The following is a 72,089-nucleotide window of genomic DNA, read 5'->3' on the forward strand; positions in this document are numbered from 1 at the left end:
TTAGCATTTTTTTTAGTATAATTGCTTTTATACCACTCAGCACCAAAACAATTATTCATTACAATTGGTGTTCTCGTTGCCATGAATTCTCCTCCTTGCAATTACTATATCACTATCATCATCAATATTCATATATTGTTAAAACTGCAAGCATATCACTATTCCATTATCACTAACAACAATATATTTTCCCACCTATACTACAATCAACAATCCATAATTCTATTCATAAGCCATTCACTAAACACCTATCAGTTTACAATCCAAGTCATGAAAGTCTTCCACAAGCCCACAAGTGACTACAAAATGGTCACAACCTCCATGGCCTTGCTTCAAAACCTCTCTTCTGACAGTAAGTCCATTCTTCATCAAATCTTAGATTCTCAACAAATTTGCCTCCAAACATTGTCCAATTGTGTCAACATACTTTCCTCCATTAGTGTTGACTTATCCTCTCTAACCTACCAATAACACATCAAAAATTATGGTTCTCTTGTTCATTCTCACCACCATACACCAGATCACTTATGGTATTCACACCTTAGGCAATCGAATCATAGCCTTGAAATTCATAGTGGAACCTTTAATGTTATTAGGACTTACATACCTTAGGTTGAATTAATAGAACACCTTAAGATAAAATGTTGGTACGATTTATAAGGCTTACTTTAGGATATACCCAAATGAGATAACCTTTGTAATTATCTAAATATGTTAATTAATAAGTCCAAGTTCTATAAAGTCATGATAAAGATACATAACAACGAGATACTAATCTTTAGAAGGATCTAGATGGTGAGTAATTGATTTATATCAATGTTATAAATATGTGATGGGTGAATGTAGTTATCATTAAGAAAATGAATGAAAAAGTTAGTTTTAGAATAATTTAGCATTTTTTTAGTATAATTTCTTTTATACCACTCAGCACCAAAACAATTATTCATTACAATTGGTGTTCTCGTTGCCATGAATTCTCCTCCTTGCAATTACTATATCACTATCATCATCAATATTCATATATTGTTAAAACTGCAAGCATATCACTATTCCATTATCACTAACAACAATATATTTTCCCACCTATACTACAATCAACAATCCATAATTCTATTCATAAGCCATTCACCAAACACCCATCAGTTTACAATCCAAGTCATGAAAGTCTTCCACAAGCCCACAAGTGACTACAAAATGGTCACAACCTCCATGGCCTTGCTTCAAAACCTCTCTTCTGACAGTAAGTCCATTCTTCATCAAATCTTAGATTCTCAACAAATTTGCCTCCAAACATTGTCCAATTGTGTCAACATACTTTCCTCCATTAGTGTTGACTTATCCTCTCTAACCTACCAATAACACATCAAAAATTATGGTTCTCTTGTTCATTCTCACCACCATACACCAGATCACTTATGGTATTCACACCACCATACCCATTATGCATTATCCTTGGAACTAATTGGTAATGATAAGAACACAACAATAAAACTACAACACATAGAAGAAGGGACGATTAATACTTTGGTTCTTGGGGAGAAGAAAACAACGAGTATGGAGGAGTCACAGAGAAGTCACCCCATGCTAGAAGAAACGACACCAAAATCAAAGTATGGTGGTGATAGGAAATATTGTGAAGTATTTACAGAAACTCAAGTGGTGGGAGAACCGGTTCACTTAGAACCCAGAATCAAGCAACGAAGAGAGATGGAACTCAAGTGTAAGATGCACAACAAGCCTCCACTTCTGAATCCACCTAATTCATCTTCGTCAAAATTAGCTTTACCAAAACCTCTACCATTGTATCTCTGACGAGCGTGTCCTTTCTATGACATAGACCACCATCAAAGCCACCAAATATGGTGGCTTGTAACCTAAATCGTCTAGAGACAGAACCACCGAACATCGGTCGGCCTACATCGTCAATACCACGACAAATCCTAATGCCATAAAAAGGAAATACAATGAATTTCACTAGGAATGATAAACCCATTCTTGTAAGAAAGAAAGAGTCAAGGGTAATATAAGCAATTCATGAATTGTATCACATTCTAACCCTAGTGGATTAGACCTCTTATTCGAAGGAAATTATAAATCAGATCGAATAAGTGAAGCAGACCTAAATTAGTAATTTACTTATCAACCCATGTGTTTAGGAAAATACCTTTTACATAGCCTTGTAGATCCTCTTCCCCAGATATGTCAGTGCTTATCATCATTGACTCGTCGATGACGTTGTGGTATTTTAGCTTGAGGTGCATTAGGGATGTCATTGCGTCTAAAGTCGCCGTGAAGGGTCTGCCTAGGATGTAGTTGTAGTCACTCTTGCAAGGAACTACTAAAAATTGAAAATCGGTCGTCTTAGCATTTCATCCCTATCCTAGGGTGGCTCAACTCAACATACCCTTAAGAAGGGTTACTCTGTCATTGAAGGCTTGCAAGTTAGATCCCCCTTTAGTTTCAATTTCTCTTTCTTCAACCCCATTATTTCAAAAAGGTTTGAATACATGATGTCACAAGAACTGTCATCATTGATGAGCACTCAAGAGACGTTGAAACTTACTATAGAGGTTGTTATCATCAAATTAAAGATGCAATTTGAGATCCCTCCTACTTTCTCGTTGCCACTGAATTTGTGGATTGGCCTCCCTAGCACCCTTGTTGAAGTGCTCTCATCCTTTTTGCTGACAGTCATCAACTCGAAGATATTCCTCTTCATTGTCCCTTTTAAAGGATTCCTTGCTATTGGAACGCTGCCAGTGATAGACACAATAGATTGATGTTTCCCTTTATGGATTTCTTCTTCTTTAGGTTAGTGTCCTTCCCTTTGAATTTGGCAACTACATTGATGGTTTTTTTAGGGGATTTCTCCCTCCTAAGGAAACACTTCTTCTTTGATGAATCTTCCTGGCTTCCTCGGCCCTTTTTATTATCTCTAGTGTACGCAGTCATCTGTCATTTCTTGGACTTGTCCGTCTGGGAAAATTTTCTAATCGGATACGGATTCCTAACCCTGACCTCCTTGAACTTGATATTCATACATTCTTTCCAAATTTTCTCCTTGAAGTATTCATGGGAGTGTATGTGTCGAACCTTCCCCAACGGCCGCATTCACCTCTCCTTTGTGACTATCATTGTCTTTCTCAGGTGCCCAGTTGAGTTCGACTAAGAATTTTCCAAATTTTCTCCTTGAAGTATTCATGGGAGTGTATGTGTCAAACCTTCCCTAACGGCCGCATTCACCTCTCCTTTGTGACTATCATTGTCTTTCTCAGGTGCCCAGTTGAGTTCGACTAAGAATTTTTCTTTATAATTGATATAAAATTGTACTGTACTTAAAAAAAAAAAAAACTTTTAAGTTATGAGCTTCTTTGAGCTCCAACTTTTTCTAAAACATGCAATTGGACCTTAACACTTAATATAAAAAAAAACATTTAATCTAAAATAAAAAAGAAAATTTGTTCTCTCGTTTTTATTGAAGAGTGAGATTTCAAGTCTTAAAAAATAAAAAATAAAAGTTGATTTTATTTCCTTAAGAGGAACCCACTTGAAAGGCAGGTGAACATTCTGCAACCATGTTTGAAAACACATGGAAGAAAGCAAATTCATGTTTTTCTTAACATTATTTTCAACGATGTTTAACAAGAAGAGCTCTCTATATAATGAATATTTTAAGGGAAGACAAGCTCTAGCTAATACTAAACACCCCTTATAGAGGAATTTTTATTTATACTGTCATCACATGACAAAAATTATTATTATTGTTTTAGTTTTAATAAGTCAATTATTTTTCAAAAGGATTAATTTTAAAAACTTGAGAAAATATACTGTTTTTTAAATAAATAAATCTAAACTTAATTTGGAATACGATAAAAACAACTTTTCAAGAATGCGGCTCTTTGACATTTTTACAAATATTAAAAATAAATAAATATTATTGTAATTAATTTTATATTGAAATTTTAAAAAAATATTTATTTTTGTAAGTAGGTCACTAAATTTAAGGGCGACTAATTAGTAGCCCTTCAAATTTGAACTGCATGTTGGCAGCAGATATGAGTATTCTTCAAAACAGAAACATAATGTCAATTGTCAACCACAGAATTTAGATTTGTGTGAAAACAGGTAACTTCTGGAATAAATAAATAGAATTGGTTCTTTAAATTCTAAATGAATTGAAAGCTAGGAAGGAAATTTCTAATACCATCAATTCTAAATCCTGTTCAAACTCAATTACAGCCATCATTCATAAGATGCTGATACAAACGTGTATCTATGATCTTGATAACTATTTTAAATATAGACCGTAACAGGACCGAATTATCGTGATACTGTTTCTAAGACACCATTCTTGACTATACAACTTCCTCGTTTGTATCAGCATCTTCATCCTTACATAAATAAAAAATGTGAACGCATTGAACCTCTTTTAACTACCTGACAACGCCGCTGCAGCCAGGCTCTCTCTCCATTGTCTGACTCTGCATGACATTTCTTACTACTGATACATCCTCCCACCTGCCCGCATTTGCGTATATGTTCGATAGGAGAATTTTTCCTCCGCCATGAGACGGTGCCAACCGAGCCAAATTCTCTGCAGCCCTCTCTCCTATGTTGACATTTCCATGAGTTCTACATGCTGCTAATAAAGTTCCCCATATCACAATGTCAGCCTCCATTGGCATGCTCCTTATTGTTTCCTCAGCATCTTCTAATAGCCCTGCTCTACCCAAAAGATCAATCATACAACCATAATGTTTAATATCTGGTTCAACATTATATGCACTCTTCATGCTTTTGAATATTCTCCGTCCAGGCTCCACTAAACCGGCATGGCAACAAGCACTTAGTACACCGATAAATGTAATTGGATTCGGTTTAATATGACACCTCTGCATATCAGAAAAAACCTCTAGGCACATACTTGCATGTCCATGTGAGGCTAACCCACATATAATTGCATTCCATGGTGACACAGTATAGACTTCATCTCGAATCTGATTGAAAAATTGAAGGGCAGTGTTGATGCTCCCACATTTTGCATACATATCTATCATAGCAGCACGTAAATTGTCATTGAAAGGAATGGATTCTTTACGCATGTATTCATGGGTCAATCTTCCTTCCTGCAATGTACCTAATGTGGCAATTGCAGAGAATACGCTCACCATGGTAACTTCATTTGGTTTGATCCCACTGGCTACCATTTTATGGAAAAGTTCAATAGCTATTTTGGGCTGCTCGGTTTGTGCATAGCCAGAAATCATGGTACTCCATGAAAAAACATCTCTTGCAGGCATTTCATCAAACATTTTCCTTGCTTGGTCAATCATTCCTTTTTTTATGAATCCGGCAATGAGAGCATTCCATGATTCTAAGTGATCCTTTACACCCACTTCAAACTGTAAACATGCAAGGTCCATCATCCCACAAGCTGCATAAAAATGGATGATTGTAGTCTGTATAAAATTATAACAATCATAGCCTCTCTTAACAACTGTTCCATGCAATTGCCAACCATCAACAATTGCAGCCTTACGACCACACGCTGAAACCAAATTCACAAGCATGACATCGTTAGGTCCATGTCCAGTTCGCATCATTGCACGATAAACCTCCAAAGCTTCAAACAAACAACCCTTTTGGATATAACCATCAATCATCGTCCCCCAAGAAACCACATCTTTATCACAAATCCCCTCAAACAACTCCCTGGCCTCATCAACAAGACCCGTCTTTGCATACCCATTCAACATCACATTCCACGTAACCAAATTCCTTTCAGGCATTTCATCAAACAACCTTCTCGCTTCCGTTACACCCAAACAAAGACAATACGCGTGCATCATATTCGTCGAAACAATAACCAACCCCTCAACAAACAATTTAACAACCAAACCATGAATCATTCGACACTTCAAAATATCACCTAAATGCGAGCAAGCAGATATGACATTAACCAAAGTCAAATCATTCGGGACAACACCGTGATACCTCATATCCTTAAAAACCTCAAGAGCTTCATTATAAAATCCATTTTGAACAAAACCCATTATCATAGTAGTATAAGAGACACATCCTTTACTAGGCATTATGTCAAACAGTTTCCGGGCATTCTCCAATTGACCAGCTCTAACATACCCAGAAACCATAATATTACAAGAAACAGAATCCAACGTAGTAAAACCATCAAACAGGATTCGAGCATCCCTTATGGAACCACATTTTGTATACATGTTGATCAAGCTGTTATGAATGAAGGTATTGGAGTGGAGTCCAAGTTTGACGGCGAGGGAATGGATTTGGCGGCCTTGTGAGGAGAGGGAGAGGGAGGAACATGATTTGAGAGCGGAAACCAGTGCGAGTTCGCACTCGGCGTGGTTCTGGTGATGTCTGGCATTGGAGAAAATGAGAATGAAGTGTTGTGGAGGGGTTGGTTTGGTGGGAGTGGAAGTTGAAAGGTGTCTTAGAGGAAAGGGGGGTTTGAGTCTGAGACTCGCGGAAATGAACATGAAGATGGGAGGTTAAGCGAGATCATCAGAGTTGAACGGCGAGGTTTCTATGTCCGTCGTGTGTATGGGGTGACAAGCGTCGTGTTAGGGGTGATGAAATGGTAATTTCTGCACCCGCCCTGTCCGGATTCCACCAATCCATCTAACATGGGTCGGGTTGATATATGATACCATTTTTTTTAAAAAGAGGGTAAAGTATAAAAAAATAAACTCAAAACAACACAGACACTCTTATACAAATAACTGAAATAAGTTCTAGAAATAAACCTATTAAAAGCTTGAAATTGAAAGAAGAAAAAATTTAAATAATCTAAAGTGTGTTTTTGAAGTATTTGAATTTATTGAATATAGGAACAAACACACTGAACTGAAAGATTTCACTAAATATTTTTTTATGTCATTTTAGTTGGTAGCTCTAGGATTTGGCTCCTCTCCGGCTCTTTTACTGCTGCCTATCTAGCTCTCATCTCAACCATTTCGGTAGCTTTACAGGGACATTAAATACAAAAGTACATATTCGAATCTACGATATCTTATTTGTTAGTTTTAAATGGATGAATTTCAGCCATCAAACAACTTCACTAAAAAAAATTCTATTAAATAAGATGATATTTATTATGTTATATGTAAAACACCATCAATAAATTGTGAATAATTAAAAGTCTTGTTATGTCATCTCAGTTGGTAGTTCTGCAGGGACATCAAATACAAAAGTACGTGTTCGAATCTGCGATATCTCACTTGTTTAGCTTTAAACAGGTGAACTTCAGCCACTAAACTACTTGATAAAAAAATTCTATTAAATAAGATGATATTCACTATGTTATATGTAAAACACCATCACTAAATTGTGAATAATTAAAAACATCAATTGAATACAAACAATTTTGTTAAGTCAGTTTAATTGGTAGTTGTGTAGAGACATCAGATGTATAGACGTGGGTTTGAACTTATGATATCCCTCTTATTCACCAGGTTGAATTCTCAGCCACTAAGTTATTTACCAAAGACTAGGTACTTCTTCATCAGAGCTCAATCTTGCATGCATCAATCTAATCAAATGTTCTAAGACGAATTATTTGTTCATCTTTGTCTGGTTAATCCATACATGAACCTATAATAACTCCTCAGACATCACAATTATTCTAACAAAATAGTTGCACTCAATCTCTTGTTGTGAAACTCGCTTCGTCTAACTACAATCCTACAATGTCTTGGCGAAGTTGTACCGGCGAAGGTTTGAACAAACATTATCTACGGTTAATTCTCAAGCACGATCTAAATCAATTCAGTCAAATTCGTAAATAAGCAAAAAATTATTGAATAACATAAGAGGTTTTATCATTACAATAAGTTGATCTAAGGTGATCACATGGTTCACCTAAATTGAGACAAGTTCATAAAGGGAATCGTGGAAAAAGAGATGAACAAAAGATAAATCACATTGCAAATAAAAAAGATAAACTCTTGATGAATAATCTTTAACTCCCAACTCCAAACTCTCCATATTGGCCTTTAAAGTCATGTAATTTTTAACTCTGTTTAGGAGCCAAAATTGTGGAGCAAATTAGGACCCTAAAATCCTTATCTTGCTTCTCTTTTAATATGAGTTAATATTGAATTTTTAGAGTTGAGAAAATATTACATAATATCTCAATAATATCTCAATTTTATATTTTAGCATTGAAACATCGTCATAACTTTACAAGCTATTTTCTGTCCTTTTAAAATTTGAATTAGACTTTGACTTCTTTCATAAAAATTATAACATTGATTGTTATATTTCATTTTAGGTTAATTTCTCCTTAATCAGAGTCGCGAAACTCAATACATGGTCAAAAAATTAAGAGAAATGTTATGGTTACACGTAATGTTACACATACACCGTATTATACTACGGTTTGGTTTTTTTTAAGTCTTTAATAATTATTTTTTATTGGTTATGATACAAACAATCAAATGGGCCATCATGTATTTTGATACGGTGTAGGCATAGGTGTAAAATTCTGGTGTACATATAGCAACACTCAAAAATTAAACAAGTATAAAAAAGCAATATGCCACACTGCTTTCCAAATGCACCACATTTTTGCAATTAGCTGACGTGGCTTTTGGAAGATTATTAAGACTATGTACAATGGTTACATTATTCAACACCCTACTTTTTCACTTTTTATCTTCCACATCATCTTCTCTCTCTCTTCCACCTAATAATTCAACACCTATTCAATTTTTTTTCACTACAATGGTTTTGTTTAATAAAATTCAACACCCTACCCCACATCATATTCTTATTTTCTTTTAAAGTTTTGTTTTTATGATTATATATTAATATCTATTATCAATTAAAAGTGAATTTTTTTTTATGAGTCCAAATCAAATGAACCAAGTCTCTATTTATAGAGGAAAAAAATAATGAATTTTGATAAAAATAAAAATAAATAAAAAATTTATTTACTATGAAATAATTAATTTTAAATGATTAAAAGAAAATAAAATCTAAATAATCACAAAAACCAATAAAATTGTGTAAAGTGTTGCATGTGGCCCCACTTTTTTCTCATTCAACATGTTGAATCTTTTCAACACCAATTAATCCACATCACATTAAACACCTCATTCAACAAACCATTGTAGACATTCAACTATTGAATAATTTTTTCAACACCCCCATTGTAAATGGTCTAAAACGAATTGATCTCCCTTTTCCTGCGCGGTGTGTTTCTTCCTAGAAGTTGCCAAAATATTTAGCTTCATAGAACCCGCCAATTTATTTGGTTTTCTTATTTTCTTCAAACCTTTATGTTATAATCTTCTCCATTCTTCTTCGTCCAAACTTCTATAGTGAAAACAATGCATAATTTTTCTTATTATGATGGTTTCAGTACATATTAATATCTTTCAAAATTCTTTAAAATTTGTTAAACCTACACAAACATAAACAATTAAAAGTAAAAACACTCAAAACTAAAATAAAATATGCACACAAAAAAACATGTAATGATTAACTGTCATCACGAATCACTTGGCTTGAATGAATTTCAAGGTATATTCTTTGTGTTGGGCTATCCCTCTTATTTGGAGCGACCCAAATAGATGTGGGTTAGTGGCTCATGTGTGTGTAAATTTTTGTTATTATCCAATAAAGAGAAATAGAGTATATATGTGAGAGACAACAAGAAAAAGTATAAAGAAGAGTGAAATTTTGCTGCCCCATTTCAACATAGAGCAGTTTCACAAAATCGAAGCTTGTACACAATCTAACGGTTAGATCATCCTAAAATTTTGTCACAGTGCTCATGACTCATAGGAGTACATTCCAAACGGTGGAGATTAGATTTTGAGCTTTCTAAGTTCGTTTGTCGAGTCCATTTTTAGGTGGGAATTTCTTTGTGTTTTTTCAGTTATTTTGTTTCACTTGATTCTTGTTGTATTTCAAGATTGAATGTAAATCTTAATGATGTTTATGTATACCTCTAACTAGTATTAGATAGAATCTTATTTATATCCATTGTTGATTATAATGGAGATTTTAAGTGTCATACGGGCCCATAGTTTTTTTTACTTCTAGTTAATGGAGTTTTTTCCATGCTAAAATTGTGTTGTGTTGTTTTCCATGGAGAATTTCTTAATGCACCTGTTAGGATGAAGAAACACCCCATAAAAATTCAAAAATGCCCCTCAGATTCTAGAAATGCATCTCCGGATACTTCTTATACATATTTAATTCATTCGTTTTTCAGACACGCCCCAAATTTAAGACTAAATTTATTCCAAAAATGCATATCCAGAATAATTTTGGAACTGTATTTCCGAAATTTGCTGAAAAAGGGTTTTGAAGTGATCATTTCATTGTTCCAAAGGAGAGTAGATTGCTTGTTGTGTTAATATTTGTGCAATGTATTTGTACATGTCTAATCATATCATTCCTTTTGCAATTTACATGATTACCTATTGTAGTGAATTATTCATTCAATTATTTCAAACGTTGCCCTTTTTATTATGTCAAGAGTAGCTTGTTTTTGATAGTAGTAAGGAAAACATAGATACTGACGATGTAAGCTGGAATTCAATAAGTTCCAAAAATGTATTTTCGGAGGAATTTCAAAAAATGTATTTACGAAATAAATTAAATAATAAATTTAGGGTGTCTCAAAAATGAATAAACTATGTATATTTTTAGTGCATTCGCAAACGTATTTTCGAAATCTAAAGATATTTTTAAAATTTCACACAGTATGCTAGAAGGTTATAGGGTGCATTAAAAAAACTCCTTAATCTATGCTATGAAGAAATCCAAAAAGAAGAAAGGTGGTGTGGCTTACAAGATATACATTGAAAAAACATATATGATCATGTAAACTATAGTTGAGTTTGGTTTTCCTGATATCTGAAATACTTCTTAGTTGAGTTTGGTTTTCCTGATATCTGAAATACTTCTTAGTTGAGTTTGGTTTTCCTGTTATCACACTTAAATTAATTATGCATTATGTTTCCTCCTACTCTCTATATGTGATGGAATGATAAAAGGCAACCAAACTTTGCTCCTACGTACTTGAGGACTAAGGATACGGGACCCTCTCTCCCTTTACCTTTTTGTTCTTTGTATGGAGAAATCATCCTTAGTTCTCTCTTAAAAAGGTTCAGAATACTAACTAAAAGTCTATGCAAGTCTCTCCCAATAAACTATGTTCTCCCTTTTTTTTTTTGTAGATGATGTGCTTCTTTTATCTAAGGCTGCCTATGCTCAAGGAATGTTAATGGAAGATATTTTTCAAAGATTTAATGTTGCATCATGACTAAAAATTAATTGTTGAAAATCACGAGCTCTCTTCTCAAGTGGTGTCACTAGAAGAAAGATTGACAAAATTACTTTTTTGGATTACCATTTCTACTTATTAATGCAAGGCTGCCAGCTAGCATTTGTAATCAAATTGATCAGCTGACTAGAAACAATTGATTCAGGTTTTCATCGGGTTGGATGGATAAAAAATTACTCAAACTAAAATGCAAGGAGGATTAGGTGTGATGACAAATAGAGAGGCTAACACTATTATGCTTTGAAAACTGGTTTAGGACATCTAAGCTAATTCTACCAAACCTTAGGTTCACATGATTCAAGATAAGTACCTAGCTAACAGATCATTCTCACTCACTACTACCAAGAGGAGTGGATCACCATTGTGGAATTCAAGCAAAGGAAGTTCTGAAGGATGGTTTATATAAGTATAGTAAGTGATGACACCTCTTGTTCTAGTATATGCTCCTTGGATTGCAAATAATCCACTTTGTGAACTAGTGGCAGTTCAATTCCTTATGCACGCCTATGCAGTGATCTCACAGATTTGATATGTAAACAACAATTTGTCTTGAATGATAATATACCAGACTGATTTATTTGGCAAGGGAAACATGATTGGAGTTATTCAGCATTAGTACGGTATGCATTGGCAAGGAAGTAGTCACACTTCATCAAGTGATTTTTTGCATTCAAAGAATCGAAGTTGATATATAAAAAGTATTCCCTTCCTTATCAATTGATGATATTCCTATTAAGTAACTTGACATCCCTCTACAGAACGGGGTATTGTGCATTATATGGATGGTAATTGTCTTGGTACCTAAGGTAGAGCTAGTGCAAGAGAGTTCATTCGTGGTAATGATGGTAGTTGGATATTTAGTACATGAAAACATATGGCTCTTATTAGGATTAAAATCGGCACAATTGAAAGGTTTCAATAACATCTGTTAATCCAATTCTAAAACAAATATTGAATTGGTATATAGCCTATCCTAAAATCTCATAGGTTGACTTCAACTATAACCAACATTCAAGATGTTCTAGGCGAAAATTAAGTGCTTGAAGACCCTCTCTCCTGAATTTAGTTTTTCTTGTTTTTAGCCAATGTACTTAAAAAAGTGAAGAAACTTTTCAACTCTTCCCTTCTATCTTTCTCTCATTGAACAACTATCAATAATTTTATCAGAAATCCATATTTTTGAATGAATTATGTGAAATATTGTAAGGGGCAATAGAGTCGGCAATTTAAGGACATTTTACAACTAATGAAATGGAACAACAATGAACCACATGTTTATTGGAGTCAATTCTGTAAGATCCTTCAAAAGTTTATAGACACTCCTGGACAGTGCAGATACAGATACAGGGAAGGATTGTCAACACTAATTGCTATTTTCTTTCTTATAAAAATTGTTCTGATCAGAAGCTTTCCAATAAAGGGGTAACCATGAGAATAACAGTGGTTTAGATATAAACCAGATGCCAGCGTGGTGGATCAACGGTGATTTCCTCCTCCATTAAGAGTCGCACTGGATTGAGACCTGTTCAAAACATTAAAACCAGAGAGGTTCAGCATTACCATTCAGAGCATATCTTCAAGTCTTCAATAAATTTGAATTAGTGAATGTGATAAAAATGCATGATATCAGAACACAGATCATCATCAGTAATATCCTTTTTTACTTAAAAATGCATGATGGCACAACTTCATAAATAAATAAAACTTCAGAGTGCATGTGGTAAAAATATAACAAAGTTCAACCAAGAAAGACTATCAGAAATATTACACAATATCAGAACACAGATAGCAATCAATCCCATGTTGAAAAACAGACTGTAACTAAGAATACAAACCAAAAGATAGTCAGTTATACAAGCAAAAAAGGTTGAAAGTGGACGCTTCAATGGATTCATGAAACACTAAAACCAATGTCGATTTGTTTGTATAACAAAGAAATTGATTTCTCTAGAGCAAAGTCTCAAATGTGAACCTTCTGATGTTTAAAAAACAAATTGGGAGAGTTTGTTTCCAAAGTGGATAATAAATCAAAATTCAAACAGAAACATAAAACAATGATTCAAAGTTATGCACTGTGGAACAATGGAAGCACAGTTCAGGCTTTATAATTCTGTTTAAAGCAAATTATGTTTACTACCTAGTATCAAAATCATAATATCCGGATTCAGTAATAATTTCAAATAGTGAAAAGATATCAAAACTTAAGATGGTAAGAGAATCAAATCATAAATCCAGGGAGGTATATTAGGCAAAAAGACAAGAACAAAATCATGGAAAACCAGAGAGCAGTATTACCCAGATGGCTCAAAGTCCCCCACCCCCACTTCTTCCATAGGCTGAGGAAACTGGCCCTCTTCTAAACTATTCAACTAGGCTACACACATGTAAGGTCCATATGCAAAATGCTCAAAAAGAGAAGACATTAATTAATCTGGTTAAATGATGCACTATCCAACAAAATAGTTACTCACCAGACAGCTAAACTAGTAAATCTAGGAATTAATCATGTAAGATACTTTCACTTTCTTACAAAAAAATATAGCTTCTAAGCTAGCCTCTATTGTGCAATTATTTTTCTAACAGAGAAAGTAGTTTTATTAACTTTTTACATGGTTGCATTACTGAATGCAGCACAATGCAAGTGAACAAAAAGCCAAAGTGTGCCTTTACTTGTTTGTGTCATTGTTTTAATAATTGCTATCATGCCTGCGACAGGTTAAGGGGTCACCAAATATTGATCTATTAATCAAATTGAGAAAAAGAAAATTCTAACCTCTTCAGAATTATAAAATAATAGGTGTAAAGGTTGTCAAGATTTAGACTTATTAAAGCTTGCGATTGGTTTACTGTTTACATATACTTTGTCAGCCTACATCCCTCAAGTCCATTTCTACCTAGATCAACCCATCTACTGCCACCCCAAGAAACTCAATTATTAACTAAAACTTGATGTTTATATCCTTCCATAAGCACAGGTGCCTCTTTTTATCATGCATATCTGGAATATGAACAATACCCGGCTTTTTAGTAAAGGCAAGCACTAAGAATTCACCTTTTTTCCACTAATTTTAACCGTAATTGCTCAACATAAAAAATGCTCCAAGCAACAAAAAACAATTAACTTCATAGGGAGTTCTAAGAATCATCGGATCTTTCAATTAAATCCTTCATCGGGTAAGCAAAACTCTATATTAAGGTAGGTCAACCACATGTGAAGTTCATAACTTCTAACAAAAACTTGCCATGACGACAATTTGGCAATACTTGATTCCTTTAGAACTAAAACGCATGCGAGAAATGAGAAAATCCACAATCCTTAAGCAAACATAAGAAATTGCATCTTCATAGAGTTCATCATTGGAATAAATAGTTAAAAATCATTAACATTGAAAATATCTCCTCTATAGGGATAAAATAATCTATAGTTAAAAATCTTGTATCTTGTAAAAGTAAGATGCATATTGATCACTCAGTTTAGTGTTGGGGGAAAATATCAAGCTATGGCAATGGTTATATGCGATGTGAACTTATGGGTAAAAACAGCTACTTAGCAAGTTGAAGTTTGGCAGTAATGATAAGATGAAATTATATTGCCTGAGATAATCAAGTTGCTCTTCACATTGCATCAAATTCAGTTTTACATTAATGAACCAAACATACAGAAATTGATTATGACTTAAGCAGGGGGAAAAGTCATAAGGAAATTTCTATTGAGTTAGTCAACTCTAGAGATTGCGTTGCAAAAATTCGCACAAAATCTCTTCCGAGATCCTCAAATTTTGTTCACTTGTAATAAGCTTGGGGCATATGATTTGTATGCACTAGCATAGAGGGGAGAGTTGGAAAGTATATCCTATTTGGAGAGAATATAACATATCATAAATATTTAGTTTTTACTTTTGTAGCTGTCATATTATTAGTTTCCAAGTTTATGAAGTTTCCAACATTAAATTGTAAATCTAGTACATGTGTAACTGATTGTGTTGACTACTGAAGATTTCATAAGCAATTTAGTAGATATTTGCTCATCACAGAAAATATCTATGTTAACAACATAACACAGAACTATAAAAAAGATACTTCAAGATGGAAAGAGATGCACTAGCCGTTAGTTCTTCTCTCCTCTTAAACTCTAACTTGATATGCCACATGTGTGTGTAATCTGAATTTCTTCTGATATAATATTTTCAATGGTGGATAGCGGATTGTTAACATTCCGCTTTGCAATAGTGCTTTAGCACCACTATAGCCACTATTGGATAACATTTTATACTAAATAGCACATTACAAAACAATAGCGGCTTGTCCAAATTCCGATTTGTTATAGCATTATAGCACTGCTATAGCTGCTATTTAACACCACTAAGAAGTAAACGATTCCAGTTGGATACCACTCTATTCTTTGCATTTATTTATTGACCGATTGACATGTTTTTAATCAACAAATGAAAATGTATTTTTAGACAGAACAACAAATGAAAAGATGAAACAGTATATAATTTTTACTATTTGTAACCCATCTCTTTGGGCTTAATTCAAAAGCCATTTTAGAGGACAAAGTAAATTAGTAAAAGATGTCATTGATTTCTTTGTTAAGTGGTCATACATTTCCCTATAATCTCCATTTTATATGGTCTATGTTAGTTCTTAAAGCTTTCAATATTTAACTATTTTGCGTGCTTGTTGGAATTCCAAAATTTGCAAATGAACCATATCAATTACAATACCTGAAGAAATAGCTTAGCATCACATTAATCAGGACGAGGATATTTGTTAAATATAACACAACAGTCCAGTTCAATGATTGTATGAATACCAACTCTCATACATTAATATGTATGTATCATGTATGCATGAGATGTATATATAATCATATGCCTGCTTGTGTGTATATTGTACCTGCATGAACTCCGTAGCATGGTCCAACACCTTATGTCTTATACCACACTATTTGTTTTGCTAGCGGCTTAGTCTGCATATACCAAAGAATCAAATGCCGTATTATTAGATTTTTTTAGGATACATATTGCACCTTGTTATCTTTTATCCAGTTCCACACCCTTTCATAAGAGTGAATCAAAAGTTCAGGTCATCCTAGTCTAAGCGCACTCATTCTAAAATGCTTCTGCATTCTCCATTTGAAATTTTAAAAGCTCTCAAGAAGCATAACTCACATTACACATTTCAGTACACACCAACCAACCAACCACTGAATTGCATCATTATTGAATACCACAAAAAGTAAAGGGGACAAAAACTAGTAAAAGAGGGTGGTAGCTTTGTACTCTAATTTGCTGCACTAGTAGCTATTTGAAATAGAATTAGAAAATAGATTCGCAATTTCACCTGCAATGCATGACACTTGTGCACCATTCCCCAATTTTACTTGCAATGCATGGTATTCTAGCTTACCTACTGGATTTATAGTGTCTTAATAATAGATTGGAAATTTCATTAAAAACTTAAATTACAAACTTATTACCCTGTTCATATGACAAAAAGGGAGAAAATATTAAGGATAAGACTCCTTCAAATGACCTTGTCTGTAAAGTGAAAGTAATTGAATTAAAAATTCATTATAATCTTAACCCCATTAAGATTGTGGTGGATAAATCATTATTTGCTTTAAAGATAAATTCAATTTAGAGGAGCTTTTTCATATACTAAAAATTTCAGCTTCAGGTGACAAGATTAGCAGACAAGATAACTGTCAGTGACATCTAAAATTCCCAGAAGGTGCATAACATCATAGCTTAAGTATCTATAAAGTTCAAATACTTACTACAAAATGATTACGATATGCAGAGGAAAATACTTACAAACTCAAGATATGGTGCAGCATAGATATTTTCTAGATATATGCACCGGTGTCGGATACACTTGAACACCGATATGCATATGACATAAATTTTGGAGTAGTTGTGCTTCATAGTTGGACAGTAGTAAAGGCTAAAAGATCAGTGAGGGAAAGAGATTCAGATAAATCTCTCAAGTCATAAATCACCATTGAAATCTCTGGATGGAAGGATCTAGAAGCCTTCACCAAGTTATCTTTACATAAAGCATTCAACAAAATAAAACAAATCAAAGACACTTGAATCTACACATAACACATCAACCCTAAAATTTCACACAATCAGATTCAAATCTCAGATTTGATCTTTCCACAAAACACTTAAAATGCAATTCACACAATCAAAAAAATTCTTACACACACAAACCAATTCTTGCCACAAATCAATCAAAATCAATACAAGAAAAGCATAATTCCCAAATTAGATGATTGAGTAAGAGTGAGTAACCTCTTCTGACGCTTTCCTTTCTTAGGACCAGAAGCTTCAAGCTTCGCAATAGGACAACCACAAGGAGCCCTAAAAAGCAAAAGCGCACGGCCATTAATCGGAGCCATTTTCCTCAACTCAGACCTCAGACACTCGTAATCAGGATTCCCTTCACTCCCACCTTTCCAAGGAAGTTTATCATATTCACCCAACCCTAACCCCGAACCTGTTCCCGAACCGAATCTCTCAATCTGCAAATCAAACTCCGTAGCTTTCTTGAGTCCCCTACACCCGATCCTCTCACACTTCCGAGATCTTGCTCCACAACACAGCTCAACGGTGATCACCGAAGCGATAAAGAAAATGACGAATGCGAGGAGGTAGGGTATGGGGAGAGAGACGGAAGGGAGGAGGAGAGAGAGGGAGTTGAAGATGTAGGAGAAATAAGAGGAGAGAAGGAAAGCGCCGGAGAAGAGAACAAGGAGGAGGATGAGAAGGTCTAAGGTGGCGGAAGGAGCGTGTTTGCAGTTACAGAGATTGTTGCAATGGTGGCTCCAAGATGATGATGATGAAGATGAAGATGATGATGAAGAGGGCATTGCTGTGGTCAATACAACACCTTCCTGCATGTTCACGTTAAACAAACAAACACCTTACACCTCTCCCCACTTTCTTCCTCTCATCAAATACAACCAAAATTAATAATTAGTCAAGTTAATTAAAAGTTTATTCTTACTAATTACAAATGTATTCTTTTAATTCAAATAATCATCTTGATATAGTAGTGTAGTACTATTATAGTTAAGTATATGGGAGATATATTTAATAATAAGATTTTATAAATAAATAAAAAAACTCTCTTACAAATTGGCACATTAAAGATTACTTTTCTAGGACGTCTGCGTAACTCAAAGATACGAGAGTCCAATAACAAAATGGAGCGACCAATCAATTTTATTCATGATTGTTGTTTCAACTGATTAGGTTGATCCAAGATGATTGCATTGTGTGATTCGTCACACGCGGCTCAATTTTTAACTAATTCTCCTATTTAAAGAAGAGAACGTATCATTCTCTGGTATTTAAATTCTTTACAATTCAAACTTCGATTTTCACTTTCTTACTAACTTGAGTGTTTGAGTCTTAATCTTGCAGGTCAGCCTCTCTGCGTTGTATCGAAAGTTGCAAACCAAATTGCCTTTGCTAGAAATATGAATCTCCTTCAATCGAAGCGTGAATCTTGGTTTATTAATCAATTTTGTCAAGTTCAGATTCGTACTACCGATGACAGCCTCAAAGCCATTCGCTCTGCCACTCAACAGCAAACCGCTGCAGCCACTGAAACTGCCAGTAATCTTTTGCCTCCTCCTCAAAGGATGGGCGATCGAAACTTAACAACTTCTCCTTTTGTTCCCCTGCCATTAAGTTTTGTCCAACCTAGGGAGGATCATAGGCCTCCTCAACTTCCTTTATTCCTCGGTTCTACACCGCAATTACACCTAGGTGAACCTTCCTTCAGACTTCTGATGCCACCTACAATATCCGGACGGAAGACGCTCCCTGGATTTTAGCTCATACAAGTGAATCTCGGCCTACAAGGAGCCAACAAATTGTTGAACAACATCTATCAAATGATTCAATAGTAGAACTCGTAAACCTTAGCGGATAGACAAACTCGAATTGAAGAAATCCTACATAACGCTAATCCAAAGAACAATATTGTACAGGAAGCAGCTTTGCACAAAACTATCGCTCCTGAGCTGAGAAAGGATCCATAAGAGGTCCAAAAATCCCCTAGTCACCTACGACGCATGCGTTACACTCATTCCCCAAATCTTGGAGGGAGATGAGGCTCCACACTCCTTATGAAGTTCGTCATCCTAAGTGGAGGGATAAGTATGAAGAAGATGCTCCTGCATAGCCCCGGAAGAAGAACCTTTTTTTCGCCCGCATCTTGGACAACACGATCTTGAAGTCATTAGAGAATTACCTGAAACTCCAAAGCTATAGTAGTAAGAGAGTTCCAAACGAACATGTCAAGCACATGGACGAACGACTCGACCATTACCATGTCAGCGAGGACGTGAAGTGCAAACTTTTTGCGCTGACCTTAATCAGGTCTACCTTAGCTTAGTATAAGTCCATTCTCGACAAGAGCATAGGTTTTTAGTCGAACTTGTACTGGCCTTTCACTGCCCATTGCACCACCAGAAAGAGACAACCATCCACCGTGGTCGTGCATAGTGGGGTCACTTATGACAAGTGGGAAAACTTGTGTGCATACATTGACCATTTGAACAAGGTTGCGGTAGTTGTACGAGGCTCGGATGAAAGACTTAAGTGTTGGAATTTTTACAAGGGCCTCATACCAGACTATGCATTATGAGAGAAGTTAAGTCGCAAGGATGCCCGTGACCTTAAGGGCGTGTTTGGAAGTTTGGAGGATGAGGGAGGGGTGGACGTTGAAAAAAGGGAAGGACTTAATGGAAAGAATTGAAGAATTTTGGTTGGGAGAACTTTGGAGGATTTGCTTTTAGCCATAACACCAAAATCCCCCTAATTTGAGGGAACTCAAAATTTATATTGAAGGAGAGTTTTGGAGGGCTTACATAAATTTTACAAATATCTTTTATGCTGTTATAGTATTTTGAAAATTAAAAATATAGTAATGATAAACATTTTTTTATCATTCTATGCAAAATCATTTTTTCAAAAAATGACAAATATTTTCCTATATTTTTTAAAAACATCGTTTTCGGAAGCTTTCCCCTCTCCTCCCCTCCAAATTGGTAAACAAAGCCTAATGATTTTTTGAGTAGGGTGCAACCCTACATCAACGATAAACAGAATTCAATGGCCAATTGAGGTAGTCGAGTGTCGAAGAATGTTGGATCTAGCGGGGCATCAAACAGGGATTATGGGCAATCCAAAGAGGAACATAATCCCAGTCCCTATTTAAAATTTGACTCATATGCTCCCTTGAATACTTCACGATAGAGGAATCTTGAAGGGGTTCTCTAACACAAAGTTCAAGGAGGACAGGATAAGGAACCCATATCTGATCAGGGAGTTTGCACGGACTAACAAGTTCAAATACTCGCGAGATAAGGAACCCATATCAGTGTTACTATTATACATCAATTTGGGAACCTCTACCTCCCCCCCCCCCTTATGTAAGCTTTGTTAAAATGTTGATATGCCTATGATGGTAACTTATACTCCATATGCGCAAATGTTGGTATGAATATTTTTTGTCCAAGGTTTGGATTTGCATTATTTTTATGGACAAATAGCCATTTATTTTCACTCATTTTGCAATTACCTAAGCAAAGGAATGAGTAGTCCATTGAAGCCTTTTTATTTATCGCCAAGTCCCTCATTTCCTTCCTTCTCTCTAGATTCTCCTTTTGAAAATCTAAGTTACAATCTAATTCTTTGTGTATCCGCTGAAATTTGAATAAATAGACTAATAGTTTCTAACTTATGATATAAATATTGGCAAATTTTGTTGCTAGCCTATGTTCATTAAGGATATTGAGAATCGTGCAAAGCCAAATATCATTCCCCTAATATATCTTTTTGGAGGTATCACCACCTATGAATGAAAATACGATGTTGGTGGTTGTCCCAAAAATGATGGAGGAAAATAATTATGATGATTTAATAAGAATTAATTAGAATGATCCTCAACCAATTAATCATATCAGCGATAATAGTATCACTAATCATTTGACCAATTTAATTTTCTCCATCCTCTCTCCAAATAATGAACACGTCTCAGTTCAGAGTGACGTGGGCTAAGAAAATCAACAAGGTGGCATGCCAATTATTTCATAGAAGCAAAAGGAGGAGAAATTTTCCGGCCACCCCTTAACTTATACCTCACACCCTCACAAGGGGCTACTATTACCTTTATGCCCATTTAAACAAAAATCGGTTTTCGAAGAAATGCGGAAAATTTTGAAATTTTCGATAAAAACACATTGATTTCTGAAAAATATTTGAAGAAATATCATATTTTTCCAAGAAAATCCAGTAGTTTACGGAATTTTGAAAACTATTGATGGTTGAAATTCGGCAAACAAAATTTACACTATCGGATTTTTCGAAAAAATCTAAAAAATTCCAACACTTCAAAAAATTCGGGAAAACTACAACACTTTTCAAAAAATTCGGTTGTGTTACTTTTTTACTGACAGAATACAAACTACCGATTTTAAAAAAATATCTAAAATTACCAAATATACTGGATTTTTCAAAAAATATGGTATGGAAACTTAGCGACGCTTTATAGTGATGGCTTACTACTTAGCGACTGAGTTAGCAACGGTTTTAGAATGAGGGACCAAAAGTTAAAATTCATAACTTTAGAGGGATGATTTAACAAAAATTTTAGAGGCATGACAAATGAAAATGCTAAATTTAGAGGGACTTTAAACATATTTAACCCTAGATTTTATTGATCACAAAGTTAGTGGTATTTATACAAGTACTAGAAGTCCTACATTGGGCACCACAAGAAAGTAATAAATGTTAACTACTTTAACTAACTAAACAAATAAAAATTTTCTACCAAGAACTACGAGGCTCTAATTTTTCCATTGCACTTGAGAATGCGTAGGCACATGATTTTGAAATTTTGTCGAGCACATTAATAAAAAATCTAATTTTAGTCCTTTTATTTATTTTATATAAACATTTCTAATAACAAGAAAATGTATCACAATCATTTTTAAGCTAACATTTTCCTTAACTAACAAAACGGTTACCGTTGCATACAACGATGCCACGTGATGCTAATACATTCTCCACGCATAACCGATCTACGAACATAAATTTGGTCGCATCGACCAACTTTTCGTTCTTTAAGGGTTTTATCGATGTTTCCCTTTAAAAATAAAATTTAGGTGTCGAGCTTGTGTTTTTATTTCGAGCGTTTACACGCTCATATATTTTTTGCACCGCGACAACTGGCAGTTCATAATCCTCAAGTAAAGAAGAAGAAGAAGAAGAAGAAGAAGAAGAAGAAGAAGAAGAAGAAGAAGAAGAAGAAGAAGAGGGGTCTATAAGAGAAGATAAGGAAGATAATTTTGAAGAATAAGGGAATAAAATGAACATGTACTTGAACCCCAGGGTATAGGATTCAATTCCCATGAAAAACAAAAACTTTACTATAGAGGGGGGATAAAGAAGATCGTGAGGTAGTAGTGTCGGGATTGCCTTGCGAGGGGCCCAGGCTGTTACAAAAAAAGAGCGGAATCTGAGAAGAGCTACCTCGAAAAATCCAAGATAAATCTCGACATCATAAGATCGAGAGGAATTAAAATCCAAATAAGAACTGTGTTGAATTCAAGTCGTTGATACAGAGTGTCTTGCGTCTAAGGCTTAATCGCGAGCCATGTATTACCTTTGATGATCCTTTTGACGTCTCTAGGAACTTCCACGGTGGTGCAATAAATGCTTGATTCTATTTCTGTTATTTTGAGACTGGCTTAATCACACCATATTCCTGTTAATTCAAACATTAGAGAGTTCTTGTGTATTGGCTTTTCTGATAGAAATTTTCTTATTATGGCATTTTGTGAGTCTTTGTACTAATCTTTAGTATCATTATCATCTCATATAGAGAAGTCGGGATTTTTCTTAATTCTTGTATTACCAAATGTTTGGATTTTTTTTCAAAATTGTTTTATGTGATCGACTATTTTCTCTCACCAAAAACTTCTTTGAAAAATGAAAATTAGAGGGATATGAATTGTATGACAATTCTATGCTGAATTTGTTCTATTTGACCTTGTCTTGAGTAGCTTGTAATTTCATAATAGAAGAGGGTGCCATACGAGAGACTAACACATTGAACCGTCAAGAGAAAGAGTAGACCGAATAAAAAATAATCAGAACCACAACACACAATGATCCACATCATTAAACAAAGAGCAAGAGAACAAGGAGAGATAATATAACTGTTAGAAAAATCAACTCAAGTCAAATGGATTGAGGTTAGAATCTTGAACGAAATCACTTTTCTTATAGTACTTCAAGCACTCTCAAATTGTCTTAGAGTTTCTACGAAGGAATACCCAGGATAATTCAGTCTTCTCAAGTTTGTGCAAGATCGACGAAAATTTGAATGTAGCGAAGAGTGTCTGGAATTTTCGGTGAATAGGATGTACAATTTTGTTGTTGTGATTTTCTGAATTCGGAATGAATTATTTATAGGCCATGTTGGTATTGTTTCACAAGGTAGAGACTCTTGGTGAAACAATCTCTTTTAGCAAAAGTTTCAAAGCTTGGCCTACTGCAACATTTACCAAGAGTTACATGTTTTCATTCTGAACCTCTTCATGAAGTGTTGCCAACTTTCGAATTCAAAACTAGGATATTTTTCTTATCATTTTGGAACACTCTCATATTATTAATTATTATTAATTATTATTTATAATTTACAACAACCTCCACTTGTTCTAATAATGACAAGTCCAATTCCAAAATATAGAAAGCAAAATAGTGTTAATATAATTAGGTATCTTTCGATTTGAAGTTAACCTTAGTAAAGACAACGCAAAGCCTAATTGGAATGTTAGGTAGCTATGCTTTGAACCATTATCCCATGAGATCAGACCGACATTACTAGGTTCTTCGCCTACATATCTCGCCTAGCACTATTTATGGCCATGTGCTTTTTCTATTTTCATGATTTTTTCATGAGAGGAACTCCAACTTTCACTTTAAGACGGCACCATCTCGAAATTCATATAAGTGAAGTTTCATTTGTATCTATTTATTCAGATACATATCCTCGATATAGAACTTCATTAAGAGTTTATTGAAAACTCAACCCTCAATATGTAATAGTCAACATTGTCACATAATGTTGCACAAACATCCAATCAACGACTTATTGCTACCCATTGAATCTTAGGTTAATATTTATTAACTTCAGATTGGGTTGTCGCCGTTGTTGGAACTTTTATTCAAGGAGTTTCAACCTTACACCTCTTGAGGTTGTCTTTACCAAGTCTCTGGCCAGTAACTTGGTAAACGGATCAGTCAAATTGTAGATTGATCATATATATGCAAGTGAAATGATTACATCTTAAATCAATTTTCTCACAAAAGAATGTTTAAGGTCTCAGTGCCCAGAATTTTTATTTTACATTTATCTTAATTCTCTTGTTAAATTGGCTTGACTATCACATTGTGTTGACACCTTTGAAACATTGTCTTTAGCCAATGGAATTTCCAACAGAAGGTCCCTAAACCATTAAAGTTCTTTGACTAGTGGAAGCGAGATCCACACACTATGACTCCATGGTCAAAAGAGTGATGCATGTTTGTTTCTTGCTCTTCCAAGAAATATCACCCCAACTAGTGTAAATATCCACTTAGTTGTAAATTTATGATCTCCAACACTCGATATCCAACTCATATTGGTATATCCTTCTAATATGGAAAGAAATCTACCATAATGGAGGTCAAGACTTTGGTTTTTAAAAGATAATCAAAATCCTTGTGATGGCCTTCCAATGCTCACCATTGGGATTGCTAGTAAATATACTTATTTACTAATTGCAAATGCTATGTCAGATATAGTACATTGCACTAGAAAACCAATTTCACACTTGTATTCTAATATGACCACAACTCTTCCATCATTATTTTAACACTAAGATTAAATTGAATATTCACTTTCTTAAAATGTGACGGTTTGAACTTATCAAGAACTTTCTTAATAAAGTGTATTTGACTAAGTTCATAACCCCCACTATTTTTGCATTACTTTGATGCCCAAAAGAGTGTTAACTAGTTCAAGATCTTTCATCATGAATGTGGTTTTCTCAATATATTATGTTTGACTATGTTTTTTAACCCCCACTCTTTTTCCTTACTTTGATCCAGAAGAGTGTCCACTATTTCAAGATCTTTCATCTTGAATATGAAAGCTAGTTCTAAGATTTCATTCATCTCGTTGCTAATGATCAACATGTAATCAACATAGAGACAAAGGAATATCACAATATTCTCACACAACTTTGTGTACAAATGCTTGTCACAAGAATTAGATGAATAAGGTTTTTAGATAATCATGCATGATGATACAATAAGGTTTTTAGATGAAGTAACAAATAAAATTATGAGCAATTTAAAGTGGTATAGTATAAATTGCAATGAGTACCTTAGTTAAGTTCTCTTGTTTCAAATATTCACTTGAATTTCTGTGTTTCAACCTTCTTGATCAACTTCGTCATTGGTGTGCACGACACTTTTGATCCTTTTTCTTCTTTGATAACCTTTGTCTTCATCAAAACTAGATATAAGATATATTCTTCATAATCTCCCCCTTTTTATGATGACAAACTCTTTGAATTCTTGTTTTGATAAGATTGAAAATTCTTCCCCTAACTTTGTGCCTCCCCTTTAATTTGTGCGCCTCCTCCTTTATCGGAGAATCTTACAAAGACAAAGTCAAACTTTTAATGTCATTGTTTCGGTGCTTGTTTTAATCCATACAAGGACTTAACAAGCTTGTACACCTTTTTGTTCATTAGTAGAAAATACATAACCTTCTGATTGCTCCTTATAAATCTCCTCATTGAGATTTCTATTTAGGAATGTCGTTTGATATTTACTTGATCAATAAGATCATGCAAAGAAACTAATATAAGCGATACTTTTAATTAACACATCCTTGCTGGTGGTGCATATGTGTTGAAATAATCAACACATTACTTTTGTATAAAATCCTTGTTTACTAATTTGTCCTTGTAGGTTTTTAGTGTACCATCACTATGATAATTCCTTCTAAACACCCACTTGCCTCCAACGAGTCTTGATCCTTTCAGTAGATCAACAAGTTCCCAGGTACGGTTGACATTATTAAATCTATTTCGTCTTGAATACCATCATTCTAAAAAATGATTCCTTTGAAGTTACTACTTTATATATCTTAGGATCATCTTTCAGTTAAAGAATAATAAAAGTCTTACGAACAAAATTTTACACCTGAATATAAACGTATATATTGACTTTGTATTCATATTATTGTTATATATATAATGTATTGTTTATGTTTCAGCATGTTGCACTAATTACTTTCATTTTCAACATTTTATCCTTGATGTTTGAAACAAAAGCCCCGTCGCCATTAAATAAATGAGAAATGCTAATCCGGCAATGTATATTACAACTACACCGAATTTTTATACGGTTAGATTTCTTTTATTATATTTAATAATAATTGTTTATTTTTTTTAATAAAAAGAAATACATGCCTTAATGTATTTTATATGGTGTATATACAAGGTGTAAAAAATTCAGTGTAAGGATAGCAATCCTCTAAATAAATACTATAAGATTGTTAGAAAAATCAATTCAAGTAAAATGGATCAAGACTAGAATCGTGAACGAAATTATTTTTGTTATAGTATTTCAAGCACTCTCAAATTGTCTTAGAGTTTCTACACAGGAATACCCAGGATAATTCAACTTTCTGAAGTTTGCTCAAGACCGACAAAAATTTGAATGTAGCGAAAAGTGTCTGAAATTTTCGGTGAAGAGGATGTACACTTTTGTTGTTGTGATATTCTGAATTCGAAATGAATTATTTATAGGTCATATTGGTATTGTTTCACAAGGTAGTGACCCTTGGTGAAACAATCTCTTTTACCAAAAGTTATAAAGTTTGACCTACTGCATATTTACCAAGAGTTGCATGTTTTCATTCTACAACTCTTCATGAAGTGTTGCAAACTTTTGAATTCAAAACTAACATATTTTTCTTGACATTTTAGAACACTCTCATATTATTAATTATTTATTAATTATTTATTAATAATTTACAACAATAACTATTCAACACTACAAAATGAAGGAAATATAGAACAAAGTAAAATATTTATACACAAAAATTTAAAATATTTTAGTGTGAAATTATTTAATTTTAATTTTTTTAAACACAAAAAAATTTATAAAGTAAGTAAAATAAAAACATAGTAGAAATTAAATTTACTAATTTTTTTTTTTTTTGGAAGAGGTTTTATAAAGCTTTAATAAGCATGTAAAAAATCACTTAATAAGATATATTTTTTGTTAAAGGACACTATGGCTTTAATTTTGCTTAGCGTGTCTTTGTTACTGAAGTAAAAAAAAAAAATCGATTGGATTGATTATGTAAAATTGATTCTAAATAAAAGTGAGTTAAGGGTAATGATTTATGTTTGGAGAAATTTTTGCAAAAGTGAGCTGAACAATAAATTCTAATGTAAAAATCACATTTAAAATCACCTTTGATCAAAAACTACAAATCATAGCAATAGGATCAATTTTAAAGAATAATTAGTTTTGCTCGAGATCAACCAAACATGTCAAAATAAATTTTAGGCGTCCAAAATCAATTCTGGATGTCTCAAACGTAAAATCAAACATAGACTTAGTGCATGTTTGATTTGGCTTTTGGAAAGGACAAAAGCAAAAGTGTAGAATTGATTTTGGGTGATTTAAAGATGTTTGGTTAGGAAAAAGTATAATTGATTCTGTCTCCATAATTGATTCTACTTGAAGCTGGAATTTGTAGCTTCTGCCTCCAAAATTGATTCTGGATGATTTTTACATTGTAATTTATTATTCAACTCACTTTTATATGAATGTATCCAAACATAAATCAATTATGCTAAACTCAATTCTAATAAAATCTATTTTGCCAAACTCATTTATGCTAGAATAAATTCTATCCACGGTCAATCCAACCACACCCTTAGAGAACCCTTAATTATCTATATTTCTCATCTATTTCTCTCTTTTCATAATATTTCTTACTTATTTCTCTTTTTTCATTTTATCTTTACAACCAAAGATACCCTTTAGACTTTGTTTGCGAGTTTGGAGGGGATGGGAGGGGAGGGCTTTGAGAAATAGGAAGAATTTGGTGAAAAGAATAAAAAGATTTTGGGTAGGAGAGTTTTGGAGGGTTTGAGTTTATTCATAACACAAAAAACCCCATAAAATGGGGAACTCAAAAATTGTATTGAAGGAGAGTTTTGGAGGGCTTACATAAATTTTCCAAATATCTTTTAGGTTGTTATAGTATTATGAAAATTAAAAAATTTGTAATGATAATGACTCTTTTATCATTCTAAACAAAATCATTTTTTCAAAAAATGTCAAATATTTTTCTATACTCTTTAAAAATTTCATTTTTGGAAGTCTGGGAGGGGAGGACTTTGGAAAATAAGAAGGATTTGGTGAAAATAATAGAAAGATTTTGAGTAGGAGGGTTTTGGAGGGTTTGATTTTATTTATAACACCAAAAACCCCATAAAATAGAGGAACTAAAAAATTGTATTGAAGGAGGGTTTTTAGAGGTTTTGGAGGGCTTACATAAATTTTCCAAATATCTTTTATGTTATTATAGTATCCTGTAAATTAAAAATTTAGTGGTGATAATAATTCTTTTATCATTTTAAATAAAATTATTTTTTTCAAAAAATGTCAAATTTTATTCTATATTTTTCTACATTTTTGTTTTTGAAAGTTTTTTCCTCCCCTCTCTTCCAAACTCGCAAACAAAGGAGAATAAGAAGTTGTTTCATGGTCAAACGCAGGTCCCACTTCTCAACCACCAATGATCTTTTTCCTGCGAGCTGATTACAGTATGATAGTGACTTATCATTAGGCATAGAACCTAAACAAACTCTTCCTTCTCACCAACTTTACTTCCACCCGATTTGTCTTTTATTCCAAAAGAAGAAATACAATTTGAATATAAAAGGACACCATCATCGCTCACATGAGGACATAGAGATAACTTCACTACAATCCAACCAACTCAATACTCCCTCCGTCCCAAAATAAATGTTGTTACACACAGATTAAGAAAAGTAATGATTGAGTCAATAAAGATAACATTTTTACAAAATTATCCTTAATTACTATTGGGTGTTATATATTATCATGTCTTAAAAAGAGTGTAGATAAGGGGTAAAGTTGATAAAAGTTAGTTAATATTACATTGGGAAAGCAAAGAGACTATTATTTTGGGACAACTTTTTAGGGCTAAGAAGACAGTTATTTTGGGACAGAGGGAGTATCTTCTTCCCCAAAAAGCCTTCCACACTACCAACTATTGAGCTAGAAACATCATTTGAAGAATGAGCCTTAGTAGTAAGAACCTCCTCAACCGACCTACACCCCGGAACTTCTTCCATAGTCAACATACTACATATTGGTGAGTCAGGCATTTCTCCTAATTAAACTTTGTTTTATTACACTCAAGGAAAAATCTTTTAGACTTCACCGTAACATATGTGTTAAATTGATATTGAACAACTTACCCTTAAACTTTGAAACTTATTCTTACTGGCATGCCAAGCCAAACTGAGTTTTCAGTCATTTTAATGAAAGTATTTTATTGTATTTCTTGCAGCTTTTCAAACACTGGGATCACTTTGTAGAGGAAATTAAGGTAGATGACTTTCTTAAGGAACAACCCCTTTCATGGTTTATATATACTCTCTCCAACATGTAAGATTTTATAACATATTTTAGAGGTTTATCACAAGTGCACTATGTATAATGAGAGAGAACGAAAGTAAGAATTTATAGACAACAATATGAGATTAAAAATGAAATATAAAAAATATATATATATAAATTTATATATATATATATATATATATATATATATATATATATATATATATATATATATATATATATATATATATATATATATATAAAACTACAATTTTGAAAATTTAAACATATATAAAGATATTAATGTCATTGAATACAACTACATAGGGGTCAAACTCTCTCTTATCTGTATTAAGGGACGGTCGGTAAAAATAATATATTTGTAATTGTCAAAAAAATATTAATATAGTTTAGTGAATGGAATGATTATTATAATTTTTTTTATAAAATCTTGTATTTCCATAAAGATATATATATATATATATATATATATATATATATATATATATATATATATATATATATATATATATATATATATATATATATATATATATATATATATATATATATATATATATATATATATATATATATATATATATATATATATGGAGCATATCAAGTGAGAGTATTTTATAATGAGAGATGAGAGGAATAAATATCAACCATTAGATTCATCAAGAGAGAAAATGTTAATGCATTAATGTGGCTATTACATTCACCCTCTTGATAAATTCAATAATTGATATTTGTTCCTCTCATCTCTCATTATAAAATGCTCTCATTTAATATGCTCCATATATATATATATATATATATATATATATATATATGGGCGGTTTTATAGCCCAGCGAGCCTGGGCGCGCCCGAGCTCAACCCCTACTTTCTTTGTATTTTTTCCAATCTGATAGCCGATTTTTATTTCGATATTGCGGTTTCGGTTGTTGAATCTTTCATCTGTGTTTCCTTTTAGCCATGCTGTTTTTTCTGTTTGTTGAGTTTTTGTGCTTGATGTTGTTGCTGGTTGTTTCTACGTTGATTTCATCAGAGTTTGGGGGCTTGGGTTCTTCACGAATCGCTTTGCAATATCGGATGCGAGTTTGTTTAAATCTGTTGCCGAATTTTGATTTTGAATGGGATATGGTTCAGTTCGTGTAGATTTAAGTTTTTTTCCTTTGAGTTTTGGTTAGGTTTAGAGAAGAGAGCATGGCGACGATGAAGGAAGGTTAGAGGGGCGCTTGGTTTAGGAGAGAGAGTTTCTTTCATTGATTTTGTTTTAATTAAGTTTTTAATTGAAATAACAATTGGAGAAAGAATTCCTAGAATGACAATTATCACGTGAAGTTTGTTGATCTCAATATTTTTTCCTTATTTAAGTTTCTTGCCATTAAATTTGTGTTTTGATTTTTTATTGGTTGTTTAAATGCCTATTTTCTTGCAACAATTTGATTTAATTTAATTTCTCTTATTTTTTTCCTTAAAAAAACCAAAAATAAAACCATTTAAGAGATATAATAGGGGGAGGCGCCCCATTATCTCCTTTTTTTTTTAAATTATTTTTAAATTGATATTATAATTGGTAAGATTAATTGATTTTTTTTAATTAAAGTTGATGTTCTATTTGTTCTCTTTGGGCTTAATGCTCTAATTGCACACCCACTCTATTCTCCCACTCCCCATATACTCTTCATTTAGTTGTCTTCTTTATATTCCCTCAATCTAACCATTGATTTTTGGACAAAATTATTAAAAATAGGGTGTAAAAACTAAAATAGGTGAATAATCAATGGTATAGTACAATTAATTATTTTTGCCCAGGCTACTTAAAATTTCTGGCTCCACCACTGTATATATATCTTTATGGAAATACGAGATTTTATAAAAAAAATTATAATAATCATTCCATTCACTAAACTGTATTAATATTTTTTTACAATTACAAATAGATTAAGACATGTAATATAAGATTTAGCTAACATATCTAAACATAATATTATTTTTACCGACCGTCCCTTAATACAGATAAGAGAGAGTTTGACCCCTATGTAGTTGTATTCAATGACATTAATATCTTTATATATGTTTAAATTTTCAAAATCGTAGTTTTATTAAATTTCTCTCAAATAACTCTGCTCAAATTAAAATATTCATATTAAAAAACACACTTAATGTTTATTCTATTGGTGTATTCACATTTTTACATTGCTTTTATATAAATCTGATATTTGAAACTTAAGAACAAGACTTGTAATATCAAAGAAAACATAAATATTAAAATAATAATTTTGATAAAATATAATTTTATCAAGGTGATATTTAAATAAATATATTTTAAATATCAATTTAACTAAAATTATATTTTATCAAAATTTAATTATTTTAATATTTATGTTTTATTTCGTATTTCAAGTTTTGTTCCTAAGTTTTTTCCGGCTGCATGGTAGTGTTTATATAAATATATTGTAAAAATGTGTAAACATCAGTGGGATCAACACGGAGTGTGTTTTACATTCATAGAATATGAATATTTTAAATTGAGGATAAATATTTTTGAGGAATTCAATTTTACTGTGACGTTTTTGAAAAATTATAGAACTGTATCCGGAGATTCCTACCGAGTCTCATGTGCGTCAATTATGTATGATAAACAATTTTAATGGGATTGACTTTTAGGTCATGCTGTATTGGTCCTTTGGTCGGCCTAAAACAGTTAGACATATGGCTTGCTAGTTGTTTCGTAAGCCGGTAAGTCTTTTGAAGTTGAGACCGGTCCTATATCATCAAAGTCATCCCTAAGAAGGAGCATGTAGGCCAAAAGACGGTTGCTGAAGTAGTGGAGAACAATGCACATTAAAAGCATCCCCATTATTGAGACTTTTTGTTGATTTTTAGGCACGTGGCCTTAGAATGGTATGTTAGGGTGTGGTGTTTTCTATAGGCCATTTGAGTGTACTCGAGTATGTTGGTACTCCTAAGATATAATCTATATGTCACCTTTTATCTTCTCATTTTTTTCTAATCTGGACTGTTGGTTGTCATTTGTCTCACTATAAAGAGATGGACTAATTTTTAAGTTTTCTTTCACTTTGTTTGCCACTCAAAATCTATCTATCCTTTGACCTCGTCTTCTGCTTGTAAGTTACATCGATTTTAACCATTTACATCTCCCGTGCGGTTGATCCTCCTTCCCTATGTCCCTATCTTTTTTGAGTTTGCATGTCTTCACTAAGGCATTTCTCTATTTCCCTTTACGCACCATAATGGCCAAATTAAGGACTACACCTGTTAATGTGGTACCTCGATCTGATAATGATGAGTCTTCATCATCCGTTGGAGTTGAGAATTCATACCTCATGGGAATCTTCTACGAGATGGATCCCCTTAAGCATGCTCGTAATGCACCCAACGATGGATCATACATTATACTTATTTCTCTATTTGTATCATAGCAGCAAGGAGAGACATTAGAGGAAGAGTGTTTGGGTTTGTTCGTTTTTTCAATGTCGCTGATGAGAAGATGTTGGCAACTAAGCTGGACAACACGTTCATCAATGGAAAGAAAATACACGCTAACATCCCTAGGTTCAACAGGAGAGCAGAAGCTAAGGGCAAAGTTCATTCAAAGGGAGAGTGTCATACCCCAAAATTTGCCTATGCTATTTCTCTTGTTCAAATTCAAATCAAGGTACAATGTTCAAAGACACCTCTCCTAAGCAAGGATTAGGGTTTTGTTGTTCTGAGGGAAAATCAATGAACCAAAGGCTCCAAGGCATCCCACATGGTCTATGATACCCCACACTACCTCCATGACAAATTTCAGGTCTCTATTCAAAAGATTGATCATTCAATTGCTCAGAAAATCAACAGTCGACTGGGTTGACTTAAAAGTCAACTGTGGTCAAAGTACAGTCAAAACTCCTGGTTTTTTGTCAACATCTTTATATTGAAGTATCATTCACCATTTGATCAAGAATTGATCATGGTTCATCAAGGAAAGATCAGAAATCAACAAAACCTAAAGTTTCTAAATTAGGGTTTTCATAGGAAAAGTCAAATTAACTTTGACCAGCCATAACTTTCACATGGAACATCATAAATTTTCCATCCAAAGCTCAATTTGAAGGAAAATGAATTCTCTACAATTTTGACTCTCACATGCCAAGGCTAAAAATGCACCATTTGAGAGATATGAGCTAAAACATTACAGGTCCTCCTAAAGGATCGCAAAAAGTCATTTTTTCTCAAAACTCTTAACTTGAAGATGGTGAAGTCAATTGAGATAAAACCAAAAGTAGGTTGTAGAGGACACCTTGGGCTTTTCAAAAAGGCCTAGATCATCTCCATATGATAAAAATTGAAGGAGATACGAGGCTCAGAAGTTGGTCGATTTTCAAGAAAAATACATAACCCTAATTGCATAATTTTGTGTTTTTGGACTAATGGGCCTAAAACATGGGTCCCAAACATGTCTATAGGATTTATGAACGTCCTTAAACTAATTATTTAATTTTTATAATATTTATTTTGTTTATTTGAATTTTAATTCATTTAAATGCAAATAAATCATTATAAAATATGGGAAAATTAGTTTTAATGAAAGATTTGATTTTTAATCAATTCTATGCAATCAAGGAGGGTCCATTGGCCATATATTATTTATTTCATGATTTTATTTTATTTATCTTTGATTTTTATTCATTAAAATTCAAAATAAATCAAATAAAATCACAAGCAAATGAAATAAAATTATATGATTGAGTCACCAAATATTCTTGATTCACCAAATCCAATAACACGTGAAAGGAAGAGTGGAAAAATAGAATTGGCCAAATAAAGAAAGATTTCATAACAAAATTAAAGAAATTTTTTTTCTTCAATCAATATTGATTTGCTTTCAATTCTTTTCGCCCTAATCCATTCATATATATTGACATAACCCTTGCAGCTAGAGGGGACGAAAAAATTGGAGGAGAGGCAAGGGTTTATGAAGTTCCAACTTTGACAAAGAGAGTCAATTTTTGGGTGCTCCAACCAAGCAATTTCAAAGCCTCCAAATCGTTCCAATCTCCTCTTTAGGTATCAAAGGACTGGTATGGTTCATGAGATTTATTTAAAATAGCCTGGAATTCATGCATTGTATCTTTCATAATTCAAATATATGTGACTTTCGTTTCTTACCGTTTGCCATTTTTTAAAGAGAACTAACCCTGCTAGTGAGTTGTTGGGAACGTATAGAACAGATTCGACGTATAACATGGAAGGTGTAGGCCTTGAATCAACCGCTGCCATAGCTAGGGCAAAAGATACGTGAAGCTTCGTTTTCTATTCTCCCGGTCGTTTCAGACCGAAATAATAACTCCATTGAATTCGTAATACTCGAATTGGTGGATCTGGGCAGATTTCTCTTTTGTTTGTCTCTGATTTTGCAGGTGTTGGTTCGAAGCCATGGAAGAAGAGAAACCTGCGGATAATCCGCAGGTAATTTCGTAGCTTTTTCTGCAGAAAATTCCGCAGGTGTGAGCGAAGAAGGAGATGAATAGTTCCCTTTGAAGTATTGACCATCCTGCGTGGCGGTTTGTTTTATTTCCATTGGCTGGTCAAAGTTCGCTATCCTCTCTCAATACGCTATTGGCTCAATCGTGGCACCTGGGCCCTACGCGCTAATTGCTTTTGACTTTCCATTTATCCATGTAGTTTTATATTTATTTTATTTCACGCATAGTACTAACATCCAGTAATTCTAGTGCAGGTGGCAAGGCGTGCTTATTCATAACTATCAAGTAGCGTGCTCGATCCCCAGCCACGCCATTTATTTTTTACAGTTGTTTGCCTATCATTGTTCACAGATGCAGCACATCCCTCCCACGTAGGAACACCATACGCCCTCCATCATCAGCCGTTAGATTCACGCTGAGGCCAGATCTGAAGAACCAAGATGTTGGCCTACCATGTTCCTCCAAGACGCTGCAACACAGGATCAGGCGTCATTCTTGGGCCTCCTCATTGCTGGGCCATACACTCCTTTCTACAGACTACACCCCCCAGGTTTTGTTTAAAATATATATATATATATATATATATATATATATATATATATATATATATATATATATATATATATATATATATATATATATATATATATATATATATATATATATATATATATATATATATTCTTTTGTTTCTTTTATGAACATACTCAAATTATTACTTTCTAAAAAAATTTAAAATCAGCTATAAAAAAAAACACAAACAAATAGATTTAGGTATTAAATTAATAATTAGGTTATTTTATTTTTTGGCTTTGATTTAATTTAATAATTTCAATTAACTTAGTAAATTAGGTTTTATTTTGGTAATAACTTTTAAACTTAGATTTTCATCTCACTTATTTTCGAACATCAATTCGTTCCCAATTCTCGCGATCTTCTTTCTCATCCCTTATCCTATGATTGGCGCATGGTTGTTTATTTAATTTTGCTATTATTTAAATTCTGCTATTTAATTTCCGTTTTTATTTAATCTTTACTTTTTATTCTTGATTATGCTATTTAATTATTTAATTTCTGTTGTTTAAATTCTAGAAGGTGTATAGGTTGCAATTTTTGTGATGTAATAGTAATTAGGATTCTATTTTCTCGCACTTTACTTTTCGCATCCCCCAATTTTTGGTTATGTACCCCCTAATCCTGAAGCTCTGTAATAGCGTAGGATTTAATTTCCGCAATTTATTTTTCTGTTAATATATTAACTGCGTGGTTAGTAAATAGGGAGTGATAACAAGTAATTGAACTTAGCTCACTAATCCAAGATTAAATATCTGAATACGCTCACGTGATTGCTACACACACTCACCTTTAAGGTAACCACTCTTATGCTGCCTTCTCGATCAAATAGTCCAGTCCCTTCGAGCGTAGGGATACCTTAGCACATGCTGCCTACGAATTCAAATCATCATAGTCCCTTCGATAAAAGATCATAATCCTTTCGAGTTGCCTACAAATAAAATGATCTTGTCCCTCGATGTTGCCTCGATAAATGATGATAGTCCCTTCGATTGCTAAGGTATCTCTACATGTTGCCTAAAAAGACTATTATATCCTTCCCTTAGACTATCTGCCCTCTTTATGGCAAGGGATAGTCTTATGGCGAAAGACACTTTTCTCGATGACCCGCACATCCAATTGAAAGACTTCCTGCCCTCTTATGGTATGGATAGACCCTTTCGCCCGAAAAGCTTAAAGAACATGAAAGACAAACTTAGGTAGGTAGTTCTCAATTGCTTGCTCCATTCAAATCAAAATCAAATGTTTTTCACACCTCCTTTCAAATACTTTCAAAACAAGGCTACGCTTATTTACAAGCTAAAGTCCTTAACGAAATCCTTTTTTATTCACACCCTACTTTTCAAACAATTCAAACATTTTGAAAACAAAGTGATCTAAGCAATTAAGAGCCCATGGATAACCATGGATGCAAAGGGTGCCTTACACATTCCTTGTATAACCTACCCCCCGAACTCAAAATCTTTCAAAGGTCTTTCCTGTTCTTTTTGCCTTTCCAATTGGATAAAATAAAAGTCAGTGGCGACTCTTGCTATCCGCACATTTCGATAAAGTCAGTTCACCGTATTATAGAGAGCAAGGAGGAGAAGGGAATAATAGGAAGACAGAAGGTTTTAATCAGAAGATTGGTTACACCATGAAGCATGGAGGGGACCCAAGCAGGAGTTACCATCGCAGAACGTTTGCAGAGGTTTTGAAGAAAGGAAGCTCAGAGAATCATCCACAGACGAAAGAAGGTGTTAAGAAGGTCCTCCTAAACTTTGATGCCACAAAGGAGGAACTACAAAGATTCAAAAGAGCTTAGATAGGCGAGGTGGAGAATCCAGGCTTAACGTACTCTTTGCAAGAGATCTTTCACTCGGAGGGTTATTTCTCTATAACTGTGGCGAAGAGGGTCATATCAGTACGCAGTGCACCGAGCCAAAGAAGAACCAATCTGGAGGAAAAGTTTTTGCTTTGTCTGGATCAGAAACTACTCCAGAGGATAGACTGATTAAAGGTACGTGTTTCATACATAACACACCTTTAATTGCGATTATTGATACTGGTGCGACTCACTCGTTTATTTCATTGGATTGTGCTAAGAGGCTAAATTTAGAGATATCAAAGATAAATGGAAGTATGGTTATTGACACTCCTGCGTCAGGTTCAGTGACCACTTCATCTGCATGTTTGAACTGCCTTATTGATATATTTGGTAGGAAGTTTGGAATGGACTTAGTGTGCCTTCCACTTGAACAACTTGACGTTATTTTGAGGATGAACCGGTTGCAATTCAACCGAGTTCACATCAATTGTTTTACGAAGACGGTCATCTTTCCTGAAGAGGTTAGTGTCGAGGAGTTAGCGATGACTGCAAGACAAGTGGGTGAAGCGATTCAAGACGGGGCAGCCGTGTTTATGTTAATTGCGTCGATGGAAATGAAAGGAGGAGTAGTGAGTAATGAATTGCCAGTGGTATGTGAATTTCCAGAGGTTTTTCCAGAAGATGTTAGAGAGCTACCACCTGAAAGGGAAGTAGAGTTTGCTATTGAGTTAGTTCCTGGAACCAGTCCTGTGTCGATGGCACCTTATAGAATGTCGGCATCTGAATTGACTGAATTGAAGAGTCAATTAGAAGATTTGCTGGAGAAAGAATTCATTTGTCCAAATGTGTCACCGTGGGGTGCACCGGTGTTATTGGTAAAGAAGAAGGAAGGATCTATGAGGTTGTGAATAGACTACAGACAACTGAATAAAGTCACTATCAAGAATCGGTATCCATTGCCGAGGATTGATGATCTGATGGATCAGCTGGTCGGAGAAAGTGTGTTTAGTAAAATTGATTTGAGATCTGGGTATCATCAGATTCGTGTGAAGACGGACGATATTCAGAAGACTGCATTCAGAACAAGGTACGGTCATTACGAATACACTGTGATGCCGTTTGGAGTTACTAACGCATCTGGTGTTTTTATGGAATATATGAATAGGATTTTTCATCCTTATCTTGATAAGTTCGTCGTGGTGTTCATTAACGACATTCTGATATATTCCAAAAGTGAGGAAGAACATGCAGAGCATCTCAGAATTGTACTGGAGCTGTTGAAAGAAAAGAAGCTTTTTGCCAAACTGTCGAAGTGTGATTTCTGGTTAAGTGAAGTGAGTTTTCTTGGCCATGTGATTTCCAAGGACGGTATTGCCGTAGATCCGACAAAGGTAGAAGCCGTGTCTCAGTGGGAAGCTCCGAAGTCTATTATCGAAATTCATAGCTTTCTGGGTCTTGCAGGTTACTATCGGAAGTTCATAGAAGGATTTTCGAAGTTAGCCCTACCATTGACGAAGTTGACTAGGAAGGGTCAAGCGTTCATTTGGGACTCGAAGTGCGAAGAAGGAGTCCAAGAGTTGAAGAAGAGGTTGACTAGTGCTCCTATTTTGGTTTTGCCGAACCCGACAGAATCTTTTGTTGTGTATTGTGATGCTTCATTGTTAGGACTTGGAGGTGTACTAATGCAGAACCAAAAGGTAGTAGCTTATGTGTCGAGACAACTTAAAGTGCATGAGAAGAATTACCCGACTCATGACTTAGAGTTGGCAGCAGTGGTGTTTGTGTTGAAATTATGGAGACATTACCTTTATGGTTCACGGTTCGAAGTGTTTAGTGATCATAAGAGTCTGAAATACCTATTTGATCAGAAAGAACTTAATATGAGACAGAGGAGATGGTTAGAGTTCCTTAAAGACTATGATTTTGGGATGAATTACCATCCGGGTAAGGCGAATGTTGTTGCTGACGCTTTGAGTAGGAAGTCCTTGCATATGTCTATGTTGATGGTGCGAGAATTAGATTTGATTGAGCAATTTCGGGAATTAAGTTTGGTATGTGAAGGCACTTCGAATAGCATTAAGTTGGGTATGCTAAAGCTGACAAGTGGCATTCTTGATGAGATTAGAGAAGGACAGAAGACTGATGTTGAGCTGGTTGACAGATTGACTTTGATTAACCAAGGAAAAGGAGGTGAATTCAGAATTGACGAGAATGGCATAATGAGATTTGGCGACCGTGTTTGTGTTCCTGATGTTGTTGAACTAAGGAAGAGTATCTTGGAAGAAGGACATCGTAGCGGATTGAGTATTCACCCTGGTGCTACCAAGATGTACCATGATTTGAAGAAGTTATTCTGGTGGTCTGGAATGAAAAAGGAAATAGCTGAATTTGTTTATTCTTGTTTGACTTGCCAGAAGTCAAAGATCGAACATCAGAAACCGTATGGAGCTATGCAACCTTTGTTTATTCCTGAATGGAAGTGGGATAGTATATCCATGGACTTTGTTTCTGGGTTGCCAAGGACAACTAAGAACTATGAAGCCATTTGGGTTATTGTGGATAGACTGATGAAGTCTACTCACTTCGTACCGATGAGGATGGATTACCCCATGGAGAGGTTGGCTCACCTGTATATTGAGAAAATAGTAAGTTTGCATGGTATTCCTTCGAGTATCGTGTCAGATAGAGATCCGAGGTTTATATCTAGATTCTGGGAAGGGTTGCAGAAGGCCTTGGGTACTAAGTTGAGGTTGAGTTCTGCTTATCATCCGCAGGTTGATGGTCAAACTGAAAGGACGATTCAATCGTTGGAAGATCTGTTGCGTGCCTGTGTATTGGAAAAAGGTGGTGCATGGGATAGTTATTTGCCGTTGATTGAATTTACTTACAACAATAGCTACCATTCGAGTATTGGTATGGCTCCATTTGAAGCTTTGTATGGTAGGAGGTGTAGGACACCATTGTGTTGGTATGAATCTGGTGAAAGTGCAGTGATTGGACCAGAGATTGTTTAAGAGACGACAGAAAAGATTAAGATGATTCAGGAGAAGATGAAGGCTTCTCAAAGTCGTCAGAAGAGCTATCATGATAAGAGGCGGAGGACACTTGAATTTCAAGAGGGAGATCATGTGTTTCTGAGGGTAACTCCTACGACGGGTGTTGGTCGAGCACTAAAGTCAAAGAAGTTAACACCGCGTTTTATTGGTCCGTTTCAGATTACGGAAAGAGTAGGAGAGGTGGCTTATCGTATTGCTTTACCACCAACACTTGTAAACCTACATGACGTATTCCATGTGTCTCAATTGAGGAAATACATTACGGATCCGTCTCATGTAATCCAAGTGGACGATGTGCAAGTGAGAGATAATATGACAGTTGAGGCCTTGCCTATGAGGATTGAAGATCGGAAGTTAAAGCAACTGCGTGGTAAAGAAATAGCTTTGGTCCGAGTGGCTTGGGGAGGAGCTGCAGGTGGAAATGTTACGTGGGAACTGGAGAGTCAGATGAAGGACTCCTATCCCGAACTCTTCGTTTGAGGTATGTTTTCGAGGACGAAAACTCTTTTAGTGGGGGAGAGTTGTAACACCCCGTAAATTCTTGTTTATTAATTTAATTAAGTTTTTAATTAAATTATTGGAATTAATATTTTATTGGGAATTATTTGGAAAATGATGAAATATTGGTTATTGGGCTTAGTGTGGTAGTTAGCAAAAGGGGGGTGTTAACTATGTAAGCCTATTAAGACAATTTCTATTTTTTTCATAAAAATAAAGGAAATTGGGAAAAGAGAAGGTTAGAAGCAAAAGGGCAGAAGTCTGAGGAACTGAGAAATACGTGAAAAGGAGAAGAACCAAAGAGGAAGAGAACCTTCGAAGATTCGACTCTGAGGTAAGGGGGGATTCTTCGGGTTTGTAATCCTTATGTGATTATAGGTAGTAGAATTGATTAGGATTGTCATTTAGTTCAATCGGACGTGTCGGGTTTAGGGATTTTGTTAGGTTTTGTTAAACCTTCATAATTTGGCATGATTTGGATAATAACCATGATATATGTTGTTATTAGATGTTTAAAACTTGTTTGAAATGTGTTACAATGTGTAATTTGGTGATGTTTGTGTGTAATATTCGTGTGTGGACGAATTGGTTGGATGAGGGAAAGTATTTTGCTGTCAAAGTTGTGAAATTGATGTTGCAGGTACGTAGGAACCGGTTCTTGTGTGGGAGGAACCGGGTTCCCCTTATAAAAATAGAGGCGTGGGAATTCTGGGTTGTTGGGAACCGGTTCCCAGCTAGAGACAACCCGGTTCCCCATAGTAAAAATCAGAGACGAGTTTTGGGAAGCAGTCAGGAACTGGTTCCCGTGTGGGAGTAACCGGGTTCTACTGTGTGTTTTTAGAAAATTGTTTTTACTTTAAAAACCCATAACTTTTCATCCGAGTGTCTGATTTAAGTGTCGTTTGGGGCATTGCGAAGCTGATTTAATAGCCTATATGATGAATGGGTGAAATGGACGTAAATTCCGAGTTTTATATCTTGTTTATATTATTTATTGGGTGATGTCTTACATGTATGCGTGTGATATATTTGTATGAGTGCTAAAACATATGCATGCTTATTGGTGATGAATTGGTGATTGATAATGAGACAATGTATTACATCAGATGGGTGATGTTGTAAGCAGGTTATACGTTGCATTCATTCGCATACATTTTGGTGATGGATCCCGATGATGTTTGTGGATCAAAATGGTGAGCATAATTACCATTGTGAGGAATTTGTGCTGGTTGGACTGTATCTTGGTGATGAAAAAGATCAGTTGGATGGGTTTAGCCCATGTATGGTACCACATGCATAGTGTCAGTCCATTCATTGCATTATAGCCTGATATAACTGAATGATTGTGTGATGTGACAGGTGATACTTATGCATTGATGCTTGCTTGTTGTAATAATTCCGAATACATGTATGGTTGAGTGGATGATAATTGCTATGGAATTTTATTGCTTATGACTGCATAATGCTTATTAATTCGAATGAAACTTACCCTTACTTTGATGATTTCAGATTAAGGAGTAGCGGCATCTTGATTGGGTGAGGATAGCTCGTAGGCTAGTCCGTAGTTCGTGTCGAGTCATGCTCTGATTTGTAACACTGGGATCGATAGTCTTAGAGTTACTTGTGATACACTATTTTGCCATTATTGGATTATGTACCGTTGATTTTATTGGAGATGTTTTATAACAGTGTTGAATGAGTTTCCGCTGTGCTGAACATATGTTTTGATATTTTTGGATTTTTCCTAATAAAGCATGAGAAGCGACTTGGAGTTTCTTTATTATATTAATTGTAACATCCTTGCTGTATGATTACTCTAATTATTATTGTATTTTCCGCGGGGGTTTTAGAAGGGTGTTACAACAATCATCTCACCCGAGTTGATAAGTGGCCACATGCTACATGTGTGAAAGCTAAAGCTGAACCTGGATTACAATCAATTCCACCATTTAAATCTCCTATACCAAATTACTTCATGTTACACGGTATATGGCCGTCAAACACACAACCACCTCAAACAGAATATTAAGATCTCTCTTCTTTCGATCCTAGTTTAGTATGTGTCTTTCATAATCTTTGAATATTCCCTTACACATATATTTGTTTAAGATAATTTCTTATCATTTTAATTAAAATAATAATTAATAAATTATTCATTCTTTAAATATTTATTTTCTTTTTCAGATTACTAATCTTGTGTGTGCGTGTGTGTGGTCTTGCATTGAAACGCTTGGGTCTTGAGAGTGTGCTGCTCTCAAGGTCTGTTCCGGATCTTTCTATTGCATGGCCGAGTTTATATATACCCAATGTAAAATTTTGTTTCGGACCTTTTTATTGCATGGCCGAGTTTTTATATACCCAATGTAAAATTTTGTTCAGGACCTTTCTATTGCATGGCCAAGTTTATATATACCCAATGTAAAATTTTGGGAAAGTCAATGGAACAAGCATGGATTGTGTTCTCGCATAACCCAATTCGAACATTTTAATTAAAATAAAAAATTATTATATTTTAAAAATATAACATTAAACTTTTTTATTTTATTTCAGAGTTAATATTAAATATTATCTGTAAGTTTTCGTTGCGGTTACGATGCGGGAGAATTGGATTCAAGAGTCTTGTATCTACAATGGCCGAGAAAGTGAGAATTGGATTGAGTTTTTTTAAAGAATTGAAAGAAAAAACAAATATTCATTGTTTTGGGGTTTCATGGAGAATCTGGAAAAAAAATCTCTACAAAATTACATTTAAGGTACAACATTAAAAATATAGAGACAGCGTTTTGAAATTGATTTGAAGAATTAAATAGAAAAAAATAAAGATATGGAAAAATATTAAAAAAAGATAGTAAATTTGAAGAAAAATCAAGTTGTTCATTATACAGAAAAAAATTGTTAGATTTGAACAATAAAAATGGTGGTCGCACAGAAATTATTGAACCACTATAGAAGAAAGAGAGGACAAAATTTAATTTTTTATTTGAACATCCAGATAAGTTTGAAAATTTATAAATTAAATGAGTAATTAAAAAATCAATTTAATAAATTTTAAAATGACATGTTAAATATCAACATACGTGGACCAATTAAAAACATACGGGTACTGGTACCCAATCATTTTTTAGAGGTATCAAAGTGTTGACCCTAATAATAAAGAGTGTATACAAATAAATTGGAGAACACCAAAATAGTAACATTTTTCACCTGTCTCAGTCATATTTTTTTTATTGTTTTACGTCTCTTTCATTTTTCTGTAACTACATCATTTTTCATACTATACATAATTTGGCGTTCATATGGCTAGTGGCTACTGTCGGTCTTTTTCCAGTGCTAAAACGCGTCAAATAAAAACAAAATTGTATGAACAAATAACAATCATTTCTTAATATATTTTTTTAAATATTTTGATTTTATATTATTAAATTATTTCATTACAACCTCTATATAAATTAGAGCCAACAGTGTCATTGTTTTCAATGTTTTCAAAATGACGTTTTCAGTCTATTACATGGTTATTTTGAGTCTTCTCCATTCCATATTCACTCCCATTTCACTTGTAAGCTCTACCTACGTTTTCGATATTACCTCCATTTTCGACGACCTCTTTTGTCCCAGCGGTACCGCAATCTCCTACCTCTTTCAATGTTGCAGCAGTTCCTTCATATCCGACCAACTCCATTGTCGCCGTTATCAAATTGGTTCGAGCACACTTCATGAAGATGTACTTAAAAACCTCTACGTTCAAATTCTTTCTTCAGTGGCTCCGATTCCTCCTTCATTGTCTATGATAAGGATGATGCTACTACTCCCTCTGCACAACCACTTTTCTCGTATTACATTTGCTTTTCTTGTTTGGTAGACTATCCTGACTCCTGCTTTTACACATATTAATTTTTACCTATGTTATTTTCTTTGTGTTTGATTTTAATTTTTGCCTTTCGTAAAAAATAAACTAATGTGTTAAAAATGCAGAAATGGCCACCACCGGCTTATAATCATCTCACCCGAGTTGATAAGTGGCCGCATGCTACATGTGTGAAAGCTAAAGCTGAACCTGATTACAATCGATTCCACCATGTAAATCTCCTATACCAAATTACTTCATGTTACACGGTATATGGCCGTCAAACACACAACCACCTCATGCAGAATATTGCGATCTTCCTTCTTTCGATCCTAGTTTAATATGTGTCTTTCATAATCTTTGTATATTCATTTATACATATATTTGTTTAAGATAATTTCTTATCATTTTAATTAAAATAATAATTAATAAATTATTCATTCTTTATATATTTATTTTCTTTTTCAGATTACTAATCTTGTGTGTGCGTGCGTGTGGTCTTGCGTTGAAACGCTTGGGTCTTGAGAGTTTGCTTCTCTCAAGGTCTCAGGTACGAAACACAAAGATACAAATTGCTTATTAAAAAAATACTAATCTTGTTCCGGACCTTTCTATTGCATGGCCGATTTTATATATACCCAGTGTAAAATTTTGTTTCGGTGCTCTCAAGGTCTCAGGTTTGAAAACCAAAGATACAAATTGCTTATTAAAAAAATACTAATCTTGTTCCGGACCTTTCTATTGCATGGCCGAGTTTATATATACCCAATGTAAAATTTTGTTTCGGACCTTTCTATTGCATGGCCGAGTTTATATATACCCAATGTAAAATTTTGTGCCAGACCTTTCTATTGCATGGTCGAGTTTATATATACCCAATGTAAAATTTTGGTAAAGTCAATGGAACAAGCATGGATTGTGTTCTCGCATAACCCAATTCGAACATTTTAAATCAAAATAAAAAATTATTATATTTTAAAATTATAACATTAAACTTCTTTATTTTATTTCAGAGTTACTATTAAATATTATCTGTAAGTTTTCGTTGCGGTTACCATGCGGGAGAATTGGATTCAAGCGTCTTGTATCTACAATGGCCAAGAAAGTGAGAATTGGATTGAGTTTTTTTAAAGAATTGAAAGAAAAAACAAATATTCATTGTTTTGGGGTTTCATGGAGAATCTGGAAAAAAAATCTCTACAAAATTACATTGGAGGTACAACATTAAAAATATAGAGACAGCGTTTTGAAATTGATTTGAAGAATTAAATAGAAAAAAATAAAGATATTAAAAAATATTAAAAAAAGATAGTAAATTTGAAGAAAAATCAAGTTGTTCATTATACAGAAAAAAATTGTTAGATTTGAACAATAAAAATGGTGGTCGCACAGAAATTATTGAACCACTATAGAAGAAAGAGAGGACAAAATTTAATTTTTTATTTGAACGTCCAGATAAGTTTTAAAATTTATAAATTAAATGAGTAATTAAAAAATCAATTTAATAAATTTTAAAATGACATGTTAAATATCAACATACGTGGTGGACCAATTAAAAACATACGGGTACTGGTACCCAATCATTTTTTAGAGGTATCAAAGTGTTGACCTAATAATAAAGAGTGTATACAAATAAATTGGAGAACACCAAAATAGTAACATTTTTCACCTGTCTCAGTCATATTTTTTTTATTGTTTTACGTCTCTTTCATTTTTCTGTAACTACATCATTTTTCATACTATACATAATTTGGCGTTCATATGGCTAGTGGCTACTGTTGGTCTTTTTCCAATGCTAAAACGCGTCAAATAAAAACAAAATTGTATGAACAAATAATAATCATTTCTTAATATATTTTTAAAATATTTTGATTTAATATTATTAAATTATTTCATTACAACCTCTCTATAAATTAGAGCCAACAGTGTCATTGTTTTCGATGTTTTTAAAATGAAGTTTTCAGTCTATTACATGGTTATTTTGAGTCTTGTCCATTCCATATTCACTCCCATTTCACTTGTAAGCTCTACCTACGTTTCCGATATTACCTCCATTTTCGACGACCTCTTTTGTCCCAGCGGTACCGCAATCTCCTACCTCTTTCAATGTCGCAGCAGTTCCTTCATATCCGACCAACTCCATTGTCGCCGTTATCAAATTGGTTCGAGCACACTTCATGAAGACGTACTTAAAAACCTCTACGTTCTAATTCTTTCTTCAGTGGCTCCGAATCCTCCTGCATTGTCTATGATAAGGATGATGCTACTACTCCCTCTGCACAACCACTTTTCTCGTATTACATTTGCTTTTCTTGTTTGGTAGACTACCCTAACTCCTGCTTTTACACATATTAATTTTTACCTATGATATTTTCTTTTTGTTTAATTTTCATTTTTGCCTTTCGTAAAAAATTAACTAATGTGTTAAAAATGCAGAAATGGCCACCACCGGCTTTCAATCATCTCACCCGAGTTGATCAGTGGCCGCATGCTACATGTGTGAAAGCTAAAGCTGAACCTGGATTACAATCGATTCCACCATGCAAATCTCCTATACCAAATTACTTCATGTTACACGATATATGGCCGTCAAACACACAACCACCTCATACAGAATATTGCGATCTTCCTTCTTTCGATCCTAGTTTAGTATGTGTCTTTCATAATCTTTGTGTATTCCTTTATACATATATTTGTTTAAGATAATTTCTTATCATTTTAATTACAACAATACATAATAAATTATTCATTCTTTTAATATTTATTTTCTTTTTCAGATTACTAATCTTGTGTGTGCGTGTGTGTGGTCTTGCGTTGAAACGCTTGGGTTTTGAGAGTGTGCTCCTCTCAAGGTCTCAAGTTCGAAACCCAAAGATACAAATTGCTTATTAAAAAAAAATCTAATCTTGTTCCGGACCTTTCTATTGCATGGCCGGTTTTATATATACCCAATGTAAAATTTTGTTTCGGACCTTTCTATAGCATGGCCGAGTTTATATATACCCAATGTAAAATTTTGTTCCGGACCTTTCTATAGCATGGTCGAGTTTATATATACCCAATGTAAAATTTTGGGAAAGTCATTGGAACAAGCATGGATTGTGTTCTCGCATAACCCAATTCGAACATATTAATTAAAATAAAAAATTATTATATTTTAAAAATATAACATTAAACTTTTTTATTTTATTTCAGAGTTAATATTAAATATTATCTGTAAGTTTTCGTTGCGGTTACCATGCGGATGAATTGGATTCAAGAGTCTTGTATCTACAATTAGGGGTGCTCAAAACCAAACCAATCCAATAGAAAACCGCAAACCAAACCAAACCAAACCGAAACCGCAAAAAACCGCATTTAGTTCGGATTAGTTTGGGTCATCTTTTAATAAAACCGCACGGTTAGGTTCGGTTTGCGGTTTGTATTTTGTAAACCGAACCAAACCGAATCAAACCGCATTATGTTACAACCTAACTTTTACTTAACTCACATCCAACCCAAACTTAAATGCATTATACCTTAGCCTTATGATTAAGAACAATTTTCTCGTCCTTACACATATGATTTTAGTCCCGATCTTTTCAAATCTCTAATAGTATTATCGCGCCTTCTTTGCCACATACATCTTCCCTCTTTTTCTATAATCTCTACTCTCTTATATTCTTTCTTTTTTACCTTCTTATTTTTATGCAAATGTTCCCTATTTCAGTTTCATTTTTATCGCACATCTTCTCTAATATCTCAACTCTTTTGTTTTTTCTTTTTCCCCTTCACTAATCTCTCATCTCTTCTATTTTTTTGTTTCATTTCTAATAATTTTTATATTGTTTTATACTATTATTTTATGTTTATTATTTAACTTTTTTCTAATTTAATTTTTACATATTAAATAGAAAGTTGTTGTCAAAACATGACGAGTTTTGTTGTTTTTGATAGTGTATGAATGTCTAAATACAAAGTTATGTTGTCATCTATATGTATGTATTGTTCAATAAAATATTTGTAAAAAACCGAACCAACCGAACCGAACCAAACCGCATTAGTTTGGTTTGGTTTGGTTCGGATTTTTTTTAAAAGCCAACCGAACCAAACCAAACCGCACGATTTTTTCTCTTGCGGTTCGGATGATTTTTTTCGTCAAAACCGCCCAAACCGCACCGCGATCACCCCTATCTACAATGGCCAAGAAAGTGAGAATTGGATTGAGTTTTTTTAAAGAATTGAAAGAAAAAACAAATATTCATTGTTTTGGGGTTTCATGGAAAATCTGGAAAAAAATCTCTACAAAATTACATTGGAGATACAACAATAAAATATAGAGACGGCGTTTTGAAATTGATTTGAAGAATTAAATAGAAAAAAATAAAGATATGAAAAAATATTTAAAAAAGATAGTAAATTTGAAGAAAAATCAAGTTGTTTATTATACAGAAAAAAATTGTTAGATTTGAACAATAAAAATGGTGGTCGCACAGAAACTATTGAACCACTATAGAAGAAAGAGAGGACAAAATTTAATTTTTTATTTGAACGTCCAGATAAGTTTGAAAATTTAAAAATTAAATAAGTAATTAAAAAATCAATTTAATAAATTTTAAAATGACATGTTAAATATCAACATACGTGGACCAATTAAAAACATATGGGTACTGGTACCCAATCATTTTTTAGAGGTATCAAAGTGTTGACCTAATCATAAAGAGTGTATACAAATAAATTGGAGAACACCAAAATATTAACATTTTTCACCTGTCTCAGTCATATTTATTTTTATTGTTTTACGTCTTTTTCATTTTTCTGTAACTACATCATTTTTCATACTATACATAATTTGGCGTTCATATGGCTAGTGGCTATTACAGGTCTCTTTCCAACGCAACTGACGCCACCCCAAACGGACTTACGGCGCTCCAGTTACACTCGAAACAAAATGACCAACGCATGACCGAAATCGCCAACATTTATGGTATAAAAACAATGTAACCTCTACTGTTGAAGAACTCCTGGACTTAATTTCTCCATATAAACATAAATATTATCGCGTTAGCTTTCTAACGCTTCGAACGGGACCTCAAATGGACTTACGGAACTCAAGATATGCCCAAAACAAGTCGGTCAATACACTTCTACAGTCTCCTGCGATCCCATTACGGAAATTTCACTCTTAAACTCATTTTTTTCAACTTAAAACTATGTCAAACATTCCCCAACATGTTCAAATAGCTTATTTTGAAAATCACTTATTATTGGTCAATTACTTTTTGTTATTTCACTCTAAACCTATCAATCAACATCAATTCTAACAACATTATGCCATCAAAATCCATCCTCATTCATCAATGACTTTGGTGCCGTCAACGCTACAGATCCGGAAGCATGAATATTTCGGACATCTCAATACAGTCAATACATTAATATTTGTAGGCATATGCAATTTGCCGTTTTATGCTATTAACATGGATGCTGTGGATTTGTTTGCAGATTCATCCTTTTTGTTTTTGACGATTTTGATTTTGTATTGCAACGATGTACTCTATCGATTTGAATGAATGAATATCATTTATTTTCTGTCAAAAAAAAAATACCATTATTAACAAACATATTACAACCCTGTTACATCAATTCGTAATCAACTCAAAAACATCCCTAAACAACCCTAACCCCAAACATACATTATCAATCCCATTATAAAATGTTAGTCCCCCCTTACCTTAATTTTGAGCTTTGATCCTTCAACAATGGTGGAAGTCTTCCTTCTCTCTTGCCCTAGCCTCTTTCTCTGTTTCTACGTTCTTCACAAATTAGCCAAAACCTAATCTTCCTTCTAATTCTATTTTATTTTATTAATAATACTTATTTCCAATATTACTAATGGGCTTACTACACACACTCTCCCAACTACTAACCATATACATGGCCCATTTAATTAATTAACACTATTATTATTATAACTAATTCTTAAATTAATTAATAATACCAACTGACAGCAACATACCCACTTATGATAACTTATACTAAAATTATGCCAAATAATGCACAAACACGCCACAAATAATTAATAATTAAGTAAATAAATAAACCGGGCGTTACAACTCTCCCCCACTTAGAATATTTTCGTCCTCGAAAATGCACCAACATAAACGAGTCCAGATACAACTCTCTCATCCACTCCTCATGCCTTCAAATCCAACTCTTGCCAAAAGGCCAAACATACACTACCCTTACTAAGATAACTTCCTTGTTTTAGCCATCTACCGAAATTCCCAAGTTTGAATACACACGCTCTCATCAGAGTCAAACCACATCGCGGTTTCTACATTTTTAATATACAAAGTATCATAAACGACCATTCCAACACATCGAATGGGAAAATCTCTCACTTATTTTAATCAACTACTAATGGCTATCTCAAGCACTCCTTCGTCTATGCACCCAAAATTTCAATAATTCCTCCAGAGATTAAATAACTCTCTTCTTCAGATCATCTGTCTATGGTTCATAAGAATAATTCTATTCGACTTAGTACTAATATAATCTGTGCTCCTTACCAAAACGTCAATTATAAATCCCGTATTTCAATCGAACACAATACTCTACAGAATATCACAACTTTCATAACCTTGCTGATATACTACCCATTAACTTTATCCATCACATTCAACCGTCGAAACCATAGTTCATCAAATTATAATACATCTTCATCACCTCTATACTAGCAGTTTCAACCTTCAGAATGTTATTCTAGTTAACTCAAAATCCGACGATATCCAATCTCAATTTGTTCTCACTACACAATATACCAAGTAAACGATTCATTAACCCGGTCTCAAATCCTTTGGTCTTATCCAAAATAATTCAAATTCATGACTTCACACATACAATTCTTATAGCAACATACCTATCTGATCTCATAATTCGAAATCCTCCAAGTGCATGTCTCTGTACATGAAATAAATAACATGTCTATCACAGTGACTCTCATCACATCACTTCTCTACTCATGGAAACAAACATTAAAAACATTTTCTCACATCCTTTCACAATATCTTTATTTTCTTTACAATCATGAACTTAACTCCCAACAATCACCTGAATCAACACATACGACCGGTATCATAACGTATATCGCATTATCCTTGGTGTACGGACGCAACTATACCAAACATCGCTACATCAATCTTAATTCACTCCTCAAATCTCAACAATAACATACATGAAATCTCATGAAGTCAAAACATCACATCACTGCACCCACAACGCAATGACAATGGCATCCGCATTTTCGATCATACCAAAGCACCGTATAAACCTTCAAAAACATCCAATCCATTTAAACAGCAAATAATCATTTCCTTCTATGGAACATATTTTTATCAAAAATTTCGTTGCGCTAGCTTTCCAACGCCTCGAACGACACCCAAAACGGATACTCGAAACTCAAGTTATGAATTTTTGAAGTTTTCATCCATAACATAGTTACGGGTTTGACATCTAGTTGACTCAAAACCCAACCAAAACTCATCTTTGATTCCCCAAACTCTTATTTTAACTTAGTTATACATATTAGGAACTATTGGGAACATAAGAACATAGTTTCTTTCCGATTAATTCTTCCCCAAATTCCCAAAAACTAACTTCTCATCTCCAACGTTAGTATCTAAACGACTCTTTATGAATCTATCAATCTCTCCTCCATCAACATCATTGTTTCCCATGCTTCACAACTCAATGCTCCCTTCCACAACCTCCTTATAACATCACCGTCTTCAACTCAAATGGCACTAAGGCCTTCATTACAACAAATAAACAACTTCTCCATAATATGTTTCAAAATCTAATACGTAACAAAATAGGAATAAAAACAACTAAACAAGACCCATCCCGTTACGTATCAGAGATGACTCCTACACAAAGACACCAGAGACTCCGAACTCAAGCAGCAACTACTCCAATGAATCTGCACGTTACCCACATAAGAGGTAACATTCAAGCAGAAAGGGTGAGATTTCACAATTCATAATAAAATGATAACATCGTAAGGAATTATCATGTGTAACAACTTACAATCCTTCACCAATAACAACACATAATGCATGTTATCAACAACAACAATATATTATCATATTATAGCAACAATAACAATTTATCACGTGTGTGTAGTTAACAACTGACTTCAAAATTAACACCACATATAACAGCAATCATACAACATCGACTACACATTATTATTCATATTTATCAACAGTTTACAACATCATCAACAATTAGCAGCATCAACAATTAACATCAACGTCATATGAAATGCAAGTGCAATCATGCATGTGGTACCTAGGGCATAAGCCCTCAACATTTTTCCTTAAATAAGGATCCAAGGCATAAGCCTTCAACAGTGCCAATCCAGGCCAACAACAGGGCATAAGCCCTCAACAATGCATATGTAATCATGTCAAATGAAATTAGCTCAAAAACATCAACAATCAACATTTGGCACAATGGCCCAAGGCATAAGCCTTCAACAACGTCATCAACAACAACATCATCAATATTGGTACAAAAACCCAAGGCATAAGCCTTCAACAACAAACACCATCAATAACATAATTTATTTCATCAAGTAAATAATTACTCCCAACATCATTTTATACATCATTTGATTCGCCCAAATGCGCAACACAACTACCAACGATCGACACAGTCATATTCAAATAATTATTTAAAATATCAAACGAAGTCGGAATCACGCAAATGAATATGTTGCGAAAATCTTAGAGAGTCTATTTCAAGGATATGAATTTTATTTTAAGACCTAATACACCAATCAATTCAGTTTAATCAAACCAAAAGAACACACACTCACACCTGGTAGAATATTTTGTCTAACTTCAAAATGATGCCAAAACTTATATACTTATGATAAAATTCCGAAACCTTCCAGTTGGAAAGACCATTAAGTCCTCTTTCCAACGCAATTGACGCCACCCCAAACGGACTTACGACGCTCCAGTTACATTCGAAACAAAATGACCAACGCATGACCGAAATTGCCAACATTTATGGTATAAAAACAAGGTAACCTCTACTGTTGAAGAACTCCTGGACTTAATTTCTCCATATAAACATAAATATTACCGCGTTAACTTTCTAACGCTTTGAACGGGACCTCAAATGGACTTACGGAACTCAAGATATGCCCAAAACAAGTCGGTCAATACACTTCTACAGTCTCCTGCGATCCCATTACGGAAATTTCACTCTTAAACTCATTTTTTTCAACTTAAAACTATGTCAAACATTCCCCAACATGTTCAAATAGCTTATTTTGAAAATCACTTATTATTGGTCAATTACTTTTTGTTATTTCACTCTAAACCTATCAATCAACATCAATTCTAACAACATTATGCCATCAAAATCCATCCTCATTCATCAATTCAACACAAACCAACATTTAACACCATTATCAACAAACATATTACAACCCTATTACATCAATTCGTAATCAACTCAAAAACGTCCCTAAACAACCCTAACCCCAAACATACATTATCAATCCCATTATAAAATGTTAGTCCCCCCTTACCTTAATTTTGAGCTTTGATCCTTCAACAATGGTGGAAGTCTTCCTTCTCTCTTGCCCTAGCCTCTTTCTCTGTTTCTACGTTCTTCACAAATTAGCCAAAACCTAATCTTCCTTCTAATTCTATTTTATTTTATTAATAATACTTATTTCTAATATTACTAATGGGCTTACTACACACACTCTCCCAACTACTAACCATATACATGGCCCATTTAATTAATTGACACTATTATTATTATAACTAATTCTTAAATTAATTAATAATACCAACTGACAGCAACATACCCACTTATGATAACTTATACTAAAATTATGCCAAATAATGCACAAACACGCCACAAATAATCACTTTTTAAGTAAATAAATAAACCGGGCGTTACAATCCAACTCTGAGGCCATGCTCTCAAGTCACCTACTCAACAGCGTATAATAATCTCCACCGGTATCCTGTAGCCACGACCGACAATAAATGGACAGATCCCCATTGAAGCCATCCTTCCTTAGATCCTTCCAGTCACACTCCTTAGGATGCTAAAACCTAAGAGTGTCACACGCTTAAGGTTTACTTCCTCTGACCGCAACAGTCTAGATCTGACTTGTTAAGAATCCAGTTCGAGTTCCTATGCTAGGTGTGTACTCAGTCACATGGGACACACACACACGAGAGGATCCCAAAGATAGATCCCATCATATAGGAATGTTGTGGTTCCGACTACAGTCGTACACTACGGTCAAACCGCCGATGCTGTCGATAACCACTAGTTCAATTCACCTAGTACCCAACACCTAGCATAGTTCTATGGCTTCACTCGGAATTAGATGAATTGCAACTAGCAGGGAACATGGATTACTTCACTCTACATTTCCATCCATTCAGCCGCCGCCTAGCGTAGTTCTAGGTTTCCTGCATTTCAAAATGAGCATAGAGATGCAGTAGTTCCTTCCACCAAAACAGGTACCAAAGACTTCCCCAAATAGAGATCACCACTTCCACTCGTTCTACCAATCCTTAAGTAGGTAGCTTCTCACGTCTCAAGGTACACCGGAACGAGTTGGAGTGTAACACCTTGTCCATCCAAGTACCGCCCAATCCAAGGTAACTAGTAAAATCCAATATCTCTCACTAAACTCCCAAAAGTCTTCCATCTTATCGATTCTCTAGTCTTCTCTGTCACTGGCACCCTGATTGTATATCGAAATCATAACTGCTTCAAAATCAACTCCATCACAGAATTCCCTTACTACATTCCTACTCAGGTGCTTCGTAAACTTCCTCCACTTCTATCAAGATCCAGAGAAAGTCCACTCATTCCAATCGAAATCTTGGAACTTCCAGTCGTCTTGGACCTTACCATGACAGTTGGGTTGTCAATGATTCCTTGTCAAATGCTCCTCTTATAGCGGGAAGTCCCAACATTCTCCCAACTTAACCGATTTCGACCACTTCAGCTCAAGTTTCTTCGAATCTTACACATCCTCGTGGTGACTTCACCACGACCTTATCTATCCCATATGCAATCAGTGAGCTGGCCAGGCCCAACAAATGAATTCTACGATAGTAAAAATCGGGCTAGCAACACACACCTGTGAGGGAGAAGAGAATTGCTAGTGATGTCTCATGGCAGGGACAAGAATCGACCTGCTCTATTACCAACTGTAACACCCCGTACATATATGTCTAGAATAATATGTAGTGCTGCTATAAATGGTACAAGAAACATACATAAGCGTTAAAGATAAGAAATTTAAAATCATATACAATTCAAACTTTCAACAAAAGGTATACAATCGGCTTGTCTTCAACAATGCACAACAGAAAGATAAATTGATTAGGTCATCCTGCCATTTGCTCGTTCACCGTCTTCGACATGAACTTTCTAGCAATCCATCCATTTCTAACCTGTTCCTGAAAATATAATAAGAGGATTGGGGTGAGTTTACTAAATCTCAGTGAGCTCCCCTATCTTATGGGTTCGCTCAGTTCTACAAGGTGCATGCAATCAAACAGATTCACCGAGAATCCAGGGTTTTCCTCACGGCTAGGTACAAGTACAAACAAGATAATTCCACCATTGGAAGTCCCATAACTATCCAATGAGGCAACAACAACAAGCACAAGCCACGTACAAACAAATATGTAGACCCGTACCCGTGTACGAGGAATCCAGGAGTAAGTTTACTTGCCTGCTACATAAACTACGCATCCACACCCTCGGCGGGTTACACCCATGTCTAGTTGTCAAGAGACTTGTACATGCACATCGCAAGTGAATCGGATAAGTCCTACGTTGTTTATCCGTGATGAGTTACAGCGGTGACTTGCCTACATGGCATCACGGCCTCGTAAATCACTATACGCCAATGTGATCGCCACAATGTACAAAAACGCCATCACTACATGAGCCCACGGGGCGAAAGCCTAGTGATTATCTATGTGACATCACTAGAGGTGAGTTTTATTGATATCATATTGCCTACGTAACATCATATCCCCACCATACCAAGCACGCAGATGTTTTCCTGCTAGAGGAAACACCATAAAGACCCTCTGAGCGTATCGCAATGGTAGCTCAGGTGCGTAAGACATACCCAGATCACAAAGCAAGGTATCCAAGATCACAAAGCAAGGCACGCACTAAAGATCACAAAGCAATAGTCATGGTCTTAAGTGCTTTACCATCTATTAGTCAGGCCTACTCCGATTCAAGCATATATCACCACGATCACATAGCACGGCACAAGCCATCACACAGGCAACACATCCGAGTGTTCAACCGGAACAAACAGAAACATAATAGGATCATCACATATCATATCAATGTAATGCATTAATCAATAATCCTCACATTGTGAATTCAACACATCCATGATCATATACAACATAGCATATTCATGAAGGATAGAAAAACACTTAGAAAGGGGGGGTTTGAATAAGTGTAGTCTTAAAAACTTGAACGATAAAAATAAATTGCACAGTTATTTTTATCCTGGTTCGTTGTTAACTAAACTACTCCAGTCCACCCCCGCGGAGTGATTTACCTCACCTGAGGATTTAATCCACTAATCGCAACAGATTACAATGGTTTTCCACTTAGTCTGCGACTAAGTCTTTTAGAGTATCCTGATCACAACCTGATCACTCCAGGAACAAATGCTTAGACACAAGCTAAGACTTTCTTAGAGTATCCTGACCACCACGTGATCACTCTAATTACAACTGCTTAGACACAAGCTAAGACTTCCTAGAGTATCCTGATCAACACTTGATCACTCTAGTTACTTACAAATTAATGTAACCAATTCTAAGAGTATTACAAATGCTTCTGAAAAGCTATAATCACAACAGTGATATTTCTCTTAACGTTTAAGCTTAATCTCACTAATATATTACAACAGCAATGTAGTGAGCTTTGATGAAGATGAAGTTTCTGAGCTTTGAATTTGAACAGCGTTTCAGCAAGTTAATATTCACAGAATTTGGTTCAGAGTTGTTTTAAAATCGTCAACCTTGCTTCTCATCAGAACTTCATATTTATAGGCGTTTGAGAAGATGACCGTTGGGCGCATTTAATGCTTTGCGTGTTCCGTACAGCTTTGCATTTAATGTTTCACGCTTTTGTCAACTACCTCGAGCCTTGTTCACGCTGTGTCTACTGACGTTGCCTTTAATAGCTTCCAACGTTCCTTTTGTCAGTCAGCGTAGCCTGCCACCTGTACTTTCTTCTGATCTGATGTTTGTGAATATAATATTTGAATATCATCAGAGTCAAACAGCTTGGTGCATAGCATCTTCTTGTCTTCTGACCTTGAAGTGCTTCTGAGCGTGATACCATGAGAACTTCAGTGCTTCTGCTTCTGATCTCAAGTTCTTCTGATGCTTCCATAGACCCATGTTCTGATTCTGCCTTGACCATCTTCTGATGTCTTGCCAGACCATGTTCTGATGTTGCATGCTGAACCTTCTGAGACAAAGCTTCTGAGCGCTGATTTGTGCATACTCTTTATATATTTCCTGAAAGGGAAATTGCAATGTATTAGAGTACCACATTATCTCACACAAAATTCATATCCTTGTTATCATCATAACTAAGAATATTGATCAGAACAAATCTTGTTCTAACAATTCAAATACCAATTAAACAAGAGTTACGAAATTCCCTTCGATTTGATATATTATTTGTCTCAATAAGCTATGTATTGAAGGAGATAAACACATTTGAAGTTTGGGAATTTATGCTTGGAATGGGTTAAAGAAGAGCTGCGGGTTTGATGATCTTGGGGCTAGAGTTTTGATCAAAGAAAGAACCTTGAGAGTACCATTATCATCCTCTTACTCTCTTCAACTCATAATTTTCAAAGCTTGAGGTGAGTTCCATTAGTTAGGAACTTGGGGTTTTAGGGAAATTGCATGAATTGGATTTTATGGGGTTTGATTGTAGGAAATCCTTTATGGATGTGGTAGATTGTGTTATATTCATGATAATTTCTGCTATGAATGTGTACTCTTGATTACTAAAATGATATTGGATTATGGAATGGTTTAGAGTTGGGACAAATTGGAAGCTGCAGCTTTAGAATGCTGAAAACTGGTTTTTTTCGCAGAAGAAATCGATTTCCAATTTTGGGGAAACCGGTTTCCATGTAGTGCAGAAGCGTGAAAATCTGACTTTTCAGCAGGAAATCCGTTTCCAGTTTTGGGGAAACCGGTTTCCTGGGACTGGCTAATTTTTTTCTAAAACTTCGGAAATTCATAACTCGAGTTTCGTAAATCCAATTGACGCGTACTTCGTACCGTTGGAAAGCTTATAAGATATATTATCTAGGAAAATTATCCCCGATGATAAAATATAGTTTTTCTATATATCTAACGCACACTCAGACAAATGTTGTGAATAGAGTTTTGTGTAACTATTACCCCGAGAGCAATTCCGTTCTGAATAGGGAACCGAATGCCTCCTTAGTCATTTGAGACTTGTCTAAATTGTATTTGAACATGCTATGTTGTATATGATCATGAATGTGTTAATTCCAAGTATGTGAATAATTATTTGATGCATTATATTGAGATGATATATGATGATCATATTATGCTTTCCGTTGTTCCGATTGAACATTCGGAAGTTGTTTTCCTGTGTGGCAGGATGATGTGATTGATGTATGCTTGAATCTAAGTAGACCTAGGCTACTAGGTGGTAAAGCGCACATGACAGATATTACCATTTGCGGTGGCTGAAGGGGTTACCTTCAATAGGAAAACATCGACATCTTGGTAAGTCATACACACCTGAGCTACTATTGCGATGCGCTCAGAGGGTCTTTATGGCATTTCCTCTAGCAGGTAAACATCTGCGTGCTTGGTATGGTGGGGGATATGATGCCACGTAGGCAATATCATGTCAGGAAAATCACCTCTAGTGATGTCACGTAGATAATCACTAGGCTTTCACCCGATGGGCTTGTGTAGTCATTATGGTGTATTTGCACTAGCAGTTACATATCTGCGTATAGATGATCGATGGGGTTGTGATGCCACTTAGGTAAGGTCACAATAGGAAAACTCATCGCAGATGAAATTCTATGCAGGAATGATCTGTTTCATCTAGCGGTGTGCATGTGCAAGTCTTTTGACGCGTATGCACAAGAGCTAACTCATCGAAGGTGTGGTATTGCGTAGCCTAAGTAGAAAGGTAGAACTTACTTATGGATTCCTCGTACACAGGTACGGGTCTGCATACTTGTTTGTATGAATTGAGGACAGTTTCGAATAGCAGAAAGGCGGGTAACCCCAGAAGACCTGACCTCGAGGGTCGCGCCTGAGTGGAGGCAGGCAGGTAAACTCGGATGACCTATTCTGGAGGAAACTGATACTCATGGTTGTTTGTTGATCTCATTGGTTAGTCAAGGGACTTCCAATGTGAATTGTATCCTTGTTATGTGTTTGTACCTAACCGTGAGGGAAACCCCGGATCCATGGCGGATCCCTTTGCTTGCATGGACCTTGTAGAACCGAATGAACCCGTAAGATAGGAGGCTCACTGAGATTTAGTAATCTCATCCTAATCCTCTTATTATTTTTTTCAGGAAAAGTAGAAGAAGAAGAATTGCTAGATGGTTTATATTGAAGACGGTGGACGAGCAGATGGCAGGATGACCTCATTAGACGATATCTTTACGTTGTGTAGTGTTATGGACAAGTGTATTGTATACTCTCTAAATAGGAGTTGTTTTGAATACGATTTTTAATTCTTGTCAATTTTTCTGCTTATGTATGTTTCTCGTACCATTTCAGCATCACTACATATTATTCTAGACGTATATGTACAGGGTGTTATATTATGAGTCTTCTCCATTCCATATTCACTTTCATTTCACTTGTAATCTCTACCTACATTTTCGATATTACCTCCATTTCCGACAACCTCTTTTGTCCCAGCGGTACCGCAATCTCCTACCTCCTTCAATGTCGCAGCAGTTCCTTCATATCCGACCAACTCCATTGTCGCCGTTATCAATTTGGTTCGAGCACACTTCATGAAGACGTACTTAAAAAACCTCTACGTTCTAATTCTTTCTTCAGTGGCTCTGATTCCTCCTGCATTGTCTATGATAAGGATGGTGCTACTACTCCCTCTGCATAACCACTTTTCTCGTATTACATTTGCTTTTCTTGTTTGGTAGACTACCCTGACTCCTGCTTTTACACATATTAATTTTTACGTATGATATTTTATTTTTGTTTGATTTTCATTTTTTCCTTTCATAAAAAATAAACTAATGTGTTAAAAATGCAGATATGGCCACCACCAGCTTACAATCATCTCACCCGAGTTGATCAATGGCCGCATGCTACATGTGTGAAAGCTAAAGCTGAACCTGGATTACCATCATTACCACCATGCAAATCTCCTATACCAAATTACTTCACGTTACACGGTATATGGTCATCAAACACACAACCACCTCATCCAGAATATTGCGATCGTCCTTCTTTCAATCCTAATTTAGTATGTATCTTTCATAATCTCTGTATATTCCTTTATACATATATTTGCTTAAGATAATTTCTTATCTTTTTAATTAAAATAATAATTAATAAATTATTCATTCTTTTAATATTTATTTTCTGTTTCAGATTACTAATCTTATTCCGCACCGTTCTATTGCATGGCCGAGTTTATATATACCCAATGTAAAATTTTGGGAAAGTCAATGGAACAAGCATAGACTGTGTTCTCGCATGACCCAATTCAAACATTTTAATTAAAATAAAAATTATTATATTTTAAAAAATAACATTAAGCTTTTTTATTTTATTTCATAGTTAATATTAAATTTTATCTGTAACTTTTTGTTGCAGTTACCATGCGAAAGAATTGGATTCAAGAGTCTTGTATCTACAATGGCCAAGATAGTGAGAATTGGATTGAGTTTTTTTAAAAAATTGAAAGAAAAAACAAATATTCATTGTTTTGAGGTTTCATGGAGAATCTGGAAAAAAAAATCTCTACAAAATTACATTGGAGATACAACATTAAAAATATAGAGAGGGAGTTTTGAAATTGATTTGAAAAATTAAATAGAAAAAAATACAGATATGAAAAAATATTAAAAAAAGATAGTAAATTTGAAGAAAAATCAAGTTATTTATTATATAGAAAAAATTGTTAGATTTGAACAATAAAAATGGTGGTCGCACAGAAATTATTGAACCATTATAGAAGAAAGAGAGGACAAAATTTAATCTTTTATTTGAACGTACAAATAAGTTTGAAAATTTATAAATTAAATTAGTAATTAAAAAAATCAATTTAATAAATTTTAAAATGACATGTTAAATATCAACATACGTGGACCAATTAAAAACATATGGGTACTGGTACCCAATAATTTTTTAGAGGTGTCAAAATGTTGACCTAATAATAAAGAGTGTATACAAATAAATTGGAGGACACCAAAATAGTAATATTTTTCACCAGTCTCAGTCATTTTTTTTATTGTTTTACGTCTCTTTCATTTTTCTGTAACTACATCATTTTTCATACTATACATAGTTTGGCGTTCATATGGCTAGTGGCTACTGCCGGTGTTTTTCCAATGCTAAAACGCGTGAATTAAAAAAAATTGTATGAACGATAAACAATCATTTCTTAATATATTTTTTAAATATTTTTATTTAATATTATTAAATTATTTCATTACAACCTTTCTATAAATTAGAGTCAACAGTATCTTTGTTTTCTATGTTTTCAAAATGAAGTTTTCAGTCTATTACATAATTATTTGGAGTCTTCTCCATTCCATATTCACTCTCATTTCACTTGTAAGCTCAACCTACGTTTATGATATTACCTCCATTTCCAACTACCTCTTTTGTCTCAGCGGTACTGCAATCTCTTACCTCCTTCAATGTCGCAGCAGTTCCTTCATATCCGACCAACTCCATTGTCGCCGTTATCAATTTGGTTCGAGCACACTTCATGAAGACGTACTTAAAAAACCTCTACGTTCTAACTCTTTCTTCAGTGGCTCTGATTCCTCCTGCATTGTCTGTGATAAGGATGATGCTACTACTCTCTCTGCACAACCACTTTTCTCGTATTACATTTGCTTTTCTTGTTTGGTAGACTACCCTGACTCGCACATATTAATTTTTACGTATGATATTTTCTTTTTGTTTGATTTTCATTTTTCCTTTTGTAAAAAATTAATTAATGTGTTAAAAATGCAGAAATGGCCACCACCAGCTTACAATCATCTCCCCCGAGTTGATCAGTGGCCGCATGCTACATGTGTGAAAGCTAAAGCTGAACCTGGATTACCATCATTACCACCTTTCAAATCTCCTATACCAAATTACCTCACGTTACACGGTATATGGCCGTCAAACACACAACCACCTCATCCAGAATATTACGATCGTCCTTCTTTCGATCCTAGTTTAGTATGTGTCGTTCATAATCTCTGTAAATTCCTTTATACATATATTTGTTTAAGATAACTTCTTAACATTTTAATTAAAATAATAATTAATAAATTATTCATTCTTTTAATATTTATTTTCGTTTTCAGATTACTAATCTTGTTCCACATCTTTCTATTGCATGGCCGAGTTTATATATACTCAATGTAAAATTTTGGGAAAGTCAACGGAAGAAGCATTGTCTGTGTTCTCGCATGATCCAATTCGAATATTTTGAAAATGGAATAGGTATTTGGAAGGAATACAATCTTACGACAATTTTGGAAAACAAAGGAATCGTACCTGGAAATGACTACATATATAAAGATTTTAATGATACCATATACAATGAAATAGGGGTTGAACCCTTTCTCATTTGTAATGATCGATGGTTGGTAGAAATACGATTGTGTTTGAAACCATATAAAGCGGACAAATATATATATATATATCATGTCCTTATCTATCACCGAGTTGTCTAGGAGCACAAACTATATATTTTAGCCAATAGAATTAGAAAATTTCTTTACCCACCTCCCTACGGGGGTCACCCCCAGCGAAATCCCCCATTTGCCCCTGCTTCAAAGATGCATCTCCGAAGTAATTTTTTTTAAAGATTTTTTTAGACTTCGGAAATGCATCTCCAAAAACACCCCTTTTTTGGTGTTTTCGGAGATGCATTTCCGAAATGCATGAAAATTCAAAAAATACGTTGTTTTTTTACAGTTAGGTAATATTTCTGAAGTTCATTTCCGAAAATAAATCTGCATATACAATTTCCCTCCTTCATTATTTCATCATTTTTCTCCAAAACAAACCCAAACCCTCTCCAAAACTTTCATCAAAATCAATCAATTTTTCATCTCAAAATCAAGTTTCAAACCGTTGATCACGTTAAAGGGAGCATAGAAAGCTACAATTTGAGGTAAACATCTCTCATTTCATTCCCTATTTCACTACATTGATTGATGAAATCTATGATGGAAACTGCGATGGTTCGGAAACTCATTTCTGAAATATGTTACCTAACAAATTTCGGAAATGTACTTCCGAAATCATCCCTGGCAGTAAAAAAAACAGTTTTGGCCAATTTTGCTAATTTTTGCATATGTTAGGTATGGTGCATCCGGATAACATTGTGCACGATGATGTAGTAGTTGCGGAAGTTGTCAACGTTAATAGAGATCCGGTTATCGGCGTTAAATCAATGATCGATGCGGTTGATGTATGACAGCAATTTACAAATGATCGGAGCTTCGCTAGTCGTGAACAATTGCTTGATTGGGTTCGTAACGAAGCTAGTAAACTTGGATTTGGAATTGTTATTTTAAGGTCCGACAATGGAAATAGTAGACGGAAAGCTTTTGTCATTTTGAACTGCGAGCGGGGTAGGAGTTATGTACAAACAAACCGGGTGTTAAAACACGAAGACACGGGATCGAGAAAGTGTGGGTGTACGTTTAGGTTGTGCGTGACTCGGAGGGTTGATGATTTGTGGCGTTTAAGCGTCATTTGTGGAATTCATAAGCATGCCTTGGATGCCAAGTTACACGGGCATCCAATGGCGTGTCGTTTGTCCCGCGAAGAGAAGAATGTGATTTCGGATTTATCGATAGTCAAAGTGGCGCCTCGCAACATACTTGCCGATTTGAAGCGGAAAAAACCGGACAGTGTTTCAAATATCAAGCAAGTTTACAATGAACGACACAATCTTAAAGTCTTGAAAATTGGCCCTCGGTCGGAAATGCAACAACTTTTGAAACTATTAGGCGATAACCAATATGTGTCAAGCTTCCGAACGTCCGAGGACAAAGTTACGGTGCGTGACATTTTTTGGACTCATCCCGAAAGTATCAAATTGTTCAACATATTTCCAACCGTTCTTGTGATGGATTCGACGTACAAGACCAACAAGTATAGGCTTCCTCTTCTAGAGATTGTCGGTGTGACCTCGACGGACAAGACATATTCGGTCGGGTTTTCTTTTTTGGAGTGTGAAAAAGAAGATAACTTTACATGGTGTCGCACGCTCGCGAAAAAAGAACAGAGTCGCCACCAATATATTTATCCCATAAGGGAAAGGAATATCAGAAAACCTAACAAAGGGTAAGAACAAGGTCTTGCGACCAGAGAATCTAGGTACGGGAGTCGGTTACGCAAGGGGAAGGTGTTAGCACCCCTCGCGCCCATCGTACTCGATGGTATCCACCTATGTTTGTTTCTATCTAAAGGGTGTGTACTATGTCTATGTCTATATGCGAATGAATGCAAAATGTAGGGAAAAGAAAGAATTGTACTCGCACGGGCCCTACCCCGCTGCCTACGTATCCTTTTCAGGAATCAGAGTTACCGTAGCTCGGCTCAAGATTTTCTGTTTGTTTTTGTGTTTTTTAGTTGGGCGGAGTTAACGTTCGCGCTCTTGCATAAGGGATCGACCTACGATGCATTCGAGCGGAAATAACAGTGCCCTTAGGTACCAACGAGGCAAAAGAAAAAGAAATGATTGGTTTGTGTCTTTTAGCATAGATGAGTGATGAACAGTTCCCAATACCGGGCCACTCACCACTTTCTCTACTTTGTTTTGAATTTGAACCATTATTAGGTGTTTTAAGTGTTTTGGGTTGTGTATTTTTTAAGGGAATTTACTTTGCGATTCGAATCACATAAAAATGTATAATGATCGAGAAGCAGATTAGGGAATGAATCCCACTCACTTCCATCCCATTATGTAATGTTCGAGAAACAGATTAGGGAATGAATCCCACTCATTTCTCTCCCATTAATTAATGTTTGAGAAACAGATTAGGGAATGAATCCCACTCATTTCTCTCCCATTAAGTAGTGACCAAGAAACAGATTAGGGAATGAATCCCACTCATTTCTATGCCACTAAGCGATTGAGAAACAAATTAGGGAATGAATCCCACTCATTTCTCTATCACTTTCTTAATGTGATTCGCATCTCTATTTGTTAATGTTTTAATGTTGAACGAAAAAGAATGCAATGGGGAACTATTTCTAAATTCTAATCTAAGTTGTCTATACAAGTCTAAATCCTTATGTTAACATACTAATAGATTCTAAAAGGAGCATACTAATGATATTAACAAGGTAGGCCAAAAATACAAGCAATAAAATCATACAAGAATCCTACAAAAATAACATGGAAATAGCACAAAAACAATTCAAGCATTAATGCAAAATTACACAAAAAAATACTACTATTTTTATGACCTTTTTTTATGAAGGAATTTAAATGCCAAAATCAACCTAACAAATTCTACTATTTTTATGAGTTTTCTAATGTCAAATATCCAATCAAAGGGGCTAAAATTTAATTTCTAAAATGATCTAAAATTTAACAAGGAAATTTTTCTATTGATTTTATTATATGTCCTTTTTATCACCTAAGAAATTAAGTAAAGAAAAACTAAAATCTACTAATTTTAATGTGTCAGGGGGTGAAAACTGAATTTGATGGTGTAGGAAGTAGTTATGTAAATCAAACGCAGGCCCAATCAGATTAAGGCCCAGCAGAATTTTTGTTCAGTTTCTAGCAACAACAAAGATGGTGCATGACTGGGCTAAGGGGTGTAGGGAGCATTTTCGTAAACAAAGCCCAGCAACACTCAAACCAACTCAATTATTCAGATTTCATTCCATTTTTTATTATTCAAATATATCATCATAGTTTCTAATCAATGACTAATTAATCACATCACTAATCAACTTGATCACACTAGTCTTATGCCAATTTAATATGTTAATGAAATGCTAATACATTAAATAAATAATGAGAATGAAAGGGGATTAGGTTTACTTGAATGTGGCGATTGGACTTCTAGCGAGCGTATCTCCTTCCTCTTTGCGCAAACGGCGACGGCGGCGGCGAAAATCACTCTACTCCGGCGAAATTCTCCGACGCTGAAAAAATGTGCTCCGTCTTCCATCTCTCTTCGCATCTCAACTTTGGCTCTCTCAAGCTCTTCCTCGGATGAATATGCGAACGGCGGCCGGAGTCACAAATCATCACCTCCGATTGGAGCCCCTCCGCCACCGTGACCAAGAAAACTGGATCGACGTCACCTCATTTCTCCGCCTCTCATCTTAAACTCTCTTCTTCTCTTTTCGATTTCTCTGAGTCTCGTGTGGCGTTGTTGTTGTGGTTGCCGTTTGAAGATGGTGAACGTTGTTCTTGATGTGATGTACAGATTTGTCACAATTGAAAATGAGGCTAATGTCGATGCGTATCGGATTGGATAAGTTCACGGTGGATTGAAGGTGATGGTGACGCTTCTTGAGGATGATGAGAGAATGATGAAAATTGAAGATGGTGTTGAATCGGATCCAGGGTTTGTTACAAGGTGAGTTCCCCTTTTTTTTCTTCTGAATTCTCTTCTTTTCTGTTACGCTCTTCTCTTCTGTTATGCTGCTATGCCGAGTTTGAATCGTTTTTGTGCGATGAAGAAGGTGGCAAGAGGAATTGAGGGATGGAGATTGAAGAAGGTGAATTGAAGTGAAGAAGATGGGAGAGAGGATTGAAGATGGAGAAGATGAAGTGTCAGCGAGAATGAAGATGATGAGGGCGATGATGAAGGGTGAGAAGTAGTGAAGATGAGGTTGAAAAATGGCGTAGAGAGTGCAATGAGAGTGATGAGGTTCTGTTATATAGATGAGTTGTTTGTGAAATCAGTTAGAGGGAGAGAGATTAGGGCCCTTGGATGATGATTTTCGGTTATGAATTGGAGGGTGGATCTGAGAGTTAGTTATCTTCTGTTTTGGTTGTTATAGGATAGTTAGAGGTTGTTTGATTTTCTGTTATGGTGGTTAATTCTGTTTTTGTGGTTGAATGTTAGTAACTGACTCTGTTATAGGTTGTTAGAGTTAGTTAGAAACTGAAATGTTAGTTATTGTTAGTTAGGAATTAGAAATTGGCGGTTAGATGTGAAGTCAGGATTCAGTCAGAGGTAATATTCGCCGACCATTTCGAATTTCTGTTATGAAGTCCCATTGATGTTAACTGAACTTCTTAGCTTTCTATGTCAATTTGCTTGAGTTTTCTGAATTGTATGGGCTGACTGATGTAGCAGGCTTGGTAAGTTAGTTACAGATTAGGTAATGCTTGGTTGTTTGAACTTGTGCATTGAATTGTTTTTGTGAATGAATGGCTGACTGAATGTGATGACTTATGAATCTGCTTTGGCATGTATGCTGTAGGTGTATTAAGAATATGCTCTAATTTCATCTTCCTCCTTTTTTCAGTTTCAGCTAGGCGCATATATGTGGGGTTCGGTCTCAAGAGTCGACGGTTATCTATCAATATTTGGATGAATTTTGAACATGGTACGAAGGTGTAATGGTATATACGGGGCTGCATGATACAATTGGATCGTACGGTGTTTGATTTTAATCCCACAACTGTTTTAAGCGAATCTGAGTTTGGTATGTTGCTTTTGCATGTTTTGGTCATTTTCCATCACAAGTCCAACAGTGTAGTAAAGCTGATATGAATGTATATACTGGTTCAGGATTTCTTTTGAATGGTGCATTATGTATGGGGCTGACTCACCTATGGATTGTAGCAGGTTTTTTGGAAGCTTTGCAAATGTTTGGGCATGTTTCAAGTCATGAAGACATTATGGAGGAATTTTGGCAAATGATAGAGAGGAAGCGAGTTGGTTGGAGATGATAGGTCTAGGTTAATGGTTCTGTGTGGACTGATTTGTGAGCTTGAATGATTAGAAATGTGTAGATTAGTTATATGGCAGTATTGGCAGTATTGGCAGTTAGGCTTAAGTTAGGCTTAATGTTGATAGGAACTGAAAGTATTTATTTTTCTTTGTACTTAGACGGTGAACAAATGCTTATGTATTTGTGGTTGTGACTGAATGGTTTTGAACTGATGTGATTCGACTTTGCAGGTTTATGGAATTGGCATGATTCGGGAGCATGGTTATGGTTTGAAGACTCGAGAAAGAGACCACAAGATAGAAATCACGGAAACTGGCGGAGCAAAGCTTGAAAGATCGGAGTCATGATGAAGCTTTAGAGAAAACTAAACTTTATGATGTAATAATTTAATTTTTGTAGTATGTAATGGTACTGTGATAAGGAGTGGAATGGTGGAATATATCTTTTGTAATATTTGTAATGAATTTTTTTGTATTGAATAGAGACATGGGCTTTTGAATGGACATGTGGATTTTGACATGAATAACCTCTTTTGACGGGCTCTAGCTTTATTCTGATCAATCCCTATGAATAATTCTTTCAGTAATTCTTGATGTTATGAACTAAAGTGTGTTTAAAACTTAGACGCCATCAACGAATCTCTGGCATTTTGAATTCACAACATCAAATAATCGCTTGAATGAATATCTTTTCAACTCTCAATGAAATCCAACTTGCATTCTTAAGAAAAACTCCAACTTTAATTCCCAAAACACAAGTAACTTCCACTTCAAGCAACCCAGCAATTTGAAAGACTTATGATGCCTTGATTGTAATGAATCTTCAAGTCAAATATCATGCCTTCATAAAATACTTCCTCAATAAACGACTTTAACCTGATGCCTCGGGGAATCCTTTGATGAAGATAAAGCTCGAAGCATACACCTTACTGCTTGTAGAACCAGAAATACCACATCTTATTAGTTGTGTACGCATCAATCTCATTACGAAACCTTACGCTTCCAAATCCTTGATCCCATGCCTTTTTTTTAGATGTTTTATTTGATGAATGAATGAAAAGTCATGTTAATGGCCTAATGGAGATATGCAGATGACATGTGAAGCTTAAGCCAGTTAGAAATTGAGGGTAGGACAAATTTGGGGTATGACAGCTGCCCCTAATTAATCGTCTTAAACCTGAAGGTGAGATTGGCGCTAGCCTTTCGAACATTCGAGGTAGAAGAAGATTAAATATCAAAGTACATGAAATTTGTCCTAAAGAGAAGATGGTGTAAGTGTTATCCTTTTTTTTTCGTTTTGATATTTGCTGGGGAAAGAGAGTTTTTGTTTTTCTGGTGCAAATATTTACAATGAGTAATTGGATGAACGGTGATAGCTTGTAACGTGGTAGTGGTGCCAACACAAGGTTTTCAAAGAGAACCGTTGTTGTATGAACTGTGATTGGAAAGGAAATATGTTTGACAAGAAGAGAAGATAACATAGATGAATGTTTTAATACAGACGAGTATCGAAAGAAGATACAGACGAGTACCAAAGGAACGACACAGACGAGCATCGAAAGAAGATACAGACGAGTACCAAGGGAACGACATGTACGAGCATCAAAAGAAGATACAGACGAGTATCCAAAGGAACGACACAGACGAGCATCGAAAGAAGATACAGACGAGTACCAAAGGAACGACACAGACGAGCATCGAAAGAAAATACAGACGAGTACCAAAAGAATGACACATACAAGCATCAAAAGAAAATACAGACGAGTACCAAAAGAATGACACATACGAGCATCAAAAGAAAATACAGACGAGTACCAAAGGAACGACACAAACGAGCATCGAAAGAAAATACAGACGAGTACCAAAAGAATGACACATACGAGCATCAAAAGAAAATACAGACGAGTACCAAAAGAATGACACATACGAGCATCAAAAGAAGATACAGACGAGTACCAAAAGAATGACACATACGAGCATCAAAAGAAAATACAGACGAGTACCGAAAGAGTGACACATACGAGCATCAAAAGAAGATACAGACGAGTACTAAAGGAATGACACATACGAGCATCGGAAGAAAGATACAGACGAGTACCAAAGGAATGACACATACGAGTGTTTGACTCAATACAGACGAGTATCGAAAGAAGATACATGCGAGTACCAAAGGAATGACGCAGACGAGCATCAAAAGAAGATACATACAAGTACCAAAGGAATGACACAGACGAGCATCGAAAGAAGATACATACGAGTACCAGAGGAATGACACATACAAGTGTTTGAGAAGCTTGGTGGATGGACTTACTGGGGATTGAGATTTGGTCTTGAAATGATTTGCCAGGACGGAAGGCAAAGGATACACAACACGGGGGTTGGATCTAAAAGTTTGCCCGTACGAGGGAGAGGGACCACGGAGACTAGTGACGACTAGACTCGACCCAAAAGAGTAGTACATACCGAAGAATCATGGGATATCGATGCTTGCGAAGCATA

At 34.8% G+C, this 72,089-nt stretch overlaps 2 protein-coding genes across 3 annotated transcripts; both read right to left on the reverse strand.

Moving 5' to 3' along the window:
• Nucleotides 1–4,175: 4,175 nt before the first annotated feature.
• LOC131595477 (pentatricopeptide repeat-containing protein At5g19020, mitochondrial-like) lies at nt 4,176–12,401 on the reverse strand. Its single transcript, XM_058867828.1, has 2 exons — nt 12,137–12,401; nt 4,176–6,400 (listed from the first exon to the last, which is right to left on the reverse strand). Exons 1-2 carry the CDS (start codon nt 12,255–12,257, stop codon nt 4,434–4,436), a joined length of 2,088 nt encoding a protein of 695 aa, XP_058723811.1. The 5' UTR covers nt 12,258–12,401; the 3' UTR covers nt 4,176–4,433.
• Nucleotides 12,402–12,576: 175 nt separating this feature from the next.
• Nucleotides 12,577–18,309, reverse strand: LOC131595476 (uncharacterized protein At5g19025-like). 2 transcript variants are annotated; one of them, XR_009281877.1, is made up of 3 exons: nt 17,635–18,309; nt 16,232–16,304; nt 12,577–12,854 (listed from the first exon to the last, which is right to left on the reverse strand). XR_009281877.1 is itself a non-coding variant. In XM_058867827.1 (2 exons), the coding sequence occupies exons 1-2, from the start codon at nt 18,240–18,242 to the stop codon at nt 12,809–12,811; spliced, it is 654 nt and encodes a 217-aa protein (XP_058723810.1). In that variant the 5' UTR covers nt 18,243–18,307; the 3' UTR covers nt 12,577–12,808. The 2 variants fall into 2 exon arrangements, 1 of the variants encoding a protein (XP_058723810.1); XM_058867827.1 differs by lacking the exon at nt 16,232–16,304 and having other exon boundaries at nt 17,635–18,307.
• Nucleotides 18,310–72,089: the final 53,780 nt, after the last annotated feature.

This window comes from Vicia villosa, linkage group LG4 (assembly GCF_029867415.1).
Source record: "Vicia villosa cultivar HV-30 ecotype Madison, WI linkage group LG4, Vvil1.0, whole genome shotgun sequence".
NCBI lineage: Eukaryota > Viridiplantae > Streptophyta > Magnoliopsida > Fabales > Fabaceae > Vicia > Vicia villosa.

Excerpts from the sequence above, each read along its gene's own strand:
- LOC131595477 (XM_058867828.1), bottom strand. The coding sequence starts at position 12,257 with ATGTTATTGAAACCTTTCAATTGTGCCGATTTTAATCCTAATAAGAGC. Across the intron at positions 6,401-12,136 it reads CTCTTGCACTAGCTCTACCT|ATGCCAGACATCACCAGAAC; the intron begins TAGGTACCAAGA and ends TCATTTTCTCCA.
- LOC131595476 (XM_058867827.1), bottom strand. The coding sequence starts at position 18,242 with ATGCAGGAAGGTGTTGTATTGACCACAGCAATGCCCTCTTCATCATCA. Across the intron at positions 12,855-17,634 it reads AAAGGAAAGCGTCAGAAGAG|GTCTCAATCCAGTGCGACTC; the intron begins GTTACTCACTCT and ends TGTTTTGAACAG.